Raw genomic sequence first — 72,089 nt, forward strand, 5'->3', positions numbered from 1 at the left:
AAAAAAAAACACCTAAACTCATCAGTACTGTCTTACAGATTTAGCTGAATTACAATTCTACAGAATACTATGTAGCCATTAAAAAGAATGAGGTAGACTTAGGGTAACTCACAAACTAAATCCCCAAGACATATTATTGAACAAAAGAATATATTCACATTGATCTCATTTATGTAAAACAAAACAAAACAAAACCTCAATTAGTCATGAAGAACTTTCCAGTTACATATACAACCAAAGAGGGAGGGGGCGGGGGATAAGTGGGCGAGAGAGTGGCCTTTTACATTCCACTCTATGCATAATCATAATCATTGCATCTTATACAAGCATTTATTATTATTATATAAAATATCATACCTTTTGAAGAGAATAGAGGAAATCAAGAATGCAACATGTCTTTCCAAGTGTGACTGCTACAAATATGCCATTTACATTGTACCCTTGAAATGATAATCTCTTTATCTGTCCCATGACAGGGGAAATACTCTTAAAAACATGTTCTCTTTTTGTTATGATTTGGCTGCTAAAAAGGTAAGCTAAAGGAGACATGTGATCTCTAAAAGGACCAAGATTCTAAATATAATCAATTTTGGATACACTTGTATATATTCTAAATTGCTAAAAGATAACCAGAACAGAAAGAGAATATTCCAGGCAGCATGTTTCTTTAAACAGACGGGCAACTACAATCTAGGTCAACTTTCTAGGTGTGGTTTTTTTTTGAGGGGAAGTAATTTCAGTACTTCAATTGGGCTAAGAGAAGAAAAAGATTGTGAAGGAATATAAAGGCTGTACATTAAGAGTCAACTTTTCTTTAGTGGGAACTTCCAAAAAGCAAAAGTACATTCTCCACTTGAACACAGAAAAATCCAAAGTGATAATTCAGCTCAGCATTTGTCATTCACCTTTTAGACATTTCAAACAGAAGTTCAAAAATACGTAGTATTTGAAACCTGGTTAAGCATTCATGGGAAAAAATATATATAAGTAAGATTTCCGTCTCATACTTTGGAAGAAGAAATACAAGTTGGATTCAAAATTCAAAAGACAAAAATAAAGTATTAACATTATTAGGATAAGATATATGTGAATATTTGTATAATTTCTATGTAGGAAAAATGTTTCTTAGCTTGGCACCAAAATCAGAGACTAAAAAGGACAGAATGGATAGTCTTGGTTAAATGACATTTTAGGATTCACACAATATAAACAATACATGACAAAAAGTTTTAAAAAAGTAATATGAATAAATATAAACAAGTAGGTTTTATATATAATGTGTTGTCACAAAACAATAAGAAAACATGAGTGCTCCAATAGAAAAAATACACAAAGGACATTATCAGGCAGCTCATACCCCAAAAAAGTAATGCAAATGGGTAATGGTATATTAAAAAGATTCAACTAAATGAGTAATAAAATGCAATTTCAGTCAAGGTACCTTTTTGCATCATCAGAATTAACATGTGTGTGGTGTGAAAGGAACAGAGAGAGAGCGACAGAGGGAGAGACAGAGAGAGAGAGAGAGAGAGATACAGAATGTAAAATCTCGTGGGGTCCATGGTCCTTAACTCTCCCTCTGAATGGGATCAACATGCTTACTCCTCCAAAATGAATGAATGAATGAACAAATGAATGAATGAATCTCCCTCTCTTGCTACTACCCTATTCTATTTTCTCCATCATTTGATACATTTCTTGAAAAGTCTTCATCTTACTGGACATTTTTCTTCCCTTGAATTTCCAGGCACCACACACTCCTGTTTTTTTTTTCCCCCACATCTCTGGCGATGTGCCCTCTCTCCTTTGCTGGCTTGTCACTGTTATGTGGCTGCTAAATGTGGGAATTCATCTAGACTCAATCCTGAGTCCTTTTTATCTTCGTCCTTTAAATTCTCTCTCTAGGCCAACTTGGTTTCATGGCAACCAAATTCCAGGTGACTCCTAAATATACACATTCACTCTACGAACATGCAGAGTGCTCAGCTGGTAAATCAAAACTGCATGCTTAATATCTGTATCTGAACCTCTCAAAGACATTGCAACGCCACTAGATCAAAACTAAATTCCACTATTATCTATTTCGGTGCGTGACAGCCGCAACCATCCAGTTATGAGAGCCAGAGATACAGGAGTCATCCTTTTTTCCTGTCTTCTCTAAACATCCATATCCAATCCATCACAAAGTCCTGTGGTTAAAGGATGAGTCACAAAAACTTCTCTAATATGTACCTTTCTATCTTCCTCACTACGACTATAGTCCAAGTTACCATCAGCCCTTAATCCAAAGTGTTACGATAGCCTCCTGATTTCTAGTACTGTCATTCATGTGCCATGCTAGTACTGGAATGAAGTGGAATGATACCACATCATATCAAGCCCCAGCTAAAAACACTTTAGTACTTCCCACTGCTTTTTAAAATTTATCTATCTATCTATGTGTCTCTGCATCTATGTATGTATCTATCTATTTATGGCCGTGACGTGCAGCATGCAGGATGTTAGTTCCTTAACCAGGGATCGAACCTGTGCTCCCCGCATTGGGAGCAGGGAGTCTTAACCACTGGACCGCCAGGAAAGTCCCGTTCCCACTGCTTTTAGAATGAAGAACTGATTTCTGAACATACCCGCTAAAGCTTTAAGTGGTGTGGTTCTTATTAAACCTCATGCCACACCATGTTTCCTCTAGATCAGTAGTTTCCTAAGTATGATTTCTAGACCAGCAGCATAGGTATCACTAGGGAACTTGTTAGAAATGCAAATTATCAAGCTCCACCTTAAACCTACTGAATCAGAAACTCTGGTGGAGGACCCACAGTGTGTGTTTAAACAAGCCCTCCAGGAAATTCTGATGCATGATAGTTTGACAACCACTACTTCAGATGCCTGTGTTCCACCCACCGTGACCTTTTCTGCTCCTGGAATTGGTCATGTTCCCTCGTACCCCCATTTTCCACATGCTCTTACCACTGTCTGACATTCTTTTTTCTCTGCCCCTTTCAATAGCTATCTCCTGTTCTTCTTCCAGATAACAGCACACTTGTCCTTCTCCACCAGTCAAATGCCCCTTTTGTACTCTTTCATAGCATGTCTCTTTTTCATGACATTCATGACGATTTTAATGTTAGGTATATTTTTAGGTGATTTTGTGATTATTTTCTGCCTCTCCCAATAAAATGTCACCTAGTGATGGCCAGAGAGTATCTGCTAATGCTCACCATTGTACCCAAAGCATTTTCTACATTGCTTGGCACAAAATTAAATATTAACAAATATTTTGAATGATTGATTGACATGCTTATGGACTTAAATGTTCTTGGTATTATTCTCCAGGTGACTGGATTATTATCTTCTTTATACTTTTCTGTATTTATGTTAAGTGAGCATAAATATGTTTTATAAACAAGAAACAGACATATTCAAAGGGAAAAAAAGAAAACAAAACATTATAGCTATATGCTAAATGTTCATAAAATTTAGACCCTCAGTTAATTTCTAGTTTTAAGGAGAATGCCCATTTTTAACAGGAAATTTTCCTCACTGTGATGGTTAATGTTACGCATCAACTTGACTGGGTCATGGGATGCCCAGATATCGGGTTAAACATTATTTCTGCATGTGTTTGTGAGGGTGATTCCAGAAGAGATGAGCATTTGAATTGTTGAACTGAGTAAAGCAGAGGATCCTCCCCAGTGTGGGTGGACATCATCCTATTTGCAGCTGAGGGCTTGAGTAGAGCAGAAAGGCCAGGAAGGCTGAATTCACTCTCTGCCTAACTACTGACTGAGATATCCATCTTCTCCTGCCCTCAGGACCATGAGCTTTCCTGCCTCCACCTGCGGACAGCAGACTGTGGAATCTCTCATTCTCTAGAATCACGTGAGCCAGTTCCTTATAATAAACCTCATGCTACAGTATAGATATCCTATTGGTTCTGTTTCTTTGGAGAACCCTAACTCACCCACAGTTTGAATTTAATTTTCATGAAATGACTGTCAGCTACATATTTTTCAGCTGAATCTATTGTCTTCCCAGTGGCCATTAAAAGTTAAATGATTTAATAATATTTTGTAAAACTTTAGTTATATATTTATATATACACATATGTATATAATTAAGAACATATAATTAGGATTGTATATTAAGTATGTAAAATGATATACATGTATATATATAATTAAGGATATACATATTATATATTACACACAAACACACACACACACACACACACACACACACTGCTATAACAGCACCAAAATAAAAGAACAAATTGTTAGCAGCACCTGAGAAGATCCCTTCATGCTACTTCCAGTCAGTACCCACGGAGGATAACCACTATCCCTGATTTTTAACAGTGTAAATTGTTTTTTCCTATTTTTGTATACTTTATATAAATGGAACCAAACATTACATGCCCTTTAGTGTCAAGTTTAAACAGATGTTTGTTAGATTCATTCATATTGTTGCATGAAATTGTAGGCCACTCACTCTCAATGCCAAGTAATATTCCATTGTGTGAATGGACAGGATTTGTTTATCGATTCTACTGTTGTTGGGCATTTTGGGAGCTTCCAGTTAGGACCTATAAAAACTGATGTCTCCTTGAACATTCTATACATGTTTTGATGAACATTTGCACTTATTTCTGTTGTGTATATCTCTAGGATTAGAACTACGGAGTCATAACATATACATATTCTAGTAGACCCCATCAAACAGTGTGGCAAAACAATTGTACCAATTTACACTATAGGTTCACCAGCAATTTGAATCCTGGCTACTCTACATCTTTGCCAACATTTGTATTTTCCAATTTTAAAATTTTGGCCACTGTTACAGTTAGTGGTACTATACTTCTGGTGTTTTTCTGATGGGTGATAAAGTCATGTATCTTTTCAACATTTAATAGGATTTTAAATACTGAACTTAGCTTTCCAAGGTCTAAATTTACAAGTGCAAACAATGAACTTAATACAAATAATACAAATTCCTTAAATCAGTTAAAAAAAGTACTAATTCCTTAAATGCATATATAGAGAAAATATTGCTAATCTGAATATCTGCATATATGCATGTATACATACAAGCGCACACACACACATTTACTGGCATTTGAAAAATATCTTAAAATAGTCTATTTTTTAAACCAAAACCCCTTATGGTTCACCATTTCATTATTTCCAATAGTGTCAGGAGAGTATAATTATTTCCAACACTGAAATTCTCAATAACTTTGTCAATGACACTATCAGAAAAGACAGCATCTATTCATTTGAAAAATTTCCTTAGAAAAGGAAAATCACTACTGTCTTCTTGCTATAATTCTGGGAAGTCTGAGGTAGAGATTTCCTCTCATTTAGCCTTTTTTTAGACACCTCATCTTTTATGGCCCCTAGGCAAACTCCAAGATTACTTTTTTATTAGGCTACTGGAATTAAACTAATATTATAGGTTGGAATCATCTTCAAAATTATAATGGACACTAGTAAACCAAGGAGTACTTGATATTGAGAAAAACTAGGGCAGAACTATGTTTATATGACCCTAGGAACATCAGACTGGGGCTTAAGTTCATTCAGACTGGTTTCTTGGTTGTCATTAAAATCTGTGCTTGGAGAATTACTATATAGATGGGCTAGTTTTTCTAATCTCTCCATGAGAAAATCAGAGCTTTCAGTACTCTACTTATTAAACTCAGAGCTGCAAATCCGCTTGGAAATTTTTTTCCAACTGTACTGCCTTAAGGAATTCAGTCTCCATTACCATCATTCCAGTCGGAGCCCTTACTCTTACCTGGAAAAGATGCAGGAACTTTCTAATAGGTCTCCTTATTTCTGGTCACTCACAAGTCACATTTGCCCTACACATGTCTGCAAGATTAATTTTCTAGATCCACAATCCCTGTTTATGCTCTTCAAGGAATTTTCCATATATTGCAGAATCAATATCTGTTCCTCAGTCTAGTCTCCAAATATGACATCAACTGACTTTTCACTAATACTGTCAATTTTTCATTTTCTATTGGAAGATATTCTCAATGTCCCTCGATGGTCAAGTTGAATCTTCCTTTAAGGACAATCTCTAATGCCATGTGTTCTAATAAACCTTACTGGACTCTTCCAAATAATTATACCTCACAATTTAAGTGGTATTGTGTATATTCCTCATGAAATTTACCAAAATTAACTTAATGTCATGGTTATTTTCTAGAATCTTCAAGTTTCCTTAAAGTTCATGTATTCCAACCACGTTTTTATTGGTTCAATGCATTCTAATAATCTATAAAATCCTCATCGAGTCTAGTACATTTCAAGATATATCGCTATCATAGGCTTCCTATTCATTCTCAATATAAATACCTTAGTTCATATTCTTATTACTTATTAAAATGTTGGTTTTAATATTTGTACATACAAAGGAATATATAGAAGTCATAAAAGCATAGCAATAAAATGAGCACCTATGAACTTAACACACATTTTAAAAATTAGAATATTATCAATATCTTTCTTTTCCTACGTGATTCTCTCATCTTATAACCTGCTTTTCTTCCAGAGGTAAACATCATCCTGGCTTTTGTAAAAAAGTCATTCTTTTGTTCCTATTTTCAATTTCTTAATCATGAATGTATGCTTAAATAATATATTTAGTCTTGACAATTTTTGAGCTTAATGAAAATGGAATCAAACTTTATAAATCCTTCTGCAAAATGCATGGACCACTTCTGGTTCATTGTTTCATTATTCCACTTTTGTTTGGACTTTGGGGTCATTCCCAGTTTTCTGAAACTATGATTGATGCTGGTATGAGCATTCATTCATGGATGTCTCTTGATGTACACACATAAAATTAACTCTAGGATGTACATATACACATAGGAGTGGAATTACTGAGTTAGGGAGTAGTGAGTGTCCAAATGTAGAGGATATGCCAAATTGTATTCAGAAGTGGCTGTACCAAGTTTATTCTTGACCTGCTGTGTATATGAGTTCACACTGACCCATGCCCTCTCTAAAATATATTATTAAATGTTTTACTTTTTGCCAATTTAGTGGTATGTCTTTGTGGTTTGTATTTGCTTTTACCAGATTGCTTCAAATATTGCTTCAACTTTATTTCGTCTCTGTTATCTTTCTGACATCTATTATATGTTTGTTTATTGCTGTCTTTAGACCTAGAAAAGCAGGATTTATGGTCTAAGTCTCATGCCTCAGGGAGCCCTGGGCTTTGGAATATCTTTCTTAAAATTTTCTAAATCCTTTCTGGCAGTGCTAACTGGGCAGAATGCCCTAAGCCTGGACTGGGACCTGCATGGACACTGGACCTTGTTTCTTCCATTTGAAGCCCTCTCTGACCCTTTTTACACCACAGGTGGGTCAATCAGATCCCCCAAGTAGCTCCAGAACTTCTGCTTATAGACTTTTTCAGGGACCCTATGCCTGGACCTCAATTTCAGGAGGACAGCTGGCTGAATAGATTGCTCCTTCTGGCTGGGGCAGTATTTCTTTTATGGGATCATGCCATATGGTGCTGCCAGAATAGTACTGACATAACTCTGAGGATTTTTATTCACATCAGACACAATACGAGTTCAGGGTTCTGAGGTGCCAATGGTCCACTGCCTGTGTATGTGGCTGAGAGCATCAGCCTACATCTATGCATGTTCTAACTGGGCTGCTACTTCTGATCTACTGTACCCGAGGCGAGAGGGAGTATCAGCAGGCATCCTTTATCCCATGCACACGATACCACCATATCCACAGAAGTCACCCACATCCTTCACAGGCTCTGTGGCATGTCCAGGCAGTCCTCTGGGGATGGCTGTTTCTATCTTCTCTGAGGGTTTGGAAGACCATTACTCCACAAAACCAATGGGCCCTTATGATTGCTCTCTCTCTTGCCTCTGACAGTTGTAGTGATACTGTACTTTCCCTGGTATCTGTTTAAGCCATTCTGGATAAGGAATGAATGTTCCCGTGTGAATGAGGGGACTCTTCCTGCTTTGTGCGTGGACCCCTTGCCTGTCATCTCCACAGGGCAGCATGTGGAATACAGGGGAGCAGTCAATATTTAGGGAAGGAATTTCTTGATTGTGACCTAGATTTTTGTATAAAATTCTGAACAGTAAATTTAACATAGCATAAAACAAATGACTGCTAACATTTCCTTCATATTCTGGGTAAGACTTGTGTTTGTAGTCATCATCAATGAAGCACAGTAATGAATTATGAGACAGTGAAAAATATTTATGGGAGGCATCATAAGTAATGAGTAATGATGCAACCAGCATTTAATAATTGGGATTAGAGAAATTTGGAGGCAAGAAAATCTGTATTGACTCAATACAATAAGTTTCCAAAGAGCCAAGACAGAAGTGAGTGTTACTAATGTTTTCTCATAGTGGGAGATATAAAGTTAGCCAGGAACCACACATTTGATAAAAACAAACATTAGGGATGGTTCCCAGACCTGAATAGAAAGAGATGGTCCTGGGTGCTGTAAAACAACTTCACATATGCTGATTGGATGATAAATATGTATGTAAGTGCCTCTTTTCTATTAGTTATTCTAAATATATATCAGTAACTCACTATGGACTCATCAATTCTTTATTAAAATTTTAATCAAATTGCTTATATAAACAGGAGCCTCAGAAACATATTCTAGGTTTAAATTATAAGTTTTTGCTCTTTTATATTTTTTTTTTTTTTTTTTTTTTTTTTTTTTTTTTTTTTTTTTTTTTGCTGTACGCGGGCCTCTCACTGTTGTGGCCTCTCCCCCTGCGGAGCACAGGCTCCGGACGCACAGGCTCAGCGGCCATGGCTCACGGGCCCAGCCGCTCCGCGGCATATGGGATCCTCCCAGACCGGGGCACGAACCCGTATCCCCTGCATCGGCAGGCGGACTCTCAACCACTAGCGCCACCAGGGAGGCCCTCTTTTATATTTTTGCTGTATATTTATGTCCCTCATCTTCTATTCTTCATTTTCCTTTATTTTTCTCACATGATTCTTTGTGGTTATTTTCTTCTTTGTTTCCAGATTGAGGATTCTCTTTTCAATGTGTTCAATCTGATGTGAAAGCTTTTCTTTGATATTCTAAATTGGGTTATTTCATTTTTCAGTTCAAGCATCTATTTATTTTTAGGAATCTTCCATGTCACTTTTTTTTTATAACGTTGAGTTTTTCTGAGATTCTCAACTTTTTTTTTTCTTAAGTATAGCAGACATATTATTTTATGAATGATTACATCTAATAATGACAAAATCTGGACCTGTATTTGTGTCTTTGTGCTATTTCTAGTTCATGGTTCACTTTGGTCAACTTTTCATGTACTTAGCTATTTTTCTTATTTTGACAGAACTCTTTCCTTGAAACATTCACCTCTAGATATAATTTAAGGGTAATACTGGTAGATTTAGATTTACTACTCTCAGATCCTCAGGGGCACCAACAATTAGAGGTTACCCTCTCCACTTTTAGGAATGGACATTTCTGAAATTGGGTTGCAGTGCCTACTATTCTATTTCTGGTTTATTCCTTTTTCTACGGTGCAACTCTCAGGGTCCTAACACATAGCCCATGGGATTTATTATAACTTACACATTGACTAACTTTGTATTCAATGTTTCACTCTCGTAACACTGGGAATAAGTAAAAAAAACAAAAACAAACAAACAAAAACTTCTGGGCTTCTCTGGTGGCGCAGTGGTTGAGAGTCTGCCTGCTGATGCAGGGGACACGGATTCATGCCCCGGTATGGGAAGATCCCACATGCCGTGGAGCGGCTGGGCCCGTGAGCCATGGCCGCTGAGCCTGTGTGTCCGGAGCCTGTGCTCCGCAACGGGAGAGGCCACAGCAGTGAGAGGCCCGCGTACCGCAAAAACAACAACAAAAAAGAAACAAAAAACAAAAAAACTTCTTAGGTGCTCAGAAACTCACTGATCTTTTCCAGATTGGCAAACATCCCCAGGAGAAAAATCATCCCCAAATGTCAGACTCACTTCTTTGGATCTCAAATATCTTCTAGATCTTGGCACCGAAAACATTTCCTAGGTTTCTTTAGCAGGAAAATTGTTCCAAATTATGTCCAGCCATTATAGGAAGTAGAAATCATTATTTACTTTCTAGAAAAAACCTTGGGAAGTTGGTTTTATTCTTCCCAGCACAATCAATCAAAAACTGAAATTCAGAACTTTTAAGTTACTTGCCTGAGATCAGCCAGTGGTAAGTGGCAAAGCCATGACTCAGACCAAGTTTTCGGATATTTATTCTGTGTGCTTTTCTCTAAACCTGACTTATTCCCACAGTACTATAGCTGCTCCTTCCTTTAGTTGTATATGTACAACTTTACCACTAGACTTTTCTTGGTTTTCGAAATTGTAGTCACCTTATTACATATCTTTATTTCACATCTTATTTACCTTATTGCTTATTTGTTTACCCAATTTTTTTTTTTTTTTTTTTTTTTTTTTTGCGTTATGCGGGCCTCTCACTGTTGTGGCCTCTCCCGTTGCGGAGCACAGGCTCCGGACGCGCAGGCTCAGCAGCCATGGCTCACGGACCCAGCCGCTCCGCGGCATGTGGGGTCTTCCCGGACTGGGGCATGAACCCGTGTCCCCTGCATCGGCAGGCGAACTCTCAACCACTGCGCCACCAGGGAAGCCCCCCAATTTTTATTGTGTGCCCATTGTGAGGCTGGTAATGTACAAAAATACATCTAGTAAAGTGATAGGGCCACAATAATGTCAATAAATATGTTTTGAATGAATATGTTATTAAATATAAGGGATATAATAAGATGATGGAATCATTACTTTAGAGAATTATTCTGATTTTATGGATGGTTTTCCCAGCTATATTAATATTGGGAGATCAGGGAGGGGAGTTAGGCAAGAGGGAGGATTGGCCAGGAGGGACAATAATTAAATAAATTTATCTTAATCTCTCGATTTATGAAATGACAAATTATAATGGAATACTTATTCCCATAGGTCTTATGAAGGATGGGAAAATTAATAAACTGATAAGACCAGATTACATATTCAGAAATTGTGTCAAATGATGTCAAATGGATTGGTTGATTTCTTCAGCTCTATCAACATGACTTATACCTTATAATAGATGGATTTACTTATTTTTTGTCTGCATTACTTTCAACACCTGCTTTGTGCTTATGTGTTCAGAGCTAAACTCCGTGTAATATTCATAAGTGTATCCAATTTAAAAAATATATACAGAACATGAATTTTTAAAATTCAACTTTCACTAATTTTTATACTTTGTAAGATAAAACTTATGGGAAAATATATTTAAGCCAAATTTATGTCATAAGACTCTTCCCTAACTTTCTTTTCCTGGAGAATTTTAACTCTTTTCCCCCAAGGCATTTCAGAGGAATGTGTACTGTGTTAAGAATCAAGTTTTATCTAACGGCAGCTTTTTTTTTTTTTTTTTTTTACATTATTTCAGTCTGGTATTGTTTTCTGTTCCACTCTTGTCTCTAACTTGTTTTTTTTCTTTTTTAATCACACATTTTTCCTTCCAAGATTTACTTGCAACACATTACTGCTTAATTCTTTATAAGTGTTCTTTGTTGCTTTATTGGGCATTTGCACTAGTAGTTTCTTTGTAAGACAAAAATCAGAAATCCAGAAAGCTCTAAGAAGAAAGGATTTAAATTTTTACTATATGAGAGGTAGCAGCTTGTATACAGAGGTGATGAATTTGTCAATTAAGGGATACTCCATTTTTAGGAAATGCTAAAAATAGGAATAATTCATTTAAAAAACACATCCTGGTTTTATGGTAAATTTAGACAAAGCTTTGAACGACCCAGATTTATCTGACTTCTTATTTATCCATCTTTTCCACATTACTTGCAGTGAAGATATTCGAAGTGGAGGGTGCTCATCCTGGTGTGCATACAAGGTGAGTCATTGGTGTGCAGAAGGCAAACATGAGAACATCTTTTCATATTTTTATCTTTCATCTCATCCTTTAAACTTTTGTATTTTCTCTATATTGAATACCAGTGAGTACTTTGTTCAATAGATTAAAAAACCCAAATATCATGAAAACCATTTCACTTGGGTAACCTTCAGAATGAAGGGGCCATTGTAGAATATTAATATATTTGGTGAAACTGTTTAAACACTGCAAGAGGTTTTGTGCTTATGTAGAAAGAATATTTTTTTTGACTTCAAAAAGCTGTCAGTGGAACTCTGATAATGACACTTACTGTCAAACTTGTCATGCCTCAATTATGTTAACACCTTCTTTCGAAGTTTCCTTTTTAACATGAAAAACACAATTTATTACAAAAGGTCTCTGCATAAGCTGAAAGAATTCAAAGGCCTCCAATAGGCTGCTCTTAAGAGAACTGTAGGCAGGGAAAACTTTATATTCATACTGTGAGCAACTTAGTTTCACTTTGCTCTGAGAATAAATCACAAGAAAAAGTGCAACTTGAAGTAGGTGCAGCCATCATGTAAGAATTTTATAGCATCAGAACGAATCCTTCTGAGGCTCCTTGAGGGTGCCTTCAAAATCTCCAACACAAAATCTCCAACAGGGGACTTCCCTGGCGGTCCAGTAGTTAGGACTCGGCACTTTCACTGCAGGGGCCTGGGTTCGATCCCTGGTTGGGGAACTAAGATCCTCCAAGCCAAGCAGTGTGGACCCCCCCCCCAAAAAAAATCTCCAACAGAGGTTCTCCCAGCTCCCCAGGCATGGGGTCACCATGCTGCTGTAGCTGTTTCACTTGTGTCTTCTCTGTTTTACATGTACCCAATCTTTGCTTTTCTATCTTTCTATTGCCACATACCATTTGCTTTTTTTGTTCTCCAAGACATCAGCCAGATGTTGATGAACACAGACTCTTTTATCATTGCTGGATTTTAAAGTTTCTTTCTCCTCTGAATATTGATGGCCAAGAGGCTGAGACTGTTGGGTCCATTTAGGTCAGTGCATTTTCTGTGAATTATGTTCATCTGTAACCATTAATTACCCATGAGCCATGCTTTTTCCACCAGTCACTGCTGCTCACCTTATGTACCTATCTGGTATGGAGTGAATTCATGTATGTGTGTTTGCACATTTTGTTACCCTTTTCTCAATGTAACCATGCTGAACAAGAAGATTGCATGCACTACCTTCCGTGCCTTTGCCCTGCTTTCACCCCCAACTATGATCCTACTTCCTATTCCTTAGACCACATTTATTATCATGCATGTTTCTTCCCTATGAATCCTGTTTTCAATCTCTCTGGCAATTTTGTATTGTCCGCTTTGTTATCTGACTTTAAAAGAATGCAAATATATTCACTATAAGGAGATATTCCTCAATCAAAGAGTGTTATCCTCCTCATAGTCTCCAAGTTTAGAGAACAAATATTGACAAAGAACACTGTATCATATATAACTGTGTTTATGCTACAGATCACAGAAATGTTTGTCCTCCTGGTCCAATGTTTTCTGATATTCTCATTTTGAGTTGGGCGTTAAGTGAATGTATGCTACTCTTCAAATTCAACTAAAGAGTATCACACTTTACAAATCTTCCCTTTGCCAGATCAAAATAATTAAAATTCCTGATACTCCAATAAGCAAGCATTTATAAAACATTTTCCTATTAGAATATCCATTCTTCCTGTTGGTTAACCCCATTAACTTCTTGCAATTGATGACTTCTGTTTTCTATATGCCTAATTCAGGTGTTACTCTTATGGAACAGAAGTGAAAAATTCTTAGCACAGTTATCCCTCTTGTATCTACTGTAGACTCTTTCACACTAGCAAAGATAGGTCTACAACACAATCTTGCTGAAGCCACGATCCACTTATGAGAGTGGCATGTAAATTAAAATGTATTTGCCATCTTCGTCATAGACACTATATTTTCCAAAAATGCATCTCCTAAAATATATATTTACTAAATGCTAAAATATTATTTACATATTTGGGTAAGAACAACTTATATACCATATTAAGACTTTTTATTCATTTTATGTTTTTGAAAATATGTTTTATATTCTAGGTTTGTAAGTAAGTAGAAAAGAGGAATCAAGAGTACAGTCTGGGGCCTCCCTGGTGGCGCAGTGGTTGAGAGTCCGCCTGCCGATGCAGGGGATACGGGTTCGTGCCCCGGTCTGGGAGGATCCCATATGCCGCGGAGCGGCTGGGCCCGTGAGCCATGGCCGCTGGGCCTGCGCGTCCGGAGCCTGTGCTCCGCAACGGGAGAGGCCACGACAGTGAGAGGCCCGCATACCGCAAAAAAAAAAAAAAAAAAAAAAACAGAAAAAAAAAAAAAAGAGTACAGTCTGGGCTTGCTTTACTCCTCATAGCCTTTTCTAAACTTTGTATCAGACTAGTTTGAGAACATGCAAGATTTTTTTTTTTTCATTTTCCAGCAGCAATTAGACCAGGGAGTGGACCACCAAGCCCGATTTTCATTTCAATTAATGCAATAACAAACAGAAAAAGAGTAAGCAGAGCATTGGATCTTTCCTTCTCAGTGTTCTTTTTTCCCCCATTCCTCTTCCTTCTTCCATGTATTCATTAAAAAACAAAACAACAAAACTATAAAAATAATTTGACAGTCAGATATGAGTTTATGGTGACAAATGCTAACACTGTGTCAATTCTTTTCTCCAAGGTAGGTGTATTTACTTTAGGTTGTACAGCTAAGAAACTTAAAATACAGGAACATCTGATGGAAAAGGGTTACCACTGTGTCATCTGGGAATGCTTTTATTTCAGCTTTCAGGATAATTATATTAGAGGAGACTAGAGAAATCCTTTAACTTCTGGTTTTCCCTTTTAGCGAGAGCAATCATGGAGAAAATTATTATCATTATCAAGGACACTCATTTAGATAACACAACTGCAGGAAGCAGCTCTGTGGCACATATTTTGCCTGAGAAAGAAAGGGCCAGGAGTACCTACCATGCAACACTTTATTCTCCTTCCAAAGAGAAACACAGACAATTAAAAAGATTTTCACAAGAAATTAAAGAAGCAGGGTCAGACTGACCCCAAAGGCCTTCAGAATGTGTCTGAGGCTTGAAGTGTGCCTGGAAAATTTTTTCTCTCAGTTCTTCATAATGGAGAAATGGAAGAGATTTTTGTTATGAATAAATCACCTAAGAACCATGATTATAGGCATAAACCATCCAAAAGTACAATTGATTTCCACCTTGTAAGGTTTTATGTTGTGTTTTCTTGTTGCTTTGCAACTTACTCATACTTGGTGGTGTTTGCAGCTTAGAAGGTATGCAGTTATGCTCCTAACTGTCTTTGGAAGACCAATCTTGGGGACCAGCATCCTGAAAACATTCTTCCATGTGGGATTTGTTGGTGGTCTGTATCCGTTACCTATTGGTATGTAAAAACCCCAAAGCTTAGTGGCTTAAAACAATATATTTTTTTTCTTACGATTCCGTGGGTTAGGAATTTGGGTAGGCTTCAACTTCACACTATTTATGCCCCAGGTGGTGTTAGCTGTGATCACTTACTCTGATACTTTCTACCTGGAAAGCTCTTTAACCAGATTCTCATGTTCCTTAGGTATATATTTTTTTTAATTTTTACTTTCTATGTTACTGCAGGGGTATGTCCTTTCTCTAACCTCCAAGAGCAATTTCCTCACTGTATTCCAATCCCACTAACAATCTCCTCACTTGTCCTCAGGCTCCTACCCTCCTTCCTACAAAGTCATTAGCGCATATTTTAGGATTTTCTTAAGGTGACAACCTATTTCTGGTATCCATTTTTGTTTCAGTTATCTAATTCTGGGTAAAAAATAACCCCCAAACTTGGTGGTTTAAACAATACAACGATTTGTTATTTCTTATAAATCTTAGGGTTAGGAACTCAGGTAGGGTCTGCTGGGTGTTTCTCCAGCTTCACTTGGCAATGGCCGAGGGCACTTCATCAGCTGCATTTAGATACTGGTTGATCTAGGCTGGAAGATCCAAGGTGGCTTTACTCATATTCCTGATGCCTCAGTGCTTCTCCACGTGGGTTCTCCCTCTGTCTGCTTGCAGTCTCAACATTTAATAGTCTAGCTCAAGCTCCTTTACATCATGGCCGCCCACTTCACCAAGAGTGCAAAAGCAGAAGCTGCCAAACCACTTAAAAGCAAGGCACGGTGCCAAAGCAGGTCACAATTCCAGTCTGTGCTCAAGGGGAGGGAAATAGACTCACTTCTTGATGGGAAGAGAGGCAGGCATGTATATACAGGGAAGGGAGGAATTGTTATGCCATATTCAGAATCTATCTACTGCATGATAAACTGTATTGTAAATTCTGTGTAAAAGACTCTAATTTCATGCCTTTTCAACAGAGAGACTAAATCCCTGTTAATTTACCCTATCAAAGAAAGGGAATATCTTTGGAAATCAATAGGACTGCCCAATATAGCAGATTTTCTAGCATCTAAATATTTCCATAGATCTGGGTAGTTTATGTGCAGAAGTATATCTGCATATTGTATATAAATTATATATATATGGTATGTTAATTAGAATATCATCCTATTTTAGAATCCCATTTCTTACAAAAGAGTTTGGCTTATATTTCCTTCTGAGTCAGTCCAATTTCAAGCCACACTGTTCTAGTTTGAATGATAGCTTTCAACTCTATGTTAAGGATTCTTTTATTTAACTATCGGTCACCAATTCAAATTCCTGGAACACTGCCATTCTCCCTTCAGTATTCTAAGTACCATTAACACTAGACTTCTAGTAAAGAAGGCTTAAGGGTAAAACAACAGTTAAGATATTGGTAATTAAATTCCAATCAAACCTGTTATTTGTTGCCACAAGAAATTTCTCACTAGCCATGTCCCATTTTTAAGCTCTAACCTCTAGACATATTATCAATGAACATACTTTCTCTTCACAGACACCCTACTTTTTCTTTTTTCTCAGGTTCACCACCTACGGTGACTCTGCAAACTTAAGTCCTGCTACTCTTTCTTTTTACAATAAAATCATACTTTTTAAGTTCTCTACAATGAGGAAAATGTTGTAGGGATAATGTTTTTTTTTTTAATAGATCAATTTCCTCTTCTTTTCTCGTTTCTTTCATCTATGTTTGTCAAGGGCCTCCTACATTTAAAAAAAAAAAAGTTCATCAGTGGGTTCTCTGAAATAAGAATCAATCTTCCACAGTGGCTGCTTTTAATACTTCTGTTAAATGCCCCAAATTTCCTTCCCTATAAAGATATACATGCACAAGAGAGATACGGATTAGAAGGTATACACTTTTCAGAAGGATTACAAGCGATCTCATCTAGGGATGGGGTAGGAGGAACATATTAAGTTCTCAAACAAAAACACTCAGCCTTACCCTTAGCTTTCCAGGTTTGGAGAGTGAGAGGGATATGGGTCCATATTTCTCCCAGCATAAGGACCACTGTGCTAGTGACCCTGTTAGTGCTGGGTTACTGTTGGGTTTTCTCTCTTATGACTCAAGCATGGCTGGGTAGAAAGGTTTGAGTTCAGGGTGCAGTATATATGAATTTGTGTATAATTCAGAAGCCAAAAGAATTACTTAATTTTGTATTAGTTATAATCTTTATTAATTATAAGCCTCATAGCACTCCTCTTCTACAGATGAAGAAATTGTTGTAGTTTAATTCAGGCCATATGAACTGACAAGTGCAAGTATCTTTGAAGGGATGTGCAAAGATTTGAACCCAGGTCTTTCTGATTTCAAAGTGCATGTTCTTTCGGTAACAGCTAGCTGTTTTTTCTTAAACTATGTGCTTCTGTTCACTGTTTCCCGTGATGAGCTGGAGAAGAGGGTTGAGAAGCTGTTTTTTTAGCAGTTTGTGGTGGAGGTTTATGAAGACAAATCAGAAGAGAAAGTGTAAACTAAGGCAGGTTTCATCTGCTTCAGAGGCAATGGGGAAGTTGCCACAGAGAAAAGAAGGGCCAGAAGAAACCCAGGTTTGAAGTCCTCTCTTCAGTCTAAGATGAGAAATGAAATACTAGCCTTGCAACGACGTATTCCAGGGAGTGGCTATCATCTAGCCAATTGATAGTACTCCCTCTCTCCTTTCCTCCTTCTTTACAAAGTTAAGATGAAATGGTTTTTGTGTAGTCACTGTGTTATATAACCATCACCACAATCTAACTGTAAAACATTTTCTTTTCATCTCCCCTAAAGAAACCTCACACCCATTAGGCATCCCTCCCCATTCCCCTCCCTAACCTCCTCTTCTCAACCCTAAGCAAACAATCCATACTCTTTTTATACATACATTTGCACATTCTAGATATTTTATACAAATAATTCATATAGTATGTGATAATGTCTCTCATTTAGCATAATGTTTTTGAGGTTCATCCATACTGTGGCATAATTGAGTACTTTCTTTTAATTGCTAAATAGTATTCCACTGTATGGATATATTGTACATTTTATTTTTCTGTTCATCATTTGATGGACATTTGAGTAATTTTCACTTTTTGCCTATTATGAATAATACTCCTGTGAATATTTATTTACAAGTTTTTATAAGAACATATATTATCAGCTCTCCTGAGTAAATACCTAGGAGTGGAATTGCTGATTCCACATTTTTGACTATTATGAACGATGTTGCTATACTCAAGTGTAAGATGTGTTTTCTTTTTTATAGAGTATGTACCTAGCGGTGATTGATGAATCATGTAGCTCTATGCTGAAATTTTTGAAGAACTGTCAAGCTGTTCTCCACAGCAGCTGCATCAATTTACATTCCCACCAGCAAGGTATGAGGGTTCAAATTTCTCCACATCTTTGCCAAAACTTGTTATTATCCATTATTTGCTAATATCCATCCTAGTGGGTTAGTGATGCATTTTACATTAAAGTTAATTTTTTTCCTTTTGTCAAAAAATGAGTGAGATAGTCACTATTATGGTTCGATTAACTTCTGTAAGAGCTCCCAAAATAACTTTGGGTTAACAAAATAAAGGTTTATTTCTTGCTCACATCAGAGTGTAATGTGGGTGGTGGAATGGCAGCGTGAGCAAGAAATGGGATTTCAATTACCCAGGAAAGCTCTTTATATTACTGGTTCTACCATCCTTTCTGCAGGAAGGCATACAGCTAACATGGAGGGTTATTTGGGAAGCATTAGTTAACAGCCTATAAATACCATGCATCACCTAACCACATTTCATTCCTCAGAATTCAGTCATCTGTCTCACCTCATTGCACGGGAAATTGGGAAATACAATCTCGTTGAGTATCCAAGAGATAAAGGAAATAAAGTTGAAGATCACATTAGATTTTCTCTGCCACCACACACACGTTATAAATAAGAATTGAACAATTTTATTTTAAAATGTTCTTGACAATAGGAACTTTTGTTTCTAATACTGACTGACAGAAGTTCACCGTGCCATCTTGGGATACCTGTTAAACATTTCTGGTGACAGTTCTTTACCCTTAATTTAGCTCTGGTATTCACATGACTTATATTCCCAAATTTTTTTTACTGCCTTTTGGTATAAAAGAATCTTTAAAATTGACATTATTGTAATGGAATTTGATGGCCTCTGGAATTATTTTAAAATCCACTGCGCATGTTTTAAAAAATCTTTAAAAAATCTCCTGTGATATGTTTATATTTTCTAAAACTCCCTCAATCTTCTATTTAAACTATTATTATAATGGAAAGTAAGATTATGTGCCCACATTTAAAGTTTATCGGTAATTTCATACTGAATTGCTATTTTCAGTACAGATTGTAACCTGATTGTGTCCATAAATATATTTACCAAGCCTTTAAACTGGTCTTATAGGTTTCATAAATAATGAAATCTTATGTGGCATTATAACATTCTGTGGTGTAAAATGTGTATATTCAAATTTTATATGCATATACATTGTATGGATCATAATATTATTACCAGAACCATAGGCAGTAACTTTTGGATATAAATTTTGCTCTTTATGTAAAAATTCAGATTTTAATTTTTGAAATTTAAGAAGCTTTTTATTTGTAGATACATAAGTTAAATTCTGTTTTTAAAAATATTCATACCCACATATAGGCTCAGAAGTATGTTGTACTTTTATTTTTTAAAGATATATTTTTATATTGGTATTTCTGCTAGATGGCCAGCACTTGTTTGCATATCCCTTTTGATTTCTATTTTTGTTCCTGTATTTAACCAGTAGATTTGCTTAAATTTTCATTACCTTTTCTTTTTATCTTGTTTTCTCAATTCCATTTTTCCTCGTGAGATTATACTCTCAGATTTACCCAAATCGCTAAGTAGTGACTCATATAAATGTTGATAAATTATGCAGAATATATAATGATGTCACCAAAGACCAAAAAAAGGAAGAGGAATGTTGAGTTACTCTATAAACAAAAGTATCTGTTCCTGAGTTACATATGATCTAGTCTAAAAAAGCACAGAAGATAATACGCAACTGCAAGATGACCTCTGTAAAGTTTACTGAAGACAAAGAACTAAGCATTATTGTTCACAATTCTGTGGCTTCTACAACAGATCTCACACCTATCTATTATGTGAAAAAACAAAAACTATACGGGAATTCAGCTGTGACTTAATTTGCCATCTAGTGTGTTGATAACATAATTTGCAACATTTTAATTGCTCCAGAGAGTGAAAAAAGTGAGGCAAACCCTAACATCAAGTGTTATTCAAGAAAATTCTGCTTATCTTTTTGTTAACTGATGTCCTATTAATGTAACATGGTTTGCATATTTTTTTTCATTTATGATGATGGATACTAAGTAGAACTTGGGAACTTAGGAGTATATACATATGAGTTCTGGGGGCATTATTTCTTTAAGGATTCCTTCTCATCTGTTTTCCATATCCTATCTTTCTATAATTCCTATTAATGGGATGCTTACCCCATTATTTAGATCTATGATTTTTTCATCCTCTTCTTATTTTCTATCTTTGTCTCTCTTATTTTCCAAGAACGCTCCTTAGAATTATGTTACCAGACTTTTCTTAAAAGTGAGGCACTAACTTTCTTAACTTTTATTTTGAAATATTTATACATTCACAGAAGTTGCAAAGATAGTAGAGGGAGGTACTATTCACATTGCTTCTCCGAATGGTTGCATCCTACCTAATTAAAATACAATATCAAAACTAGGAATTTAGCATTGATACAATGTGTGCATATAGTTCTATGTAATTTGATTATGTGTGTAAATATGTGTAACTGCCACCACAATCAAGATATAGAGTTATTCCACCATCAAAGATTCCTCTTGTGCTACCCACTTATAGCTATATAGCTACCTATTTACGCACCCCCAACACACACACACACTAATGCCCTTCCCTCCCTATGCCTGGCAACCATTAATCTGTTTCCATCTATATAATTTTATCATTTTTAGAATGTTATATAAATGGAATCATCCAGTATGTAACCTTTTGAGATTGGCAATTTTGGCTCAGCATGACAACCATCTAAGCTGTTGAGTGTATCAATAATTTATTCCTTGTAAACTGATACAGCCACTATGCAGAACAGTATGGAGGTTCCTCAAAAAACCAAAAATAGAACTACCATATGACCCAGCAATCCCACTACTGGGCATATACCTTGAGAAAACCATAATTCAAAGAGTCATGTACCACAATGTTCATTGCAGCTCTATTTACAATAGCCAGGACATGGAACCAACCTAAGTGTCCATCAACAGATGAATGGATAAAGAAGATGTGGCACATGTATACAATGGAATAATACTCAGCCATAAAAATAAATGAAATTGAGTTATTTGTAGTGAGGTGGATGGACCTAGAGACTGTCATACAGAGTGAAGTAAGTCAGAAAGAGAAAAACAAATACCATATGCTAACACATATATATGGAATCTAAAAAAAAAAAAAGGTTCTGAAGAACATAGGGGCAGGATAGGAATAAAGACGCAGACATAGAGAATGGACTTGAGGACACGGGGAAGGGGAAGGGTAAGCTGGGACAAAGTGAGAGAGTGGCATGGACATATATACACTACCAAATGTAAAATAGATAGTGGGAAGCAGCCACATAGCACAGGGAGATCAGCTTGGTGCTTTGTGTCCACCTAGAGGGGTGGGATAGGGAGGGTGGGAGGGAGATGCAAGAAGGAGGAGATATGGGGATATATGTTTATGTATAGCTGATTCACTTTGTTATACAGCAGAAAGTAACACACCATTGTAAAGCAATTATACTCCAATAAAGATGTTAAAAATAATTTATTCCTTTTTTTAATTGCTGAACAATATTCTATGGTATGAATATACCACCATTAGTTTAACCATACTCCTATTAAGAGATATTTTAATTGTTTCCAGTTTCTTTTTGCCATTATAAATAAAGCTGCTAGGAACAATTCTGTACAGGTCTTTGTGTGCACGTAAGTTTTCTTTCCTTTGGGATAGTTCAAGAGTGAAATTGCTGGGTCATGAGGTAAGACTATGCTTAGTTTCTCAGGAAACTGCCAAATTATTTTCCAGAGTGGCTGTATCATTTCCACCAGCAATACATTATGAATCCCATTTCTCTGCATTTTTTCCAGATTTGATATTTTCATTATTTTTATTTTAGCTGTTCTACTATTGTATATTAACCCATATTCTTAATTTGCATGTCCCTAATAGCTACTGATGTTTTATATTTTTCACATACTTATGTGTCACCTTTATATCTTTTTCTGTATGTGAAAGGTCTCTTCTTGTTTTTGCCCATTTTCTAATTGGATTGAAGGTATGTGGAGGGTGATGGGGCTCACTGTTGGGTTTTGAGAGCTCTTTCTATATTATAGATATGAGTCCTTCGTCAGATTTTTGGTTTACAAATATTTTATCCCAGTCCGGAACTTGTGTTTTCATTCTTTTAATAGATACTTCACAGAGAAAAGATTGTAATCTTGATGGGTTTCAATTTATTGATTTTATTCTTTTATGGTCCACGTTATGGAGACATGTCTACTAAATCTTCACCAAGTTCTAGTTCCCAAAGATTTTTCCCCTTATCATCTAAAAATTTTATAATTTTGCATTTAAATCTAGGATCCATTTTGACTTAATTTTCATACAAGGTGTGAGGTTTATGTTGAAGTTCATTTTTATTGCCTATGGATGTCCAATTGTTCCAGCACCATTTATTGAAAAAACAATTCTTACTCCACTGAATTGCTTTCCTCCTTTGTCAAAAATCAGTTGCCTGTACTAGTGTGGAGCTAATTATGGGTTCTTTATTCTGTTCCATTGACCTATGTGTCTATACTTCCACCAATGTCACAGAATTTTATTTACTGTAGCTACCTAAGTCTTGAAATTGGTTCTTTATTGATCCTTTCCAGAATGTTACAGATATTCTATTTTGTTTGTATTTCCTTATAAATTTTAGTTTTCTAAATCTACCATAAACTATTTCTGGGGTTTGCCAGGGATTGCATTAAGCCTGCATACCAACTTGGGAGAGAATTTTCATCTTTAATAGGTTGAGTCCTCCAATACATGAATATGGTATGTCTCTCCATTTATTGAAATTTTCTTTCATATCTTTCATTAGTTTTTAGTAGTTTTCAGCATGAGACCAGTAGATGTTTTGTTAGATTTACTTCTAAGTATTTCATTTTTTCAGTGATTTTTTTTTTTTTTTTTTTTTTGCAGTATGCGGGCCTCTCACTGTTGTGGCCTCTCCCGTTGCGGAGCACAGGATCCGGACGCACAGGCTCAGCGGTCATGGCTCATGGGCCCAGCCGCTCCGCGGCATGTGGGATCTTCCCAGACCGGGGCACGAACCCGTGTCCCCTGCATCGGCAGGCGGACTCTCAACCACTGCGCCACCAGGGAAGCCCTTTTTCAGTGATTTTAAATGTCATAAAAAGTTTTTTTTTCTACATGTTCATTGCTAGGATGTAGAAATTAAATTTATTTTTGTATGATGATCTTGTATTCTGTGACCTTGCTGCACTCACTTATTGGTCCCAGGAGGTTTTACATAAATGTATGTATAAAAATATATATATATATATTTCTGAGGATTTTCTATGTAGACTACCATGTCTTGTGCAAATAGAGACAGTTTTATTTATCCCTTTCTGATATTGTGCTGGCTATTACTTCTAGTCCTATCTCAAAGAGTAGTGGTGAGAGTGGACACAACTGTTCCTGATCTTATAGGGAAAGCATTCATCTTTCACCATTAAGGATAATGTTAACTGTCAGTATCTTATCAAGTTAAGGAAGTTTTCTTCTATTTCTATTTTTCTCAGGTGTTTTTTTTTTTTTTTTTTTTTTTACGGTACGCGGGCCTCTCACTGCTGTGGCTTCTCCTGCTGTGGAGCACAGGCTCCGGACGCACAGGCCCAGGGGCCATGGCTCACGGGCCCAGCCGCTCTGCGGCATGTGGGATCTTCCCAGACCAGGGCACGAACCCGTGTCCCCTGCATCGGCAGGTGGACTCCCAACCACTGTGCCACCAGGGAAGCCCTCTCAGGTGTTTTTTTAATCATAAATGTGTTTTGAATTTCATGAAATGATTTTTCTGCATCAGTTGATATGGTCATGTAACTTGTCTTCTTTAGCTGGTTAATATGGTAAATTACATTGATTAAGTTTTGAATATTCAATCAGTCTGGAATAAATTCCACTTAATTTTGATGTATAACTCTGTATATATTTCTGAATTCTACTTTCTAGTATTTTGTTAATAATTTATTCATCTATATTCATGAGAAATATTGATATGGGGGTAATTCCAGCTTCATAAATTCCTTGCAGAAGTATTTACTCTTCTTCCATTTCCTGGAAGAGATTATATACTATTGATGTTACATCTTCCTTAAATGTTTGGTAGAATTCTCCATTAAAATCATATGATCTTAGAGATAACTTTTTCTGGGAGATTTTTTAACTACCAATTGAATTTCCTTAATAGTTACTGGGGCATTCAAATTAATATTTTATATTGGGTGAGTTGTGATAGGCTGTATTTTTTAAAGAATTGGTCTATATCATCTAAGTTATGAAATGTATAGAGTTGTATGCAGTATTCCCTTACTATTTTTTGATATCTGCAGGGTCTGTAGTGATATCTCCTTTTTCATTCCTAGTATTAATCTGTGTTTTCTTTTTTCCTTATTCATCTTTCCAGAAGTTTATCAATTTTATTGATATTTTCAAAGAACTATATATTTTTTCAATTTCATTGATTTCTGCTCAAATCCTTATTATTTTCTTTCTTCTGCTTGGTTTCCATTTTTTCCCAGTTCCTTCAGTTGGGAGCTTAGATTATTTATTTAATATTTTTCCTATTTTCAAATGCAAGCATAAATTGCTATAAATTTCCCTAAAAGCACCACTTTGGCTTCATCCCATAAAGATTTTGTGTTTTTATTATAATCCAGGTCATTATATATTTTTGTTTTTTTAATTTCCTTTGAGACTTCCCCTTTGACCCATGAATTATTCAGAAGTGTGATGTTTTGTTTGAATGCTCCTGTTATCTTTTGGTTATTGATTTCTAGTTTGATTTCCCTATGGGTAGAGAGCATACCCCATATGCTTTCAGTGTTTTTGTTAGCTAATGTTTGTTTAATGATCCAGGGTATGGTCTATGTTGGTAAATGTCCCATGGTCACTTGAAAAAATAAATTGGTTTTTCCTATTGTTGGGTGCAATATTCTATGAATGTTGATTAGATTATGTTGCTTAATTTTTTAAAATATTTATTTATTTTATTTATTTGGCTGTGTCCTAGTTGCAGCACTCGGGATCCTCGCTGCTGCATGCAGGATCTTCGTTGCCACATGTGGGATCTTCATTGCCACGTGTAGGATCTTTTATAGTTGCAGCAAGTGGGATCTTAGCCACGGCATGTGGGACCTGACCAGGGATTGAACCTGGGCCCTCTGCATTGGGAGAATGGAGTCTTAACTGCTGGACTACCAGGGAAGTCCCTGCTTAATGTTTGATTGTATACTTTTTCTAACTTTTTACCTTTAACATACATATATCATTATATACGTGTTGACAACATACAGGTGTTTTTTTTTAATCTGCTCTGCGAATGTATTTTAATTAACATATTTAGTCTATTTACATTTGATGTAATTGTTGATATATTAAGGCTTAAGTCTGTTTTCTGTTCACTCTGATTTTTGTTTCTCTATTTCCTTTTTCTTCTAGTTAATTACTTGAACATTAAAAAGAATTCCATGTTGAAATACCTATGGTGTTTTTGAGTATATCTCTTTGAGTAGCTTTATAAAAGGTGTTCTAGATATTATACCATGTATTCATAACTTATCAAAGTCTTCTGGTGTTGACATTTTACCCACTCAAATGAAGCACAGAAACCTTATTTCCCTTTACCTTCCCCCATATAAAATGTAGTTTTCTTAAATATCACCTTAACGTACTTTGAGAACCACATTTGACAGCTATAATTTTTGTTTCAACCGTCACACAAGTTTAGAAAACTGAAGAGGATCAGGAAAATCTATTGTATTTACACATTTTTTGCACTTTCTGTATTTAATCTTCCTTCCTGATGTTCTAAGGTTTCTCATTTTATCATTTACTTTTTGCTTAGAGAAACTCCTTTGCCATTCTTTTAGGGGAGAATTGTTGGCAAAAAAAAAAAAATTCTCTTAGTTTTCCTTCATCTGATAACGTCTTGATTTCCCCTTTATTCCTGAAGGAGGTTTTCACTAAGTATTGAATTCTCAGTTGATGGTTCTTTTTGTTCAGCTCTTGAAAAATATTGCAAGGCTTCCTTCTGGAAATAATGGTTTCTGATGAGAAACCCACTGTCATTGGTATGCTCTTTCCTTTATAGGTAAAGCTTCATTTCTCTGGCTTCTTTTAAGCGTTTTTCCTTAACAGGAGTTTCACTATAAAGTGTTTTGGCACAGATTTCTTTGAGTTTATTCTGTCTGCAGATTACTCAGCATCTTGACTCTGTAGGTTTATACTTCTTGCCAAATTGGGGATGCTTTACATTATTATTTCTTTAAATATTTTTCAACCTCATTCATTTTGTCCTCTCCTTCTGGGACTCCAATGACACAACTCTTTCTTTTATAGTCCCAGACTTTCCTGAGATATTTTTTGTCTTTCTTTTGCTTGGTCTAATTTCTCTCTGTTTTTTAGATTAGTAGCTTCTATTGTTCTGGTTTATTTATTTATTTTATACAACAGGTTCTTATTAGTCATCAGTTTTATATACTTCAGTGCATACAGGTCAATCCCAATTGCCCAATTCATCACACCACCATCTCCACCCCACCATGGCTTTCCCCCCTTGGTGTCCATACGTTGGTTTTCTACATCTGTGTCTCAACTTTTGCCCTGCCAACCGATTCATCTGTACCATTTTTCTAGGTTCCACATACATGCGTTAATATATGATATTTTTTTTTCTCTTTCTGACTTACTTCACTCTGTATGACAGTCTCTAGATCCATCCACAACTCAAGAAATGAACCAATTTATTTCCTTTTTATGGCTGAGTAATATTCCATTGCATATATGTATCACAACTTCTTTATCCATTCATCTGTTGATGGGCATTTAGGTTGCTTCCATGACCTGGCTATTGTAAATAGTGCTGCAATGAACATTGGGGTGCATGTGTTTTTTTGAATTATGGTTTTCTCTGGGTATATGCCCAGTAGTGGGATTGACAGATCATATGGTAATTCTATTTTTAGTTTTTTAAGGAACCTCCATACTGTTCTCCATAGTGGCTGTATCAATTTACATTCCCACCAACAGGGCATGAGGGTTCCCTTTTCTCCACACCCTCTCCAGCATTTGCTGTTTGCAGATTTTCTGATGATGCCCATTCTAACTGGTGTGAGGTGATACCTCATTCTAGTTTTGATTTGCATTTCTCTAATAATTAGTGATGTTGAACAGCTTTTCATGTGCTTCTTGGCCATCTGTATGTCTTCTATGGAGAAATGTCTATTTAGGTCTTCTGCCCATTTTTGGATTGGGTTGTTTGTTTCTTTAATATTGAGCTGCATGAGCTGTTTATATATTTTGGAGATTAATCCTTTGTCCATTGACTGGTTTGCAAATATTTTCTCCCATTCTGAGGGTTGTCTTTTCATCTTGTTTATGGTTTCCTTTGCTGTACAAAAGCTTTTAAGTTTCATTAGGTCCCATTTGTTTATTTTTGGTTTTATTTCCATTACTCTAGGAGATGGATCAAAAAAGATCTTGCTGTGATTTATGTCAAAGAGTATTCTTCCTATGTTTTCCTCTAAGAATTTTATAGTGTCTGGTCTTACATTTAGGTCTCAAATCCATTTTGAGTTTATTTTTGTGTATGGTGTTGGGGAGTGTTCTAATTTCATTTTTTTAAATGTAGCTGTCCAGTTTCCCCAGCACTACTTATTGAAGAGACTGTCTTTTCTCCATTGTATATCCTTGCCTCTTTGTCATAGATTAGTTGACTATAGGTGCATGGGTTTATCTCTGGGCTTTCTATCTGGTTCCATTGATCTTTGTTTCTGCTTTTGTGCCAGTACCATATTGTCTTGATTACTGTAGCTTTGTAGTATAGTCTGAAGTCAGGGAGTCTGATTCTTCCAGCTCCGTTTTTTTCCCTCAAGACTGCTTTGGCTATTTGGGGTCTTCTGTGTCTCCATACAAATTTTAAGATTTTTTATTCTAGTTCTGTAAAAAATGCCATTGGTAATTTCATATGGATTGCAATGATTCTGTACATTGCTTTGGGTAGTATAGCCATTTTCACAATATTAATTCTTCAAATCCAAGAACATGGTATATCTCTCCACCTGCTGGTATCATCTTTAATTTCTTTCATCAGTGTCTTATAGTTTTCTGCATACAGGTCTTTTGTTACCCTAGGTAGGTTTATTCCTAGGTATTTTATTCTTTTTGTTGCAATGGTAAGTGGGAGTGTTTCCTTAATTTCTCATTCAGATTTTTCATCATTAGTGTATAGGAATGCAAGAGATTCCTGTACATTAATTTTGCATCCTGCAACTTTACCAAATTCATTGGTTAGCTCTAGTAGTTTACTGGTGGCATTTTTAGGATTCTCTATGTATAGTATCATGTCATCTGCAAACAGTGACAGTTTTACGTCTTCTTTTCCAATTTGTATTCCTTTTATTTCTTTTTCTTCTCTGATTGCCATGGCTAGAACTTCCAAAACTATGTTGAATAATAGTGGTGAGAGTGGACATCCTTTTCTTGTTCCTCATCTAAGAGGAAATGCTTTCAGTTTTTCACAATGGAGAATGATGTTTGCTGTGGGTTTGTCATGTATGGCCTTTATTATGTTGAGGTAGGTTCCCTCTATGCCCACTTTCCAGAGAGTTCTTATCATAAATGGGTGTTGAATTTTGTCAAAAGCTTTTTCTGCATCTGTTGAGATGATCATATGGTTTTTATTCTTCAATTTGTTAATATGGTGTATCACATTGATTGATTTGCATATATTGAAGAATCCTTGCATCCCTGGGATACAACCCACTTGATCATGGTGTATCATCCTTTTGATGTGTTGTTGGATTCTGTTTACTAGTATTTTGTTGAGGATTTTTGCATCTACATCCATCAATGATATTCATCTGTAATTTTCTTTTTTTGTAGTACCTTTGTCTGGTTTTGGTATCAGGGTGATGGTGGCCTCATAGAATGAGTTTGGGAGTGTTCCTTCCTCTGCAAATTTTTGGAAGTGTTAGAGAAGGACGGGTGTTAGTTCTTCTCTAAATGTTTGATAGAATTCACCTGTGAAGCCATCTGGTCCTGGACTTTTGTTTGTTGGAAGAATTTTAATCACAGTTTCAATTTCAGTACTTGTGACTGGTCTGTTCATATTTTCTGTTTCTTCCTGGTTCAGTCTTGGAAGGTTACACCTTTCTAAGAATTTGTCCATTTTTTCCCGGTTGTCCATTTTATTGGCATAGAGTTGCTTGCAGTAGTCTCTTAGGATGCTTTGTATTTCTGTGGTGTCTGTTGTAACTTTTCCTTTTTCATTTCTTATTTTATTAATTTCAGTCCTCTCCCTCTTTTTCTTGATGAGTCTGGCTAATGGCTTATCAATTTTGTTTATCTTCTCAAAGACCAGCTTTTAGTTTTATTGATCTTTGCTATTGTTTTCTTTGTTTCTATTTCATTTATTTCTGCTCTGATCTTTATGATTTCTTTTCTTCTGCTAACTTTGGGTTTTGTTTGTTCTTCTTTCTCTACTTCCTTTAGGTGTAAGGTTAGATTGCTTATTTGAGATTTTTCGTGTTTCTTGAGGTAGGCTTGTATAGCTATAAACTTCCCTCTGAGAACTGCTTTTGCTGCATCCCATAGGTTTTGGATCGTCGTGTTTTCATTGTCATTTGTCTGTAGGTATTTTTTGATTTCCTCTTTGATTTCTTCAGTGATCTCTTGGTTATTTAGTAACGTATTGTTTAGACTCCATGTGTTAGTGTTTTTTTTCCCTGTAATTGATTTCTAGTCTCATAGCATTGTGGCCAGAAAAGATGCTTGATATGATTTTTTTTTTTTTTTTTTTGCGGTATGGGGGCCTCTCACTCTTGTGGCCTCTCCCGTTGTGGAGCACAGGCTCCAGACGTGCAGGCTCAGCAGCCATGGCTCACGGGCCCAGCCGCTCCGCGGCATGTGGTATCTTCTTGGACCTGGGCACGAACTCATGTCCCCTGCATCTGCAGGCGGACTCTCAAACACTGCGCCACCAGGGAAGCCCATGATTTTAATTTTCTTAAATTTACTGAGGTTTGATTTGTGATCTATCCTGGAGAATGTTCTGTGCGCACTTGAAAAGAAAGTGTAATCTGCTGTTTTTGGATGGAATGTCCTATAAATATCAATTAAATCTATCTGGTCCATTGTGTCATTTAAAACTTGTTTCCTTATTTATTTTCATTTTGGATGATCTGTCCATTGGTGTAAGTGAGGTGTTAAAGTCCCTCACTATTATTGTGTTACTGTCGATTTCCTCTTTTATAGCTGTTAGTAGTTTCCTTATGTATTGAGGTGTTCCTATGTTGGGTGCATATACATTTATAATTGTTATATCTTCTTCTTGGATTGATCCCCTGAACATTATGTAGTGTCCTTCCTTGTCTTGTGTAACATTCTTTATTTTAAAGTCTACTTTATCTGATATGAGTATTGCTACCCTATGCTTTCTTTTGATTTTCATGGAATATCTTTTTCCATCCCCTCACTTTCAGTCTCTATGTGCCCCTAGGTCTGAAGTGCATCTCTTGTAGACAGCATATATATGGGTCTTGTTTTTGTATCCATTCAGCAAGCCTGTGTCTTTTGGTTGGAGCATTTAATCATTTCATGTTTAAGGTAGTTATCGATATGTATGTTCCTATTACCATCTTCTTAACTGTTTTGGGTTTGTTTTTGTAGGTCCTTTTCTTCTCATGTGTTTCCAACTTAGAGAAGTTCCTTTAGCATTTGTTGTAGAGCTGGTCTGGTGGTGCTGAATTCTCTTAGCTTTTGCTTGTCTGTAAAGCTTTTGATTTCTCCATCGAATCTGAATGAGATCCTTGCCGGGTAGGGTAATCTTGGTTGTAGGTTCTTCCCTTTCATCACTTTAAGTATATCATGCCACTCCTTTCTGGCTTGTAGAGTTTCTGCTGAAAAATCAGCTCTTAACCTTATGGGAGTTCCCTTGTATGTTATTTGTTGTTTTTCCCTTGTTGCTTTCAATAATTTTTCTCTGTCTTTAATTTTTGCGAGTTTGATTACTATGTGTCTCGGCCTGTTTCTCCCTGGGTTTATCCTGTATGGAACTTGCTGCACTTCCTGGACTTGGGTAGCTATTTCCTTTCCCGTGTTAGGGCAGTTTTCAACCATAATCTCTTCAAATATTTTCTCAGGTCCTTTCTGTCTCTCTTCTCCTTCTGGGACTCCTATAATGTGAATGTTGTTGTGTTTAATGTTGTCCCAGAGGTCTCTTAGGCTGTCTTCATTCCTTTTCATTATTTTTTCTTTATTCTGTTCCACAGTAGTGAATTCCACCATTCTGTCTTCCAGGTCACTTATCCATTCTTCTGCCTCAGTTATTCTGCCGTTGATTCCTTCTAGTGTAGTTTTCATTTCAGTTATTGTATTGTTCATCTCTGTTCTTTAATTCTTCTAGGTCTTTGTTAAACAGTTCTTGCATCTTCTTGATCTTTGCCTCCATTCTTTTCCTGAGCTCCTGCATCATTTTCACTATCATTATTCTGAATTCTTTTCCTGGAAGGTTACCTATCTTCACTTCATTTAGTTGTCTTTCTGGGGTTTTATCTCGTTCCTTCATGTGGTACATAGCCCTCTGCCTTTTTATCTTGTCTATCTTTCTGAGAATGTGGTTTTTGTTCCACAGGCTGCAGGATTGTAGTTCTTCTTGCTTCTGCTGTCTGCCCTCTGTTGGATGAGGCTATCTAAGAGGCTTGTGTAAGTTTCCTGATGGGAGGGATTGGTGGTGGGTAGAGCTCTATTGTTCTGTTTTAAGGTCACAGATTCTTTCTTCTTTCCTCTTTATTTTGCTGAGTTTTTTTTTTTAATTTGATTTTTGTGTGTTTTTTTAAATATTTCCATTTGGTTGTTTTTTATATCTTTATATATTTTTCTGACACTTTTGTTTTTTTGCCATGACTTCCTATTTTTTCATTTGCCCAATTACATATGTAAATATTCATTGAAGCATTTGTATTATGGCTGCTTTTAAAAAACTTTGTCAGATAATTCTAATATCTTGCTAATATCGATGTCATCTTAGTATTTGTATCTGTTCATAATCTTTTCTCAGTTTTAAATCTCTGTTCTTTGTTTTGCTCCTGCTGAGGGGTGGTGAAAGTTCTGAGTCTCCACTACCCCTTCCCTGACACTATCCCAGCAGGGAAAGGAAGGGTACTGCATTACCACTGAATAGGAGGTGGAGGTCCAATCTCCCTGTGATCCTCACTGATACTATGGAGGTCCAGAATACTTTGTTACAGCTTGACAAGGGTGGACGTCTAGGCTCCAGGTGGCCTTTGCATTCTTATCAGTAATGAATGAGAATTCCCCGTTCTCCACATCCTCACCAGCATTTGGTGTTGTCAATGTTTCCAGATTTTGGTCTTTCTAATAGGGGTACAGTTGTAGCTTATTATTTTTTAATTTGCATTTCCCCATAACATATGACATGGATCATCTTTTCATGTTTATTTGCCATCTATACTTATATTTTCTTTGGTGAGGTGTTTGGTCCTTTTTTTTTTTTTTTTTTGGTGGTGTGCGGGCCTCTCACTGTTGTGGCCTCTCCTGTTGCAGAGCACAGGCTCCAGACATGCAGGCTCAGTGGCCATGGCTCATAGGCCCAGCCGCTCTGCGGCATGTGGGATCTTCCCGGACCAGGACACGAACCCATGTCCCCTGCATCAGCAGGCGGACTCTCAACCACTGCGCCACCAGGGAAGCCCTTTTGGTCCATTTTTTAGTTGAGTTGTTTTTTTTCCTTATTGCTGAGTTTTAATAATTCTTTGTATATTTTGAATAATCATGCTTTATCAGATGTGTCTTTTGCAGATATTTTCTCCCAGTCTAAGTCTTATCTTCTAATTCTCTTGACATTGTCAGTCATGGAGCAGAAGTTTTTTGTTTGTTTGTTTGTTTGTTTTTAACAAATCTAGCTTATCAGTGATTTCTTTCATGGACCCTGTCTTTGGTGCTATATCTAAAAAGGCATCACCATAGCCAAGGTCATACAGGTTTTCTTCTATGTTATCTTCTAGGAGTTTTATAAGTGGAATCCCTTTTTTAAGAGTAAGACGTTATACATTTGATTGGCATTTCTGTGTGAGTGGTCAAGGCTTATTGATTGTTGGGTTTACTGTAGTGTGAAATGTGTGATCAGGTGGCTTTTTTAATGAGGATAAAACATAATTATTAATTATAAAGGTCCTTTTCTCTGAGGTGGTTTAGTTTCTCTAGTCCTGAGATGCTATGCCGTAGTTAAGATGAGGTATAATTCCAGCCAATTCCATTCTAGAAGTGGGTAGAGTAAGAGAGCTGAGTGCCCAACTGTCTATTTAGATTTTCACTTAATATTTATATTCAACATGTGTCTCTTCCTCTCTATGTTTTCTCCCATGTTTCCTCACTATCCTGTCATATCCCCAAAGTCCCTGAGTCTGTTTGCTCAGTTTTGCCAGTTTCCCACTAATGGAAGGGCTAGTTGTCTAGTCTAATCATTCCACATCCATATTTTCAACCGATTCCCATGTCTTCAATTTAACACCTGACCTACTACTCCTGAGATAAACTGGGTCTCCAATTCCTAAGCATTGGGGATTTTATAGGGAAAGGTAGCTTTGCTTCTTTTTGGTATAAACCTCTGTAGTCACCTAAGTTATAACTTCCTCCTCCAATCAAGCATCTTATTTATATCCTGAAAATTATTAAAATCACTTGTCTGCTGTTATCTCTTCTCCTTTTCTCTTTGCCCTTGTGATCTATGCCTTTATTATCTTACCGTCGTTTTAATGAAACTTAGAGGAGAGTCAGTATGCTGTATTAAGAAGTCTTACATTGCTGTCATTTGCACCTATAAGAATCACACTATTAAAGATGTTGTTAAAGATTACTATTGGGCCACTAAATAGTTGATACTATATGCTAAGTGAGGTTGATTAGCTCTGGTTTTCCTCACTTATCTGAACACCTCAGTATATTTTCTCAATAGTCCATGCTTGAAACCATTGTACTTTAATCATACATTAAACTATGTATTCCAAGCCTCATGAATCACATAATGTAATCACGGACAAATAATTGCATTTTACCTTCAAAGAATGAAGTGAACTTCAAATAGACACTGGTAGGATAGGACCATAAGTTCACTTAAGAATACATTTATTAAAATGAGGAAAGAAACACCATGATATGCTAATCAGTTTAAATTTTTTCTTGGTTGTCATGAAGTATAGTGAAGCATCACTAAAAACTTTTTTAGAATTTCATTTTTATTACTAGTTTGACTTACTGGATTCACATATTTATAAAACATAAGATGCCTAAGCACACTCATTTTAAATGATAGTTCATTGGTTTGCACATAACCCTGTTTTTCCTAGTTCTCACTAGCTTATGGATTCAAATGAGCCTATTTTAATGTTAAAACCCAGATCTTGCTGTTTGATTTCCCCTACTTACCTACTCAGGACTGAAGCCCTCTTTAGACTAACTTGTCCCACCCCTTTACATGCTGCTGGGCTATTTCAAGGAGCAGAATGACCTGTCCTTACTATCAACGGGAACAGAGGCTCCTTACCCGTCTTGCCACTGCTTCTCTTACAAATTACCCCTTCTGACTGAAGTTCAGTTTGGAATCACAGCTCACTTTGGTCATTTTAAGATCTGATCAGCCACTATTATTTCTATGTGCCTTAGAAACTTAGCTTTAGGTACCTTATGTCTTTATGTCCATGTGTTAGTTGCTGTATCCCTGTGTCACTATTAATGTTTGCTTCTGTAACTTCTGACTCACTGCTGATGATGACCACTGCTGTAACTGGTCCAGGGTTTGCCCTGAGCCACCACTCCCTTCTGCTGTCCTGACAATCCACTTCTGCTGACCACTGTGTCAACTGGAATTGTTCTCAGTCTGTGGTGAAATAAAAGGAAAATGGATGTTTCCCGTGTGCTGAGCACTTTAAGACTCTGAGGGGAATCTTGTTTGGTTTCTAAGATATGACAGAGTTTAATGAACAGCTTTCTCATTTCACTCATAGGCATTTTCTCTCTGTGACTAGAATGTACTTTTAGATGGCAGTTTCACAATGGACTCAAGACCTAGAACCATCATTTCCTTTTGATCCTAATTGTCATATAGCAATGGCTTTCACCTGGTGATAATTTTGCCTCCCAGTAGACATTTGTCAATGTCTGGAAACACTTTTAGTTGTGACAACTAAGCAGGTAGTAGTGGCATTTAGCGGGTAGAGGCCAGGGATGCTGCTAAATATTCTACAAATCACAGGACAGCTCAGCTCTCCATAACAAGGAATTACCCATCTCTCTCAAATGTCAACTATATCCAGATTGAGAAAGCCTGTAATAGAGGAGTGGAATGGAATGGGCAGGCACACCACAGTCAAGACAAAGAAATCTTGAGAATTCTAAACTGTAGATGATACAGATTATTTTTCTGTAGAAATGAAATCTTGTGGAAGTGGTCCAAAATCTACACGCTGTATACCTAATTCTGCTTTAAGCATAAGAATATATTTCCCATGTGATAATGGCTACAGAATTTGTAAAATAACATAAGGGAACACAATGATCCAAGTCCTAACTTTTTAGCAGACCTTACTTCATATAAATTTCTGCCATGGACAAAAATTCCTTTCCCCTTGATTTTAAAATAAATTCAATAAAATAATAAAATTAAAATAAATCCCTTTCAGCTTTCCATGAGGGTGCACGTTTTTTAAAAGGATGGAAATGTATTGGGCTGGCCAAAATGTTCCTTTGGGTTTTTCTGAAAGATGTTACAGAATAACCCAAAGGAACTTTTTGGCCAACCCAATACAGGAGTGCTAGGAACAAAGTCTAATGAGAGACCTCATGGAAACATCTGAATTGATTTCTCCTAATTGGAACTGGATTGAGATCAAAAGCAGTAGCAGCTGTGATAGAAGACCCCCGGCTGATAGGGAATGACTTAAATAAGCCTCTGGCTTTCTTTCACTGTTTGGCACAATTCTGGAGCACAGTGGTTACACTAAACAGAAATCCAAGAATTCCCACAACACTTCTGTCCATCTCCATGAGGTGAAAAACAAGCTGTGAAACAGCCAAAATATGTGTCTTTTCTACAGTCTCATATCCATATACTTCAGCCTTTCTTAACTCCTTTCCATCCATAACTCTCAGAATGAAGCACTGGAAGAGGAAGATGGGGGTGGGGTCATAGCACTTTGTATCCTGAAACATATATACAACCATGCAAAATACTAAAGATAGAGGCAGACCTACAGGGTGAGTCCTACAAGCAATGCATACTTCTAAATCTGCCATCTATTGCACCTGGACAAAGCAGTACATGAGACTGACTCCTTGGCAGAGAATTTGTCCATCCAAACCTTAGCAGACTTTAATTCTACTCAAAAGTATCACACTCAGTGGGTTCCTACTTGGTCATACAGATTGTATTTAGGGTTGTGAAGAGCAATCTTCTACCTATCTTAGATGTTAGAAGGAGAATCATGAGACCTCTGAGTGCCAGTGAAGAAGGCTGAGGACATTACATCTACTGACATGCCCTGGAATAGGGTAGGTTGATTGTGTTAGTTTCCTACTGCTTCTTACCACAAACTTAGTGGCTTAAACAAACACACAGTATCATACAGTCTTGAGGCCAGAAGTACAAAATGGGTTTCACTTAGTTAATGTCAGGTTTGGCAGGGCTGTCTTCCTTCTGGCGTCTCTGGGGAATAATTCATTTTCTTGCCTTTTCTAGTTTCTAGAGGCTGCCCATATTCCTTAGGTCATGGCTCCATCCCTCCAGAGCCAGGGGTGGCTGGTCAAGTTGTCATTGGTCAGGTGTCATTGTTCTCCCCCTTGACTTTGGTTTCTCTGACCAAGATGCTTTCCCAGCTTGTTCCTTTAGCTCTTGTTCCTCTTTAAAAAATACCACTGTTTTTGAGAACCTACATTTTGCCAAGTATTCCTCCAAATATTTTTTTATGTATTATCTGATTTAAACCTCTTAAAAATAGAACAAGGTAGGTATTCTTATCAGACACAGGTAAGGACACTGTACTTCCCACTCTGCCATCGCCTGTGGATTAGCCCAGAAGAAACTGCAATTTCCTGGCTCGTGTCTAACAGGGAAAAGCAGAATCAGATACTAGGCACAGTGCAAATATCTAATATGTGTTAAACAAACTAAATGGGGCACTAAAGTTCCATTTTTTCGCTGATAAGACTGGGATGGTGAGGCAGACCTGAGTATTTCTATTTCAGTTAAAATTCTTATCAGTCTAAAATCCTATCAGTAGATGCCATTTGATCAGAAGTGAAAAACATTGTGACTACTCTTAAGAATCACCATGAAGCTTACATCTTTGTCATTTTAATTGGAATTTGTCAGTATATACAAACACATACCTATTAGAGTTTGGAACCCCAAGCAGAACATGGAAAGTCATTGCAAGACAGAAAAAAAAAGATTCCTGTTTCAGAAAAAGAAACCATTAAATTTTTCCTATTGCTATTCTTTGTGCCCATTTATCCTTCTACTTTTATTGACTTCCTTGTCTTTGGATTCTACTTGTCTATCTATACTCCTGGTGTGCGTCTGAAGAAATGCAGAGCAAAACCCACTATTAGCATCAGACAAACCTGGGTTCAAGTCTTGCCCTTGCCATGTACTGGGTATATCTCTGTGATTTCATGCAAGGACCTTCTCTATGTGTCAGTTTCCCCATTTGTAAAATAGAAAGAAACTGCCTGTCTTCAGGGGTGATTTTTGAAGTTTGGTTTTATTACAGAGCAGATAGTCAATAAATGCTAAATCCTTTTGCTGATATTATTTTTAATATTATTATATTGATATTCAGCTCTTTGAGGATTTATTGAGTGAATATGTTGAGAGTTTTTGGAGCAATGTCAAGCAAACAAAAAGTCATTTCATATAAATGTTAGCTATTGGTACATTTTTAAAGCAATTATTATTTTATTAATATCAGCTTATCTTTGATTCATGGATTTTGCCTTTTTTTTTTTAAGCCAAAGTTTTCCCATTTCTTTTCTAAGCAAATACCCAGACTTAATATTCAATCTCCCTGTTTTGTGGTACTGGCTTGCTTCTCCTGATAATATTTAAAACCCTTGACCTGATCAATTCCATCTAAGCTGATATCTAAAAACACCCTTCCACCTAAATAGCCTCCTGGAATTAGCTTGACCTCTGCTGACTCTCCTTTGTTCCACCATAATGAACACCTCAGTATGACAACACCCTAGGTCCTATGAATATTATGAAATCATAAAGCCAAAATATTATTTGATAACTTGTCACTCTGTGAACTAAAACACTTCTCTACATCTAATTCTCAGTCCTAGTGCTCTAAAGCTGGGCATGACAAATCTTTTCTATAAAGGGCCAGATAATAAATATTTCAGGTTTTGTGGGCTAGACAGTCTCTGTGACAACTACTCAACCCTGTAGATATAGCCCAGAAGCAGCCATAAAACTATGCAGATGAATGGGTGTGGCTATGTGCCAATAAAACTCTTTACAAAAGTAAGTGATCAGCCGAATTCGACCCTCAGAACATACTTTGCTTACCCCTGTCTTAAAACATGCAATTTTCATCAAGGGTTATATCACCCCCAAGGGGTTGTAAATTAGACCTTGGCAGAGAGGGTGGCAAAAAATCTTACTCTTTGTACAAAGCACAGATACAGTACAAAAACAGATTGTTCTGGGTTGAATCGTGTCTCCAAAAATTGATGTCTACCCAGAACGTCAGAATGTGACTTTATCTGGAAATAGTGCCTTTGCTGGTATAATTAAGGGAAGATGCGGTCATACTGGATTTGGGGTGGGCCCTAATCCAAAAACTGGTGTCTTTATAAGAAGAGGGAAGTTTGGCCACAGGGACATGCACAGAGAAGACACTGGAAAGATACACAGGGAAAGTGCCACATGATTGAAGTGATGCTTCTGTCAGCCAAAGAATACCAAGATTGCTGGCAACGAGAAATGAGGAAGAGGCAAGGAAGGATTCTCCCTATAGCCTTTAGAGAAAGCATGGCCTTGCCAGCATCTGGATATCAGACTTCTAGTCTGTAGAATTATGAGAAAACAAATTTCTGTTGCTTTCACCTACATAGCTTGTGGTAATTTGTTACGGCAGCCCTAGAATACACAGGTATATAGCATATCTGTGGTATTAAACTTTCATAGGACTATGAAGATGATTATGGGAAAAATATTTTCAAAGACTCCAAGGGGGGGGTCATATTTTTAAAAAAGATGCTGAGAATCACTGTTGTAGATGTGTCGTTTTCCTGACCAGCTTGACAAGGTGTCAGACAAGAACCAACATTTATTTTGAAAATATTTTCTGCTTTTCTAAATCTGGCTTCCCCTTTAAACACCGGTGATTGGGTTTCATCCTCAATGTTTCTCTAGAGTTGCTCCAACTCTTAGAAATGATGACTTTGTACTTGGTCAGATGAACTTGACCTTTGTCCTGATATCTTTATCTTCAGGGATGAAGACATGGAGCAATCATAATTGAACTGCAGACCCAACATCCGAGCAGCTTTCTGTTGTCTAATACGCCAAAGAATTGAGTTGTTCCAACTCTAACTTTCAACAGTAGGTGGAATCAGAGATAAAAGAACTAAAACAACCCCCAAATTCCAGTGCACAACTAAATTTGCATTCTTACTATGGACCAGATTACAAACTAATTATCGTGAGCTCAATATTTTTAAGTCTGACTTAGAATAAAACCAAAGCTTAGACATGCTAAGGAACACTCCCCAGGTCACAAATGTCTGAGTTGTCAGGTCCAATTTAATGCAAGGTGTCATATTCTTCACAGTGTGTTACTCTGTAAGTGAGACCTACATGAGAGAAGATTTAGGGGAGCCCCACAAAAATCTGCAATCAGAGGTGTTATGATTCCTTCAGTTAGATGCTCAGACCAGAACAGATGATCCTCAGAGACTGAACAACAGAGCTTCCTTAGCCAGAAATTGTCCTGTTGGGTCAGCCAGGAAATAATTGAAGGCCAGTCTCCCATGCAATTGGGAAATGCCTCACTCCTAACATCCTAGGTTGAGCTATTTTGGGCCAAACTCTTGAGAGTTCACATCTCCAATGTCAGTTTCCTATACCCCAAAAGAAGCGGCACAATTTATTCAATAAATGTTGATTAAGAGTCCTTAATATGCTAGGCCCTGGAAAAAGGCAGGGAATCAAAGAAAAGAAAGACAAAAATCTGTTCTCATGGAGTTGATATTATAGTCAGAGAAGAATAAACCAACAAAAAATAAAATAAATAAGTAAAAATAGATAGCATATCATATGCTGGTACTAATGTACATGGTTAAGAGCACAGAATAGATTGCATGTCTCACCACATATGAAGTGTGTGACCTTGGCCTAGTCACCTTTCTGTACCTCAGTTTCTGCATCTGTAAATGAAGAGAATAACAGAGGCTGTCATACAGGATTGTTAGAAGGATTGATAGAAAGCACTTAGATCTCAGCCTGACACATATATTATTAGCTCTTATTATATGAAGAAAAATAAAATTAGCACTGAAGCTAGAGAGTGAAGTTGGTGGCTGTGGAGATGATTGAGGACAATTAGGCTTAGATTTGGAAAACCATGATTTTTGACTCTTGTCTCTGCCACCTACTCTGTATCTTGGAAAAAATATGTAAACTCTCTGATTCTCAGTTTTTGTGTTTTTGGTTTTGTCAGTCTGTAAAATAGAGATAATCCTACCAACCATGTGGGTTTGAGATAGAATGAGTTGGACAGAATGAAATAGCACTGGTAAAGCTCACAGTGGTCCTACACAGAGAATATGTAATTCACGACTCTGTTTCTTCTTAATCCCTAAACCATGGTTGACAGAGAGGCCTTTCCTAATCTCCTAGACAGGAATACGTTGCTCTGCCATTCCTTATCCATGGGGGATACATTTGTTCCAAGACCCCCAATGGATGCCTGAAACTACAGATAGTACCGAATCCTAGTTTTTCCATATACATACATACCAATGATAAAGTTTAGTTTACACGTTAGGCACAGTAAGAGAATATACAGGTTACCAGCATCACTACTCTTGTGCTTTGGGGGCATTATTAAGTAAACTAAAGGTTATTTGAACAAAAGCACTGTTGATACTGTGAGAGTCGGTCTGATAGGTTGCAAATGTAGCATTGACAAAGGGATGATTCACAACCCAGGCAGGATGGGGCAGGAAGGCACGAGATTTTATCAGGTTTCTCAGAACAGCATACAATTTAAAACTTATGAGTTATTTCTGGAATTTTCCATTTAACATTTTCAGACCATGGTTGACCACAGGTATCTGTAATCACAGAAAATGAAACCATAGATCAGGAGGGACTACTGAATTGAGAAGGCTGTGGGCATTCCCATATGGCCCAAGTCTCTCCAAAGACATGTTCAGGGAGTTGATATCAGCACCAGTCTTTTACTTTTGTCATTAAATAGAGTTCTCCTCCCCAAATAAGACTCTCTAGGAGTAAAAAGAAACAAAACTATTTTTATTATTACTATTATTATCCCCATTTAAAGATGAAAAACATAAGTCACAGAGAGATTAACTGGCACAAAGTCATAGAGACAGAATTTTTTGGACATAGGGTTTGAACCAGACAGTATGGCATTTGTTCCATATGTTGTGCTGCCTATTATGTGCCTGGCACATCATAGTCACTCAATAAATACTTGTGTAAATGAATGCATCAAAGTAGAGGCAATGAATAATTAAATCTAGACTACCACATGAATGTAAGTGTGGTACATGTCATTACGGAGATGGGTACATAGGGAAAGAATGGGGGAAGCCACCTACATCAGTTTGAAATATAAATTAGGGCTTGAGTACTAAAAAGAATTTTCAGTAGCCAGAATGCCCTTTTGATTCCTTTCTTTGATGATTTGAAATACTGACAATTGACCTTTAGAAACAACAGAGTTTACAGTTGTACACAATAAAAACCGTATCTCATATCAAAGACCTTACAATATGGAGATGTTCACGAACTGCATTTATACATGGAGTCCTCCTATATAATATTTATTCAGTACTTACAGTATTCTGAGTATTATTTTAGGAGAAGGAATAACAAAGCTAAGGCATTATTCCTTCTGATAAAGCAATAGAAGGGAATTCGAAGCCAAAAGAATAGCATAAGTAAAGCAAAAATATATGAATGAACAACATAAAAATGCAAGAATTTTGAAATGACTGAGTGTGGAAACACTGATGTCACTCTTACAGAGTTCAGAGCAGCACCTAGGGACCAGTTTCCATGGACCTGCTTTCAGTTTAAGCAGCTCCAGCTCTTCAGTTGTTTTCTCCATTCTGCTCTCAATGAGGCTAGCTACCGAATAAGAGAAACTGTTGGAGGCATGGGGCACGGCATATTTTCTCCAGCCCTTGAAGTAAACATTCATCCTTGCCAAGCAGAGAAACATAGGACCTAGTGTTCATGTCAAAAATGCATTATATAATAAATCAGTTCTTGGCTTTCTGCAACAGCCTTTTAGCCCATCATCAATGCTTATGGTACAAATTTAAATAGAGATTATGCAAATACCTACAATACAAGGATGCCAACATAAATTCTATGGTTTCTCAAAGCAGAGCAGTACCAGAAAAGGCATGGCTTTCAATTTAATTGCATTAAAATTGGTCTCTTTTGGCATATTTTCTTGGAAATGAAAGGGAAATAAAATTGTATTTTCTTTTTTGTGTTTTTTTTCTCAGAATTGCATGATATTATAAAAACAACTCACCACTTGTGAAAAAAGACCCAAACCAATTTCAAAATATTTCATAGATATTAAATATCAGAACTTGAATCTAAGTTCCATAAAATGGTCAGTGAAGAATACATAGAACATACAATTATCACCTATATTGGATAGAAAATGAGTCCTAATAATTAAATCTGTGTTGATGGCAAAAGCATTTTGTTCTTTTGAAACATATAAATGACAACTAGTCAACATCTACTGACCATTCTTAATTTTTCTCTTCCAGTATGGTTGTCTCAGGAAATAGGTTTTACAGATATAATGGTTTACATAGTTATACATTACCACGTGAACACAGCCATGCACACAGACTTGCCAGTATGAATCAAAATGACATTTCAGTTCTTATTTCTTAGGGTCTCTTTCTGCAATCAAACGTAAGTACATTCTTCATCTGTCTTTAGGAAAGCATTTAGCTATAAAAGTCCAGACTCAGCAAGGAATTTCACAATAGAATGATAAAAATATCAAAAGGTATCAAAAGGTAAGAACCTAGTTTTTCATAATACCCTCAGAAAGATTTTCTTCATCTAAAAAATACCATCTCATAAAGAAAGCAAGCTCAATGGCTCAAGCAATAGGTTGAGTTCTTGTATCGCTTTCAAAGCATGAGGAACTAGCAGACAAATGTAGTAGCAATAATTTATTTTTGAAGCATGGATAACATGATTTTCCTACTTTTTTTTCCAAAAGAAAAAAAAATTAGCTGAGATTTCAGGACATATAATTGAAAGCTTTTTTCTCCTATTGGCAATATAAAGTAGAAATTGAGACAAACCTATACTAACTAGGATATACTCCACCACTTTGTAAAAAGTTTCCTTCCTTTTACAAGGCCAGATGGTAAAATGCAAGCACCTACTACACACACACACACACACACACATTTTTTGCCAATGCTATCAAAGATGGTTGTTATGTTATTTCATAAAACTGCCTGATTTATTCTCTTTCTGAAGGGTAAGGTGTCCCTTTTGGTTGAATGACTCCAATTGGTGTTGACTCATTCAGCAGAGGAGTTAAATAAAAGAAAACTTTACTCTCATGATGCCACTGACTTCAAAATCCATTTTATAATCCTTAAAATTTCATTGAAAAACATTCTTTCTTTTTTGTGCTGTCAGAGAAACCTTGCTGCAGTTAGTTACATTTCCAATATCTGATGCTGCTTCAGTGACAGGGTCTTGCTGATGGAGCCATTCCAACTGGACTGGAAGGCATGGTGCCTGAGCCTCTGTGCTTGTTTGCGTGGTGACCTCCTCACTGAAGGTTGATGAGTTGTGTTTTATTTTTCATGTTTCTCAGAGACAGAATGAATACCATAAGCTCTCAGGAGATGATTTTAATTTAAATTATTTAAAATCATTATCACTGGTGAGTTTTATATAACTGTATCCATCGATGGTGTACCAGCATGTGTGATTTTTCTAACTGGAGAGTTAATATATGTGTACACACACACACATATAGCTTTGCTTTAGTAATGCTTGGTAGAGTTACTTCAAAGAGAAACAAACATAATGGAGACAATAATCTTGTGACAATTCTTTCCAACTGGTAACAGGTAATTTATTTTAGGAACAGCATATCACAGCCACTATACTGTACCTCCTCACTAGAATTAAAGCCCCAAGTGATGATGTAACTTACAAGAAATCAGAGATTGTTCTGTCTTGTTTACCATTGTACCAGCTGCACCTAGAACAGCAACTGGCACACAGTTATTATGTTTTTTTCCCCAGTCATTAATTCAGTGAGTATTTATTGTTTTGCCTACATGTACAAAATACTGCATACAGAGGTGATAATTAGTAGGGAAGAGACAAAAATGATCTGAGTTTACCATGAGGCAATGGCAGATAGGAACAAAAAAAATCAAAATAAAATGTGATAAGTAATGTGATCAAGAATAGTTATTATAAGGTGAATCAATGATTTCACAATTCCTTTAACATATTGGAAAATCCTCTATTAAACTATTCAGGCATGTTTTTGGTATTACATGATTTATTTTTCTTCCTATGAATTTAGCAAATTCACCTACAAGGTGAATTTCTCATGGTCAATTATGGCCTTGAAAATATTTTTCTCTCTTCTGGTTTTCTGATTATTATTAAAATTCTTATTAAAATATATGCTTATTCTAAGAACAAGATATAACGTTCATAAACATATTTTACCTAATAAAAGAGCACTTAAAGCAAGTATTAACAGACATAAAGGGAGAAACTGATAGTAATACAATATAGTAAGGGACTTTAAATACCCCACTTACATCAATGGATAGATCATCCACACAGAAAAAAAAAAAAAAACAAAAAATGAAACAGTGGCCTTAAATGAAACATTAGATCAAATGAACTTAATTGATATCTACAGAACATTTCATCTAAAAACAGCAGAATACAAGTTCCTTTCAAGTATACATGGAATTTTCTCCATGATAGATCACATGCTAGGCCATAAAACAAGTCTTAATAAATTTTAAAAGACTGATATCAAGCATCTTTTCTGACAACAATGATAGGAAACTAGAAATCAACTGCAGGGAGAAAACCAGAAAAAATCACAAACACTTGGAGATTAAACAACATGCTACTAGGAAACTAATGGGTTAATGAAGAAATCAAAGAGGAAATTAAAAAATACCTTGAGACGAATGAAAACAGGAACAAATATTTCCAAAATTTATGGGGCACAGCCAAAGGAATTCTAAGGAGGAAGTTTATAGCAATACAGGCTTACCTCAATAAATAAGAAAAATCTCAAAAATACTACCTAACTTTCCACCTAAAGGAAAGAAATTAGCAAAAGAAGAACAAACAAAATGCAAAGTCAGAAAAAGGAAGAAAAAAAATAAAGATCAGAGTGGAAATAAATAAAATAAAGACCAAAACAACAATAGAAAAGATCAATGTAAGAGATGATTTTTTAAAAAGGTAAACAAATTGATAAACCTTTAGACAGATTTATCAAAAAAATAGAGGACCAAAATAAATAAAATTAGAAATGAAACAGGAAAAGTTAAAACTGATATCACAGAAATACAAACAATCATAAGATAATACTATGAAGAGTTATATGCCAGCAAATTTGACAACCTAGAATAAATGGATAAATTCCTAGAAACATACAATTCTCTAAGTCTGAATCAGGATGAAATAGAAAATCTGAACAGATCAATGCCTAGTAATGAAATTTTTTAAAAAAAGAGAAATAATGAGCTAGAGCCTTAATAATTATTAAAATATATGCATTCTCTATAATTTTAAAAGTTTGATCAATCAACAGATGAATTGAAAAAGAAGATGTGGTAATATATACACAAAGAAATACTACTGAGCCATAAAAAGAATGGAATTTTGCTGTTTGCAACAACATGAATGACTTGCAGAGCATTATGCTAAGTGAAATAAGTCAGACAGAGAAAGACAAATACTGTATGATATGTCCTACATGTGGAATCTAAAAAATACAACAAGCTAGTGAATATTAAAAAAAGAAGCAGACTCACAGATACAGAGAACAAACTAGTGGTTTCCAGTGGGGAGAGGGAAGTAAGGAGGGGTGAAATAGGAATAGGGAGTTAAGAGATACAAACTATTATCTACAAAGATATACTGGATAAGGATACAAAGATAAGGATACAATATATCCTTATACAAAGATAAGGATATATTGTATAACACAGGGAATATAGTCAATATTTTAGAATAACTATAAATGGATTAAAAACTTTTAAAATTGTGAATCACTATAATGTACACCTATACCTTATATCATATTGTACATCAAGTATACTTCGATTAAAAATTTTAATTAGGGCTTCCATGGTGGCGCAATGGTTGAGAGTCTGCCTGCCGATGCAGGGGACATGGGTTCGTGCCCTGGTCTGGGAAGATCTCACATGCCGCAGAGCGGCTGGGCCCGTGAGCCATGGCTGCTGAGCCTGCACATCCAGAGCCTGTGCTCTGCAACGGGAGAGGCCACAACAGTGAGAGGCCTGTGTACCGCCCCACCCCAAAAAAAATTAATTAAAAAAAAAAAAAATAAACAAAAGTTTGGTTTTGACACACGAATATACAAACAGATCTCTTTGTAAGCAATGGCTCTTAAAGATGAACATACATATACCTTTCTCTAAACAACATTATTCTTTAAGTTGCTAAATTGTTTTACATGCATATAAAAATGAATGTAGTAATATTATGTGAAATAGCCAAAATCTAGGAAAGCCCAAAATATATAATAAAAAATGTTTAGGTTTTTATATAATTTTACACAGCAAAGTGAATGAACAAATATTCATACATGGAATAACATAAATAAAACTTAGAAAAAAAATTCAAACAATATTGAATAAAAAAAGATAAACTCAGAAGGCTATGATGGTATGATATCAGTTTTATAAAACTGAAAATGGCAAAATCAATTTTATATATTTTAAGTTGTATAATGTTTTTGAAAAGTTTGTTTTTTAAAAAAGCTAGGAAAGAGTAAATATAAAATTCACAACAGTGGTTATCTTAAGGAGTTGCAAGGATCAGAAGAAAATACCCTGACAGTGACACTGGCATAGATAATGATTTACTTACCAAACTCCATGGTGCGTTTACCAGTAAGTTCTATTATGATGCTTCATAATTTTTACATATATTATATAATGGACATTGCTAATGTTTTGCCTATTTCTCTTCAGATCCCACTTATGTTTCTTTATGCTTCTTTTTAGGCTTTTGTATCTTATTGATTATAAAAGCTCTGAACTATACTGACTTTGATGACTGCCATTAGCCTAACAGAATCACTTTGGCTAAATACGCAGAGAACCAGAAGTACCTGAGAGTTCCTTTCTTCCTGGGATGGCCCTCAGCCAATACAGAAAAATCAATGAAAAGAGAAAAATCAATGAAAAGAGAAACTGGTTCTACTGGACATTCCTCCCCTATCTCCTTTGCTGGCTCTAAGACCTCCAACCTTAGAATAAGTTAGGTTCTTAGTCTTTGGTCTTCTTCCCTTGGTTATCTATATCCAGTACTTGCATGAACACATAGACTGTCATGGTTGTATGATCATGATTCTCAAAATCATATCTTTTGCTTAAAACTCCATACCAGACCCCCGACCTGTAAATTTGGCTGCCTAATTAACATCTACTGGATGTTCAATAGGCCCTACAATTTCAACAAATCTCACAGTTAGAACCTAGTATGATATTTCTCCTAAACTTACATTCTTAAAATGTTCATATTTCAGTATATTCTCCCAGCTCCTATGACCAAACCATCATAAAACGTTGGCACTTCTTCAGGAAAGGGTTAACTCATTAAACCAGGGTTGCTCAAACCCTACACATTCCAAAGAAAGGCTTGTCTTCAGGACTGGTCCTTGGCTGGCTCCTAGGAAATGAGCTCTTTACTCTTGTAATATTCTGCTTGAAAGACCATATTTGTATGCCTCTGACTTTGGGTTATGCTGCACCCATTTTACCAGATAAGTCTGTCCTAACAATGTGATTTATGGTGTATTGGTGAGGGTTCTCCAGAGAAACAGAGCCAATAGGATATATAGAGAGATATATAAGAGGAGACTTATTACAGAAATTTGCTCAGCTGGTTATGGAAGCAGAGAGGTCCCATAATCTTCCATCTGCAAGCTGGAGAACCTGGAAAGCCAGTGGTGTAATTCAGTCCGAGTCCAAAGGCGTGAGAATTAGGGAACCAATGGCGTGGGTCCTGATCTGAGTCCCAAATCTCAAGAACCAGGAGTACCAATGTCTGAAGGCAGAAGAAGATGGATGTTTCAGCTCAAGCAGAGAGAGCTAATCTGCCTTTCTCCCCCTTCTTGTTCTATTCAGGCCCTCAACAGATTGGATGATCCTGCTGTGATTGGTGAAGGAGATTTCTTCGACTCAGTCTACTAATTCACAGCCTAATCTCTCCCAGAGACACACTCACAGACAGATTAAGAAATGTTTACCAGGAATATATCATGGATTGAAAGGGTCAGTATTATAAAACCATCAATTCACCTCTAATTGATCTATATGATAAATATAGCCTCAATCAAAATCAAAGACCAAGCAGAGCTAAGATAATCTTGAAGAAGAAAAAGAAAAATGGAGAATAACTGTATAATAAAGTCATTATAAAGCTATAGGATAGACACAGAGAAATAGACCAGTGAAATAGATGGTCAACAAAGAGACTCACTTGTATATGGATGCAGCATAGAAATGATGGTATGTTCAATAAATGTCAATTGGATATCATTTAGAAAAATGTATTTTCACCTATACCTCACAATATACACAGAAATCAATTCTAGATGGATAATAATCTAAATGTTAGAGAAGAAAAAAGGATCTTCTTCAAGGTATCATAGAAGAAAATCTTCATGATCTTAAGGTAATCAAAGTTGTCTTAACCAAGAAAATATTACTAATTGGAAAGGAAATTAGAAATGCTTGTCCATCAAAAAATACCCTTTATAGGGTAAAAAAAGCAAACTTAATAGAAAAATGGGTCAGGGACTTGAACAGAGGATATTCAAATGGGCAAAATATACAGAATTTGGAGAACATAGGGATCTGACACACTTACGAACTGAAGGTGAGAAGTTAAATTGCTTCTATGATTTGGAAAATTGTTTGGCATTATCAACTAAAAAGTTGAACACATACTCACTCTATGACCTAGCTAGTGATGGGCATATCTGTGGAAGTACATTTTAGGCACAGAGAACTGTGAGTCCAAAGACCTTAAGACAGCTGAATACCTGATGCATTCAAGCAACAACAAAGAGGCTGGTGTGTTTTTTTTTTCTTCCCTCTCACTCTCCTCCCATTGGAGTGTAAAGGACTCATCTGACCCATCTTGTTCACTGAGGTCTTTCCAGCAGTTAGGTGGATAACATAAAAGCTCACTAAGTGTCCGAAGGAATGAATGAGTGAGAGAATACATCCAGTTTCCTTTTTCTTTTGTTTTTTGGCTGCACCTTGAGGCATGTGGGATCTTAGTTCTTCTACCAGGATCAAAACTGCATCCCCTACAGTGGAAGCACAGAGTCTTAACCACTGAACCACCAGGGAAGTCCCGAGAATACATCCAGTTTCCTGGCTTTTCATTAGCACATCTCTGCTCTTTTATTAAAAGCATAAATCTTTATAATGATCCAAATAACAAAGAGATGAAAGCTTCTGCCCTAGGTTCATATTTCTTAAAGTGTTTTTGGTGGATCATTGGTTCCACAAATGCTCACCAAAAAAAAATGTCTCACAATCATATGTGGAAACTTTGCTTACTGTGTCTCCCACTTAGAAAATCACACTGTACTTTAGCAGATTAAAATGTTTTTGAAAGCATATAAAAATATAAAATATAAAAGTTGCAGAATTGAGAAGTTCTTGTAACTAAAACATACTCCCGTTATAACTCTTCAAGTATTTTCCAGATGGAGTTGACCCTGGAACTATTTTTATTTAATGTCTCTTAACATTCTGAGGAAGCCAGTGCTCCACCATAAACTTGGGGAAATTAGGAGAACACTAATAAACAAGCCTGGCTCTGAAGAGTCCTGCTGAGGTGATGCAGAGTAAAGATCAAAGATGACCCTAAGAAGAAACATGTAACATGATGAGGAGTCCAAAGGACCTCTCTTCTTGTCCTTCTCCTTTGGAGAGGTTTTAGGAGTCACGTGGCTTAAAAAGGGGAAAATGAGGGCCTCCCTGGTGGCGCAGTGGTTGAGAGTCCGCCTGCCGATGCAGGGGATACGGGTTCGTGCCCCGGTCTGGGAGGATCCCATATGCCGCGGAGCGGCTGGGCCCGTGAGCCATGGCCGCTGGGCCTGCGCATCCGGAGCCTGTGCTCCGCAACGGGGGAGGCCACAGCAGTGAGAGGCCCGCATACCGCAAAAAGAAGAAGAAAAAAAAAAAAAAAAAAAAAAAAGGGGAAAATGGGTAAATGCAGCACAGAACAAAAAGGTAAATGAAACATAGTGGCAGGATTCCCACAGAGCCAGTTCTAAAACCCTGCATGTTTTCAGCAACCATAAAAACATCTAAATTCAAACTGAAAGTGCCACGTTCCATTGAGACAGCACCAAGTGCTTGGTATCTTCTCCTGGAGTTCTTGTCTAACACACCATGAAGGCAGATGTTTTTTTTTTTATAGCCAGAATAAAACATAAAAGTAAGGACAAAATGGAGTGGGAGAATCACTGGCGATTCTCCCCATATCTGACGATTTGTTGTGTGGTTGGAAGTGGAAGAGCATTTCGTGACTAATGACTCCTATATTTCTCCTGTTCTCATAATATGACTCAAAATTGGTCCCACATTTCACAAGTGTTCCCCATATATTTTCAAGTCCAATATTGCCTTTTCTGAGATGTGACTCTGGTTACATTCAGAATCAAGGCCTCCCTATAAGATTAAGCATTCTTAATACCAAGCTTTGCTACAAGAAAAAAAAAAAACGTTCTATTTTACTCAGCATTACATAAACAAGTCGTATCTAATTCTCTGAAGTGAAAGTGCCATAAAAGATATATACATATACATTCTTTCAGCTAAATTGGTGCCATAAAGCTGTATTACAAATATGAATAATGCTTTTCTGCAGTGATATTTAGGGCTATACAAATACTGTTTAGAGACATTTTGGTTTCTTCTACCTTTGCAGGATAGGACATTAAGGAAAACATTACTATATTTCATTGAAGTTAAAACTGTTGGGTTATAGCATTTTTAATATGGTAACCTAGGCCAAATACTGAAGCTAGCATTTATTTTGTTGCTTTTGACATGTCTTGTTTAAAGGCTCTAAGAAATGAAAAATTCCAATGAAAGCCATATTGAAGTTTATTGATATAATCTCTATAATGTAAAATCTCCATAAAAATTTGTCACTTCATTTAATGAGATGATGGGAAATGGAATTATTCTTGGAGAAATTTTTATATGGTCAATCAGGTACAATTAAACTATCATCTAGATATCTTTATACTATTGGAAATTACAGGATGTGTTTTCAGAAGTGTTTGGTTGATGTCTTTTTATTCTACAGAGAACTTAATGACAGTTATTACAACATGCCACACTACACTGATTGTACTAAAACAATTCAATAATATACAGTTAAAATGTTATCTAGGATCTATAAAGAATATAGAAATTCTCCTTCTATCTTCCCATGGTTCGATGGTTCTGAAAGGTGTCTCTGTATGTTAGAATACATATGTGATAAGGAAAATTGATATGTTATTAAAAGTTCTATAGAGAGCTGTTGCTGTAATCCCATTAAATGTTGGATGTATATTATGTTGAACTGTATTAAAAATTAAGTTAGGAGACATAAACAGTGAAATTCCACAGTTTGCCTCCAATCAAACTTATTGTGCATTTATCTATCAAACAGGTAATTTCTTATTGGCTAATAAATGGCTACTTTTGCCTGTTAAGGAAAACTTCTCTTATGTATCTGACCTATGATATCAATGTCTTAAGGATCTGTGTTCTCTTCTTTCTATGCATGTTCTTTCTGGACAATGTCATCCACCATTTTGACAGAATAAAAATGTCTCCAACATTTCCTAACTAGATCTTTATCATGAAATCCAAACACTACTTGTCTAAATTCACTGGACAACTCCCCTTGTTCATCCTATAAACACACCAAATTCAATTTCTTGCAACCAAATTTATTAAGGCAATCAGTGCTTGGCCCAGATGTCAGAGTATATTCATTGGTCAGACAATTGACTAGATATGGAGAGTTATCTTGCCCTGCCTCTTAAGGGGGAAGCAGGACACTTTTCTGTCCCCAACTGGGGTCATTAGAATGTACTCAGAAGTATCAGCCTCTAGAGTTATGTTACCAGATTCAGCAAAGAGAACACAGGATACCCAATTAATTTTGGATTTGGGATAAACTACAACTATGTATACATATATTTAGTATAAGTGTCTCATACTTTGCAAAATACTTAGAATAAAAATATTTATTATCTGACATTAAAAATTACCTGGACATCCTTTGTTTTATCTGGCAATCCTAACTTTAGAGACAACCTGCATATATGCTCTTGGATTGGTTTCTAGGTAAAGCAGAAATGAAGAATGAAGATGTTTGTTTTCTTGGCTTAGGTTACAAATAGTATTGCCTACATTTCAAATCCTTTCCATAATTACACTGAACTCTTTATAACTAAATCTTTTTTTTTTTTTTTTGCGGTACGCGGGCCTCTCACCGTTGTGGCCTTTCTGGTTGCGGAGCACAGGCTCTGGACGCGCAGGCTCAGCGGCCATGGCTCACGGGCCCAGACACTCCACGGCATGTGGGATCCTCCCGGACCGGGGCACGAACCCGTGTCCCCTGCATCGGTAGGCGGACTCAACCACTGTACCACCAGGGAAGCCCAAAATGTTTCCTAAATTTTACTGATTATTTTGATAACAGTTTAGATAACGGTTACAAAATATTTTCCATCTTAAGATTATATTTCATTATTCAGGGATGAATTTTATTTCCTTTCCCAAATTTATTCCTCTTTCAAGTTCATCCAGAAACTGGTAAGTAGAAGGATCCCCAGCATATTTAACAATCAATTTAATCCCATCACATTGGTTATTTCCAAGGACCCAAAATTTGTTGAAAAGTCTCAATTATTATTATTTTTTTTTTGCGGTACGCGGGTCTCTCACTGTTGTGGCCTCTCCCATTGCGGAGCACAGGCTCCGGACGCGCAGGCTCAGCGGCCATGGCTCACGGGCCCAGCTGCTCCGCGGCATGTGGGATCCTCCCGGACCGGGGCATGAACCCGCGCCCCCTGCATCAGCAGGCGGACTCTCAACCACTGTGCCACCAGGAAAGCCCGAAAAGTCTCAATTCTGACACTCAATTCTCTATAACTTTAAATAAAAAATTGAATATGCCTAGAACAAATTCAACATCCGTTCTATTTCCTTTTTGTTCTCCACACACTTTACTGCTCCCGTCTTTGTAACTTTTAACATTTTGATCATTATGCTTCCACTTTAATGCAGCCTACATACTCCAGTATTTGCATAATTTCCCTCTAGCCCAATGACACACACTTCTGTAAAAAGTTCCAAAATTCCAGCTTCTAATAACTCTCTTCAGCCCTGAGTGATTACTGTACCTCTAATATCAACCACCCAAATTGACATTTAAATCTGTGTTATCACTGACTTTTAGTTGCTTTCTCTGTGGAATCTTACTTGTACAACTAGTTTACAAGATCACTTTGACTTTTGATACAACACCACACAGAGCAAAATGTCAACTCCAAAAAATTCTCCAAGAATGAGCTACTTTTTCACTTCTTGTGATCTTTGGAAACAAAAAAGCATTAGAACAGGTAGTTAGGAGTTATATTTGCTTTGAGATTATATTTACAAACATGTAGTAGGTGCAAATTAACAGCAATGTACTTAAACTACTGCTGCCTTTTCAGTAATTCTATCATGTTGCTCAAGGAAACGATGACATACACTGATTTTAGGAATTTTTGAAATGAAGAAAAATATAAGAAAAAATAAAACTTATAAATCTCTTCTTCCACTCTATTCCATGTGAAGTAATTGATCAACTTCTCTTCTCCTCTGACTATGCAGTATTAAAACCAACACTTACATAAAATTTTAAATCTTTTTTTCACATGGAATTACATTGTGAGCATGTTTCCATTTTATTAAATTATTTGGATACATGGGGTTGAATAAGTTGTGTAGTGATCTTTAATAAAGATAAATAACTATTATCTATAAGATTTTTGAAGATGTAGCTTTGACTACAATTCTGAATAATTCCTTATTAGAATGATAAATACCTGGTCAAAAGTTATGCTTTACTTAAACCTTCTGATGCATATTTACAAATTTATTTTCAGAAGGCTTGTAGCAATTACATTCTCCCCAGTAGTCCATTTTAACAAGTCAGATAAATAATATTTTTGTTCAGCATTTAACAATTTTTCTGTGAAATAACATATTATTTTTAACTTGTTACTTTGATTATATTTTAAAGTAAATGTACAGTCACATGTTTTAGTCACCGTTTTTTTCTTTAGTTGCTTTTTCTTTGAAGTATTATTAATTCCTAAGGTATAATTGAAATGTGGGTTATCATTTCACCTTTATTTCAATGTAAGAGGTCTTTACACAGTAATTATACAAACTGGCTGTTGTTAGTACTGCAAATAATTTTCACATTTGGCATTAATTTTTCTTTGCAGAGCTTTGAAAGGGGTGGCACAGTGTGACATACCATATGCCTACCATAATCACTTGCACATATAAGTCGATCTTTTTAGGCCCATGTTTTTCCATAATAATACCAATTCCATAATTTTTTTTTTTTTTTTGCGGTACGCAGGCCTCTCACTGTTGTGGCCTCTCCTGTTGCAGAGCACAGGCTCCGAACGCGTAGGCTCAGCGGCCATGGCTCACGGGCCCAGCTGCTCCAAGGCATGTGGGATCTTCCCAGACCGGGGCACGAACCCACATCCCCTGCATCAGCAGGCAGACTCTCAACCACTGCGCACCAAGGAAGCCCCCATAAAGTTTTTTTAAAAGAGTGAGTCAGTGTATACATACAGCATCTTAGAGTTATGTCTGGCATATTATACTTTCCAATAACTGCTATTTATTTAAAAACTGTGATTAGGCACACAATTTTTTAACAGCTTTATTGAGATATAATTCACATATCAAGCACTCATTTAAAATGTGCAAAAGCAATGACTTTTAGTATATTAACAGGTTATGCAAATATCACAATCAATTTAAGAAAATTTTCATCGTTCAAAAACCAACCTTGTAACTCTTAGCCATAATTCCTTGACCCTCCTCAGCCCTAGGCAACCACTCATCTACTTTTCATCTCTGTAGACTTGCCTATTACTGGAAGTTCATTTAAATGGAACCACACAATATGTGATCCTTTGCACCTGGTTTCTTTCACTTAGCATATGTTTTTAAGGTTTATTCCTATTATAGTATGTATCAGTACTTAACTCCCTTTTATGGTTGACGAGTATTGCATTGTATTGCTATAACACATTTTATTTAGTCATAAGTTTATGGATATTTAATTGTTTTCCACTTTTTTGCTATTACGAATAATGCTTCACTGAATACACATGTACAAGTTTTTCTGTAGACATTTTTACACTTCTCCTGGGTGTATACGTGGAGTTGTATTACTGAGTCATACAACAGTTATAAGTTTAATCTTTGAGGAACTTCCAGACTGTTAACTAGAGACATAACGTCATTTTGCATTCCTACCAGCAATGGATGAGTGTTCTAATTTCCCCTCATTTTTGTTGCCATTTTTTATTAGCTGTCTTTCTTATTATATGCACCCTAGTGGGTTCAAAGTAGTATCTCATTGTGGTTTTGACTTGCATTCTGGTCTTGGCTCCACCTTTTCACATGATTTTTGTCAAATGTATTTTTGTAAAAGTATAAATTCAGATCCTTTGCCCAGTATTTGGTTGGGCTATTTGTCCTTTTATTAATGAATTTTAAGCATTCTTTATATATTCTAGATACAAGTCCTTTATCAAATATATGATTTGAAAATACCTTCTCCCATTCTGGAAGTGGCAAAATGGTATCCCTTGTATCACTCAAGTTTTTCATTTTGATGATATCCAATTTATCTATGTTTTTCTTTTGTTGCTAGTGATTTGGTGTCATAGCTAAGAAACCACTGCCTAATCTTAGGTCACAAAGTTTTTTAAAAAAAATCTTTTATATTGTTTTATTAATACTTCTACCAGCAGTCTATGTGCATTCTTATTTTTATTTTATTTTTTTAACATCTTTCTTGGAGTATAATTGCTTTACAATGTTGTGTTACTTTCTGCTGAATAACAAAGTGAATCAGCTATATATATATATATATATATATATATATATATAAAATCTCCCCATATCCCATCCCTGTTGCATCTCCCTCCTACCTTCCCTATCTCACCCCTTTAAGTGGTCACAAAACATCGAGCTGATCTCCCCGTGCAATGCAGCTGCTCTCCACTAGCTATCTATTTTACATTTGGTAGTGTATATATGTCAATGCTACTCTCTACTTCATCCCAGCTTACCCTTCCCCCTCCCCACGTCCTAAAGTCCATTCTCTACGTCTGCATCTTTATGTCTCTCCTGACCCTAGGTTCATCAGAACTTTTTTTTTTTTTAGATTCTATATATATGTGTTAGCACACAGTATTTGTTGTTTTCTTTCTGACATAACTTCACTCTGTATTACAGACGCTAGGTCCATCCACCTTTGACAAATAACTCATTTTTGTTCCCTTTTATGGCTGAGTAATATTCCATTGTATACATGTGCCACATCTTCTTTATCCATTCATCTGTCGATGGACACTTAGGTTGCTGCCATGTCCTGGCTATTGTAAAGAGTGCTGCGATGAATACTGTGGTACATGACACTTTTTGAGTTACAGTTTTCTCACTGGGATTGCTGGGTCATATGGTAGTTCTATTTTTAGTTTTTTGAGGAACCTCCATACTGTTCTTCATAGTGGCTATCAATTTACATTCCCACCTACAGTGCGAAAGGGTTCCCTTTTCTCCACACCCTCTCCAGCATTTATTGTTTGTATACTTTTTGATGATGGCCATTCTGACCAGCATGAGGTGATACCTCATTGTAGTTTTGACGTGCAATTCTCTAATGATTACTGATGTTGAGTATGCTCTCATGTGTTTGTTGGCAATCTGTATATCTTCTTTGGAGAAATGTCTATTTAGGTCTTCTGCCCATTTTTGGATCGGGTTGTTTGTTTTTTTGATATTGAGCTGCATCAGCTGCTTGTATATTTTGGAGATGAATCCTTTGTCAGTTGCTTCATTTGCAAATATTTTCTCCCATTCTGAGGGCTATCTTTTTGTCTTGATTATGGTTTCCTTTGCTATGCAAAAGCTTTTAAGTTTCATTAGGTCCCATTTGTTTATTTTTGCTTTTCTTTCCTTTTCTCTAGGAGGTGGGTGAAAAAGGATCTTGCTGTGATTTATATCATAGAGTGTTCTGCCTATGTTTCCTCTAAGTGTTTTACAGTGTCTGGCTTTACATTTAGGTCTTTAATCCATTTTGAGTTTATTTTTGTGTATGGTGTTAGGGAGTGTTCTAATTTCGTTCTTTTACATGTAGCTGTCCAGTTTCCCCAGCACCACATATTGAAGAGGCTGTCTTTTCTCATTGTGTATTTTTGCCTCCTTTATCAAAGATAAGGTGGCCATTTGTGCATGGGTTTATCTATGGGCTTTCTATCCTGTTCCATTGATCTATATTTCTGTTTTTGTGGCAGTACCATACTGTCTTGATTACTGTAGCTTTATAGTATAGTCTGAAGTCAAGGAGCCTGATTCCTCTAGCTCCCTTTTTCTTTCTCAAGATTGCTTTGGCTATTCAGGGTCTTTTGTGTTTCCATACAAATTGTGAAATTTTTTATTCTACTTCTGTGAAAAATGCCATTGGTAGTTTGATAGGGATTTCACTGAATCTGTAGATTGCTTTGGGTAGTATGGTGATTTTCACAATGTTGATTCTTCCATTCCAAGGATGGCATATCTCTCCATCTGTTTGTATCATCTTTAATTTCTTTCATAAGTGTCTTATAGTTTTCTGCATACAGGTCTTTTGTCTCCTTAGGCAGGTTTATTTCTAGGTATTTCATTCTTTTGGTTGCAGTGGTAAATGGGAGTGTTTCCTTAACTTCTCTTGCAGAGTTTTCATCATTAGTGTATAGGAATGGAAGAGATTTCTGTGCATTAATTTTGTATCCTGTGACTCTACCAAATTCATTGATTAGCTCTAGTAGTTTTCTTGTAGGATCTTTAGGATTCTCTCTGTATAGTATCATGTCACCTGCAAAGAGTGACAGCCTTACTTCCTCTTTTCCAATCTGTATTCCTTTTCTTTCTTTTTCTTCTCTGATTGCCATGGATAGAACTTCCAAAACTATGTTGAATAATAGTGGCGAGAGTGGGCATCCTTGCTTTGTTCCCGATTTTAGAGAAAATGGTTTCAGTTTTTCACCATTGAGAATGATGTTGGCTGTGGGTCATATATGGCCCTTATTATGTTGAGGTAAGTTCTCTCTATGCCTACTTTCTAGAGGGTTTTTATCATAAATGGGTGTTGAATTTTGTCAAAAGGTTTTTCTGAATCTATTGATATGATCATATAGTTTTTATCCTTCAGTTTGTTAATATGGTGTATCACATTGCTTTGCGCACATTGAAGAATCTTGCATTCCTGGGATAGAGCCTACTTGACCATGGTGTGTGATCCTTTTAATGTGCTGTTGGATTCTGTTTGACAGTATTTTGTTGAGGATTTTTGCATCTATGTTCATCATTGATATTGCTCGGTAGTTTTCTTTTTCGTGACATCTTTGTCTGGTTTTGATATCAGCGTGATGGTGGCCTCGTAGAATGAGTTTGGGAGTATTCCTCCCTCTGCTATATTTTGGAAGAATTTGAGAAGGATAGGTGTTAGCTCTTCTCTAAATGTTTTATAGAATTCGCCTGTGAAGCCATCAGGTCATGGGCTTTTGTTTGTTGGAAGATTTTAAATCACAGTTACAATTTCAGTGCTTGTGATTTGTCTGTATATATTTTCTTCCTGGTTCCATCTTGGAAGGTTGTGCATTTCTAAGAATTTGTCCATTTCTTCCAGGTTGTCCATTGTATTGGCATAGAGTTGCTTGTAGTAATCTCTCATGATCCTTTGTATTTCTGCAGTGTCAGTTGTTACTTCTCCCTTTTCATTTCTAATTTTCTTGATTTGTGTCTTCTCCCTTTTTTTCTTGATGAGCCTGTCTAGTGGTTTATCAATTTTGTCTATCTTCTCAAAGAAACAGTTTTTAATTTTATTGAGCTTTGCAAATGTTTACTTCATTTCATTTATTTCTGATCTGATCTTTATGATTTCTTTCCTTCTGCTATCTTTGGGTTTTTCTGTTCTTCTTTCTCTAATTGCTTTAGGTGTAAGATTAGGTTGTTTATTTGAGATTTTTCTTGTTTCTTGAGGTACAATTGTATTGCTATAAACTTCCTTCTTAGAACTGCTTTTGCTGCATGCCATAGGTTTTGGCTCATCATGTTTTCATTGTCAGTTTTTTCTAGGTGTTTTTTGATTTCCTCTTTGATTTCCTCAGTGATCTCTTGGTTATTTTATAGTGTATTGTTTAGCCTCCGTGTGTTTGTATTTTTTACAGTGTTCTTCCTGTAATTGATATCTAGTCTCATAGTGCTGTGGTCAGAAAAGATACTTGATACAATTTCAATTTTCTTAAATTTACCAAGGCTTGATTTGTGACCCAAGATTTGATCTATTCTGGAGAATGTTCCAAGAGCACTTGAGAAAAAAGTGTATTCTGTTGTTATTGGATGGAATGTCCTATAAATACCAGTTAAGTCCATCTTGTTTAGTGAGTCATTTAAAGCTGCGTTTCCTTATTTACTTTCATTTTGGATGATCTGTCCACTGGTGAAGGTGGGGTGTTAAATTCCCCTACTATTATTGTGTTACTGTCAATTCCCCTTTTTATGGCCATTAGCATTTGCCTTATGTATTGACGTGCTCCTATGTTGGGTGCATAAAATTTACAATTGTTATATCTTCTTGGATTGATCCCTTGATCATTATGTAGTGTCCTTCTTTGTCTCTTGTAATAGACTTTATTTTAAAGTCTATTTTGTCTGATATGAGAATTGCTACTCCAGTTTTCTTTTGATTTCCATTTGCTTGGAATATCTTTTTCTATCCCGTCACTTTCAGTCTCTATGTGTCCGTGGGTCTCTTGTAGACAGCATATATATGGGTCTTATTTTTCTATCCAGTCCGCCAGTCTATGTCTTTTGTTTGGAGCATTTAATCCATTTACATGTAAGGTAATTATTGATAGGTATGTTCCTATTACTGTTTTCTTAATTGCTTTGGGTTTGTTACTGTAGGTCTTTTCTTCTCTTGTGTTTCCTCCCTAGAGAAGTTTTTTTAGTATTTTTTGTAAAGCTGGTTTGGGTGGTGCTGAATTCTCTTAACTTTTGCTTGATGTAAAAGTTTTAATTTCTCCATCAAATTTGAATGAGATCCTTGCTGGGTAGAGTAATATTTTTTCTTTGTATTTCATTTTTGATAGTTTGATTAATATGTCTTGGCGTGTTTCTCCTTCAGTTAATCCTGCATGGGACTCTCTGTGCTTCCTGGACTTGACTATGTCCTTTCCCATGTTAGGGACGTTTTCAAGTCTTATCTCTTCAAATATTTTCTCAGACCTTTTCTTTTTCTCTTCTTCTTCTGGGACCCCTATAATTTAAATGTTGGTGCATTAATATTGTCCCAGAGGTCTCTGAGACTGTCCTCTATTCTCTTCAATCCTTTTCTTTATTCTGCTCTGTGACAGTTATTTCCACTATTTTATCTTCCAGTCACTTATCTGTTCTTCTGCCTCAGTTATTCTACTATTGATTCCTTCTAGAGACTTTTTAATTTTATCTATCATGTTGTTCATTGTTTGTTTGCTCTTTAGTTCTTCTAGGTCCTTGTTAAACATTTCTTTTATTTTCTCCATGGTTTTTCCAGGATTTTGGATCATCTTTACTATCATTACTCTGAATTCTTTCTCAGGTAAACTGCCTATTTCCTCTTCATTTCTTTCGTCTGGTGGGTTTTTACCCTGCTCCTTCATCTACTGAATTTTTCTCTGTCTCCTTATTTTGCTTAATTTACTGTGTTTGGGGTCTCCTTTTCACAGGCTACAGGTTAGTATTTCCCATTGTTTTTGGTGTCTGCACCCAGTGGGTGAGGTTGGTTCAGTGGCTTGTGTAGGCTTCTGGTGGAGGGGACCAGTGCCTGTGTTCTGGTGGGTGGGACTGGATTTTGTCTTTCTGGTGGGCAGGACCGTGTCCAGTGATGTGTTTTGGGCTGTCTGTGACCTTATTATGATTTTAGGCAGCCTCTCTGCTAATGGGTGGGGTTGTGTTCCTGTTTTGCTAGTTTTTTGCCATGGGGTGTCCAGCACTGGAGCTTGCTGGCTGTTGGGTGGAGCTGGGTCTTAATATTGAGATGGAGATCTCTGGGAGAGCTCTTGCCAATTGATATTATGTGGGGCTGGGAGGTCTCTGGTGATCCAATATCCTGAACTTGGCTCTCCCAGCTCAGAGGCTCAGGCCTGACACCCGGCCAGAGCACCAAGACCCTGTCACCCACATGGCTCAGAAGAAAAGAGAGAAAAAAGAAAGAAAAAAAATTTTAATAAAATTATTAAAATAAAAAAATAGTAAGAAAAAAAAGAGAGCAACCAAACCAATAAACAAATCCACCAATGATAACAAGCACTAAAAACTATACTAAGATAAATATAAAAATCAGAAACAAGTCAGTCGCAGACAGCAAACCCCAAGTCTACAGTCACTCCCAAAGTCCACCGCCTCAATTTTGGGTTGATTCCTTTTCTCTTCATGTATTCCACAGATGCAGGGTACATCAAGTTGATTGTGGGGATTTAATCCACTGCTCCTGAGGCTGCATGGAGAAATTTCCTTTTCTCGTCTTTGTTCGCACAGCTCCTGGGGTTCAGCTTTGGTTTTGGCTCCACCTCTTAGTGTAGGTTGTCTTCAGGCTTCTGTTCCCACCCAGACAGGATGGGGTTAAAGCAGCGGCTGATTAGGGGGCTGTGGCTCACTAATGCTGGGGGGAGGGAAGGGTACAGTAGTTATAATTGTAATGTGGGGCGAGCCTGCGGCAGCAGAGGCCAGTGTGATGTTCCAACAGCTGAGGCACACCGAGTGTTCTCCCGAGGAAGTTGTCCCTGGATCACGGGACCATGTCAGTGGTGAGCTGCACAGGCTCCCAGGGGGGAATGTGGATAGTGACCTGTGCTCACACACAGGCTTCTTGGTGGTTGCAGCAGCAGCGTTAGTTTTTCATGCCCGTCTCTGGTGTCTGAGCTGATAGACGCAGCCTATGCCCATCTCTGGAGCTCATTTAGGCAGTACTCTGCCTTCTGTGGGCAGACAGGGAAGGAATATCCTCTCCTCACGCACCCCAAAACAATGGTCTCTTATCTTTTAGGCAGGCCCAGACTTTTTCCCGGACTCCCTCCTGGCTAGCTGTGATGCACTAGCTCCCTTCAGGCTGTGTTCACGCAGCCAACCCCAGTCCTCTCCCTGGGATCCGAATGAAGCCTGAGCCTCAGTTTCCATCCCCAACCCACCCCGGTGGTTGAGCAGATAAGCCTCCCAGGCTGGTGAGTGCTGGTTGGCACTGAACCTCTGTGCGGGAATCTCTCCACTTTGCCCTCTGCACCCCTGTTTCTGCACTCTCCTCCATGGCTTCGAAGCTTCCCCCCACCCTCCCACCCCCATCTCCACCAATGAAGGGGCTTTCTAGTGTGTGGAAACTTTCTCTCCTTCACAGCTCCCTCTGAGATGCAGGTCCCCTCCCTATTCCTTTGTCTCTGTTTTTTCTTTTTTCTTTTTCCCTACCCAGGTATGTGGGGATTTTCTTGCCTTTTGGGAAGTCTGAGGTCTTCTGCCAGCGTTCAGTAGGTGTTCTGTAGAAGTTGTACCCCATGTAGATGTACTTTTGATGTATTTGTGGGGAGGAAGGTGATCTCCCCGTCTTACTCCTCCACCATCTTTGGTTACAAAGATTTAAACTGTGCTTTCTTGTAGGAGTTTAATAGCTTTAGCTCTTATATTTAGGTCTTTGATCCATATAATTTTTGCATATAGTGTAAGATAGTGGTCTAAATATATTCTTTTGTATGTGGATATCCAGTTTTCCCTGATTTATTGGTTGAAAAGACTATTCATTCCTCATTAAACAGACCTGGCATGCTTGTTTAAAATAATTTGACTCTAAGTATGAATTTATTTCTGGACTCTCAGAAATAAATGCCGATCTGTATGTCACCCTCACGCAGGTAATGCATTGTCATGATTACTTGTAACTTTGTAGTAAGATTTGGAAATGGGAATTATGACTCTTCCAACTTAGTACTCCTTTAATAAGATTGTGTTGGCTATTCTAGGTCCCTTAATATTCCTTATGAATTTTAGAAAACAGCTTGTCAATTTATACAGAGAAGACAGCTGGATATTGATAGGGATTATGGTGAATTTGTATATAACTTTGGAGGGGTATTTTTTTGGAAAATTGCTTGCTTGTTTTGGCTGTTTAAATTTATTTATTTATTTATGTTTGGCTGTGTTGGGTTTTGATTGCTGTGCATGGGCTTTCTCTAGCTGCTGAGAGCAGGGGCTACTCTTAGTGTGGTGCACGGGCTTCTCACTGCGGTGGCTTCTCTTGTCACAGAGCACGGGCTCTAGGCACGCAGGCTTCAGTAGTTGTGGCATGCAGGCTCAGTAGTTGTGGCTTGTGGGCTCTAGAGAGCAGGCTCAGTAGTTGTCACACACAGGCTTAGCTGTTCCGTGGCATGTGGGATCTTCCTGGACCAGGGATCAAACCCATGTCCCCTGCATTGGTAGGCAGATACTTAACCACTGTGCCACCAGGGAAGCCCTGGAGGAGTATTTCTCTTAAGTTTTCGGATTCATAAACATATGACATCTTGCCATTAATTTAGATCTTCAATCTCTTTCAATAAAATCTCATAGTTTTCAGACTGTATGTTTTGCATTTCAGTTGTTTGCTTTACTCTTGGGTAGTTTAATCATTTTAATGCTTTAATAATTGGAATATTTTTGATTGTTCACTGTAAGCATATAGAAATGTAATTGATTTTTCTATATTAATTGTGTATATAGAAACTTTGCTTACCTTTTTTATTAATTCTAGAAGCTTTCTTGTGGATTCTTTGGGATTTTTAATAAACAAGATGATGTTGTCTGAGAATAGAGATAGTTTTACTTCTTACCTTACAATCTAGATGCTTTCATTTCTTTTTTTTTTTTTTTTTTTTTTTTTTTTTTTTTTGCCTAATTTCCCTGGCTAGAACCTCCAGTACAATACCAAACAGAAGTGTCAAGAGCACATATCCTTGACTTGTTACTGTTCTTTGGGAGAAAGTTTTCAGCCTTTCACCACCAAATAAGATGTTGGCTGTGAGTTTTTAGATATGCTTAATCATGTCAAGGCAGTACCCCACTTCCTAGTTTCTTAATTTTTTTTAATCTTTAAGGAAAATTGAATTTTGTAAAATTCTTTAACTAGATCCATTGAGATGATCATGTGATCTCTGTCCCTTATTCTATTCATATGTGTACATCAAATGACTTTTGCATGTTAAACCAACATTACCTGTATGGGATAAATCCCATTTGGTCATAGTGTATAATCCTTTATATGTGCTGCTGGAGTCAACTTGCTTATATTTCATTAAGGTTTTTTGTGTCTATTCCTAAGATATACTGTCCTGTAGTTTTATTTCCTTTATGTCTTGTCTGGTTTTGATATAAGGGTAATGATGGCCTAATAGGATTACTTGGTAAGGGTATCATCCTCTTTTATTTGTTGTAGAGTTTCTGAAAAATGAGTATTAAATCTTCTTTAAATATTTGGTAATATTCACCAGTGAAGTCATCTGGGCCTAGGCTTTTCTTTGGGGCAGATTTTTTTTTTTTTTTTTTTGTGGTACGCGGGCCTCTCACTGTTGTGGCCTCTCCCATTGTGGAGCACAGCCTCCGGATGCACAGGCTCAGCAGCCATGGCTCACGGGCCCAGCCGCTCTGTGGCATGTGGGATCTTCACGGACCGGGGCATAAACCCGTGTCCCCTGCATTGGCAGGCGGACTCTCAACCACTACGCCACCAGGGAAGCCCCTTTTGGGCAGATTTTTAATCACTAATCTGTTTATTTGTTATAGGCTGCTATAGAATGAATTGTGTTCCCCCTAAAGTCTTACACTGAAGCCCTAACCCTCAATTTAACTGTATTTGGAGATCAGGACTATAATGAGGTAATTCCCTTATAATTCTTTTTTATTTTAGTAAGATCAGTAGTAATGTTCCTTTTTTTCATTCCTGATTTTAGGTCAGTTTACCTACAGCTTTGTCAGTTTTCTTCACCTTTAAATTTTGGTTAGGTTGATTTTTATCTTTTGCTTTCTAGAGTTAATTTCATTTATTTTCCTTACAATTAATAGAGTTAATTTCATTTATTTTCCTTACAATTCTTTTTTACTTCCATTTACTTTCTTGGAATTTAGTTTATTATTTTACCAATGGGCAGATCATCCAAAATGAAAATAAATAAGGAAACACAAGCTTTAAATGACTCATTTAACAAGATGGACTTAACTGATATTTATATGACATTCCATCCAGAAACAACAGAATACACTTTCTTCTCAAGTGTTCACGGAACATTCTCCAGGATAGATCGTATCTTGGGTCACAAATCAAGCCTTGGTAAATTTAAGAAAATTGAAATTGTATCAAGTATCTTTTCTGACCACAGTGCTATGAGACTAGATATCAATTACAGGAAAAAAAAACTGTAAAAAATACAAACATGTGGTGGCTAAAGAGTACGTTACTAAATAACCAAGAAATCACTGAGGTAATCAAAGAGGAAATAAAAAAATACCTAAAAACAAACGACAGTGACAACATGACGACCCAAAACCTATGGGGTGCAGCAAAAGCAATTCTAAGAGGGAAGTTTATAGCAATACAATCCTACCTCAAGAAACAATTAAATTCTTAAATAAACAACCTAACCTTACACCTAATGCAATTAGAGAAAGAACAAAAAAACCCCACCAAAGTTAGCAGAAGGAAAGAAATCATAAAAATCAGATCAGAAATAAATGAAAAAGAAATGAAGGAGAGAATAGCAAAGATCAATAAAACTAAAAGCTGGTTCTTTGAGAAGATAAACAAAATTGATAAACCATTAGCCAGAGTCATCAAGAAAAAAAGAGAGAAGACTCAAATCAAGAGAATTAGAAATGAAAAAAAGGTAACAACTGACACTAGAGAAATACAAAGGATCATGAGAGATTACTGCAAGCAACTATATGCCAATAAAATGGACAACTTGGAAGAAATGGACAAATTCTTAGAAAAGTTCAATCTTCCAAGATTGAACTAGGAAGATAATATAAAGAGATCAATCACAAGCACTGAAATTGAAACTGTGATTAAATATCTTCCAACAGACAAAAGTCCAGAAACAGATGGCTACACAGGCGAATTATATCAAACATTTAGAGAAGAGCTAACACCTATCCTCAAACTCTTCCACAATATAGCAGAGGGAGGAACACTCCCAAACTCATTCTATGAGGCCACTATCACCCTGATAACAAAACCAGACAATGATGTCACAAAAAAAGAAAACTACAGGCCAATATCCCTGATGAACATAGATGCAGATATCCTCCATAAAATACTAGCAAACAGAATCCAACAGCTCATTAAAAGGATCACACACCATGGTCCAGTGGGGTTTATCCCAGGAATGCAAGGATTCTTCAATATATGCAAAACAATCAATGTGATACACCATATTAACAAATTGAAGGAAAAAACCATATGATAACCTCAGTAGATGCAGAAAAAGCTTTCAACAAGATTCAACACCCATTTATGATAAGAACTCTCCAGAGTGTAGGCATAGAGGGAATTTACCTCAACATAATAAAGGCCATATATGACAAACCCACAGCCAACATCATTCTCAATGGTGAAAAACTGAAACCATTTCCTCTAAGATCAGGAGCAGGAAGGGGTTGCCCACTCTCAACACTATTATTCAACATAGTTTTCGAAGTTTAAGCCATAGAAATCAGAGAAGAAAAGAAATAAAAGGAATCCAAAGTGGAAAAGAAGAAGTAAAGCTGTCACTCTTTGCAGATGATTTGATACTATACATAGTGAATGCTAAGGATGCTACCATAGGATTGCTAGAGCTAATCAATGAATTTGGTAGAGTAGCAGGATATAAAACTGATGCACAGAGATCTCTTGCATTCCTATACACTAATGATGAAAAATCTGAAAGAGAAATTAAGGAAACCCTCCATTTACCAATGCAACAAAAAGAATAAAATACCTAGGAATAAACCTATGTAAGGAGTCTAAAGACCTGTATGGAGAAAACTATAAGACACTGATGAAAGAAATTAAAGATGATACAAACAGATGGAGAGATATACCATGTCGTGGAGTGGAAGAATCAACATCGTGAAAATGAATATACTACCCAAAGCAATCTACAGATTCAGTGAAATCCCTATCAAACTACCAATGGCATTTTTCACAGACGTAGAATAAAAAATTTCACAATTTGTAGGGAAACACAAAAGACCCCGAATAGCCAAAGCAATCTTGAGAAAGAAAAACGGAGCTGGAGGAATCAGGCTCCCTGACTTCAGACTATACTACTAAAACTACAGTAATCAGGACCTTATGGTTCTGGCACAAAAACAGAAATATAGATCAATGGAACAGGATAGAAAGCCCCGAGATAAACCCACGAACATAAGGTCACCTTATATTTGATAAAGGAGGCAAGAATATACAATGGAGAAAAGACAGCCTCTTCAATAAGTGGTGCTGGGAAAACTGGACAGCTACATGTTAAAGAATGAGGACTTCCCTGGTGGGGCAGTGGTTGAGGGTACGCTTGCTGATGCAGGGGACACAGGTTCGTGCCCCGGTCCAGGAGGATCCCACATGCCAAGGAGTGGCTGGGCCCGTGAGCCATGGTTGCTGTGCCAGTGCGTCCGGAGCCTGTGCTCCATAATGGGAGAGGCCACCACAGTGAGAGGCCCGTGTACCGCAAAAAAAAAAAAAAAAGAAAAAAAAAAAAAGAATAAAATTAGAACACTCCCTAACACCATACACAACAATAAACTCAAAATGGATTAAAGACCTAAATGTAAGGCCAGACACTGTAAAAGTCTTAGATGAAAACATAGGCAGAACACTCTATGATATAAATCACAGCAAGATCCTTTTTCACCCACCTCCTAGAGAAAAGGAAAGCAAAAATAAACAAATGGGCCCTAATGAAACTTAAAAGCTTTTGCACAGCAAAGGAAACCATAATCAAGACAAAAAGACAGCCCTCAGAATGGGAGAAAATATTTGCAAATGAAGCAACTGACAGAGGATCAATCTCTAAAATATACAAGCAGCTGATGCAGCTCAACATCAAAAAAACAAATAACCCAATCCAAAAATGGCCAGAAGACCTAAGGAGACATTTCTCCAAAGAAGATATACAGATTACCAACAAACACATGAAAGGATACTCAAAATAAGTAATCATTAGAGAATTGCAAATCAAAACTACAATGAGGTATCACCTCACACCAGTCAGAATGAGCATTATCAAAAAATTTACAAACAATAAATGCTGGAGAGGGTGTGGAGAAAAGGGAACCCTCTTGCACTGTTGGTGGGAATGTAAATTGATACAGTCACTATGGAGAACAGTATAGAGGTTCCTTAAAAAACTAAAAATAGAACAGCCATATGACCCAGCAATCCACTACTGGGCATATACCCTGAGAAAACCATAATGCAAAAAGAGTCATGTACCACAATTTTCATTGCAGCAGTATTTACAATAGCCAGGACATGGAAGCAACCTAAGTGTCCATGGACAGATGAATGGATAAAGAAGATGTGGCACATATATACAATGGAATATTACTCAGCCATAAAATGGAACGGAATTGAGTTATCTGCAGTGAGGTGGATGGACCTAGAGTCTGTCATACAGAGTGAAGTAAGTCAGAATGAGAAAAACAATTACGGTATGCTAACACATATATATGGAATAAAAAAAAAATGGTTCTGTTTAACCTAGGGGCAGGACAGTAATAAAGACACAGATGTACAGAATGGACTTGAGGACACAGGGAGGGGGAAGAGTAATCTGGGACAAAGTGAGAGAGTAGCATTGACATATATACAGTACCAAATGTAAAATAGATAGCTAGTGGGAAGCAACTGCATAGAAGAGGGAGATCAGCTTGGTGCTTTGTGACCACTTAGAGGGCTGGGATAAGGAGGGTGGGAAGGAAACGCAAGAGGGAGGTTATACGGTGATATATGTATGCACATAGCTGCTTCACTTCATTATACAGCAGAAACTAACACAACACTGTAAAGCAGTAATACGCCAATAAAGATGTTTAAAAAAAAAAAAAGAGATGGAGCAATAAAAAAATCTAAAAAACAAAAAATAAGTATAGTCAACTCTGCATATCCTGTGTGGATATTTGTGGAGGAAAGAATAATTATATACACACATAGCATATTAATATTTATAAATAAATAAAACAATATATAAATAAATATAATAAACAATATAAATAAATATACAGGTATATTTATTTTTCTAGATACTCAAGGAATACCAAACTAGCTGCATTCTGATGGATCTGCAGTGGGAGCATAGGTTATCTCTCCTAATATCCTTTCTTTTTTCTCCTTCCTTGTGTCCAAGTTCTTTTCTGTTTATCCTCTTGCCCCACAGCCATCAGACTGGTAAATACACATTCCAGTTCACTTTACCATTTAATTCTTTAAGTTTTATAATTGTTTTATTATTAGGGGAAACATTTTCATTCCTGTTTCAGGAGTCTGGGGATCTGGATTATACAGAAAACTTCATTTTTCATATTTTTGAATAGTTGGATGGAAAAACAATAAAACATCAACTTCTCCCAAATTATTATACAAGGCTAATGCAATTCTAATTAGAATATCTTTGTTTTCTTTTGCTGAATGAGAGCATATTTAATATTTTCTGATATAATAAATTTATTTACTTATCTAATCCAGTTCAAGTAAATTTAGCCACGAAGAACCAAGAAAAATATTTAAAAGAACAGCAGTGAGTATTTATTGGGGGAAATTAACCTTATTAGAAACAAGAAAATAAACTACTGTAATCAAATAAATATAATTTGTGAATAATGTTTGACAAAGCACTATAAAATAGAAACATCAGAAATAGATTTAATAATCAGTACAGTTTAGTATAAGATATAGGTCATAGTATAATGAAATTATAAGGTGACTAATTTAATAAATTATGTAAAATAACTAGATACCCACTGAATATCCATAAAACAATGTCCAAAATGTATTAAAGTTGTAAATATAAATATTAAAAAACACATATCTACAAACTACAAGTGCTGTCTAGGGCATGAGAAATTTCTTACAAAGATGGGAAATAAAAAACTGCGCAGGAGGGGAGAGGCAGCACGTTGAAAGGAGGGCCTCTGGAGTGTGGATTTCCGGAGTTTGGAGGTAGGGCCCTGAGTGAGGGTGTGTGGGTGGGGTTTAGGCCCAGCACGTTGGAGGGAGTCTCTGAGTGTAGAGGTAGGGCCCTGGGTGGGGGGCACTCTAGTTGTGAGGAGATGCGAATTTCACATCCTCCTACTACCTGACTTTACTTTTACTGTGCATGATGAAATTTGAAGAGAAATAGACATGGCTCAGAGATTAGGTGAAATTCCTAGAGAAAACC

This window comes from Mesoplodon mirus (assembly GCF_964341445.2).
Source record: "Mesoplodon mirus genome assembly, chromosome: 4".
NCBI classification, from domain to species: Eukaryota; Metazoa; Chordata; class Mammalia; order Artiodactyla; family Ziphiidae; genus Mesoplodon; species Mesoplodon mirus.